Source organism: Mercenaria mercenaria, chromosome 7 (genome assembly GCF_021730395.1).
Source record: "Mercenaria mercenaria strain notata chromosome 7, MADL_Memer_1, whole genome shotgun sequence".
Lineage (NCBI taxonomy): Eukaryota > Metazoa > Mollusca > Bivalvia > Venerida > Veneridae > Mercenaria > Mercenaria mercenaria.
The window spans coordinates 42,337,117-42,394,029 of record NC_069367.1 but is presented as its reverse complement, the minus strand read 5'-3'; the positions used below and the strand labels follow the sequence as shown (position 1 = coordinate 42,394,029).

Below are 56,913 nucleotides of genomic sequence, written 5' to 3'. Positions count from 1 at the left end.
GGAGAGTGAGGTGGGGGAACGGTACAACTTTTCATGTTGATAAAATATTCATGGAGGATTTGAAAAAAAATAATAAAAAGGAACGATTTTTTTTGGAAGGTGGGGGAGGGGGGGGGGGGGGAGGGGGTGCAACCAAGGGAAGGTGGTGACCAGGTGTGGTTACACAACTTCACATGTTTATAAAAAATATTCATGGAAAAGAATGAAAGAAGTTTAATGAAATTCTACCAATTGGTTAGTTTGTTATGAACAAATCTGTGGATATTTTAACAATTAAAGGGCAATAACTCTAAGGGAAACTGAATCTAAAAAAAAACAAAATTGACGGGCATTATCGCAGTATGCTGGTTCATGTTAATTTCACGCTTTATGAAATTCTATCTGATAGTTACTGAGAAATGGCTGCAGACGGACATTTTTGGGCATTTTTCATTAAATCAAGGGCAATAACTCCAAGGGAAATTGACCAATCCAAAAAAAACCTTGACGGGAATCATCGCAGTATGTTGGTTCAGTAATAATTTGGTAGCTTTATCTACCAGTAATAATTTGGTAGCTTTATTTAAATTGGTTAAAACGCAGTTAATTTGAATGATATATGCGACTATTCTCGACGAAAACTACAACAACAACAACAACAACCCCCCGCCCCTATCCCCCTCAAAAAACCCCAACAAAACAGTAGTTATATCTAATTCAAAAATATGTTTTGCTACTTTATGAACATATAAATGCGCATTATGGACAATACATATGTTAATATTTATGAAATAAGAAATGTTTCTCGTTTGTAGTGATTTATAATATACTGAATATAGAAAATGACCTTGTGACGTCAATAGCGGCAGATTATTTACGATATAGAAAAAAACGCGATGTGAAATGATATCCAACATGTTCAACTGCCTACTTCAAATTTTAAATATATGGTTTAATTCTCATGGTGCAATAATTTACAACAGTACGTCAGAAATCATAAATACGAGCACTCAGTTCTTTTTTGTTCGGTTGTGTGTGGTGAAGGGTGTGTGTGGGGGGGGCGGGTTAAAATTCTAGACCTTCCTTTGTTTCGTAAAGGTTCAAAAGTACCAGGGTTTCAAAAGAGTCTGAGATGCCACCCCATGGGTCTAGGAAAGTCTTAGGCGTGAATTCATGAGTCACAGAATAGGTCAGGGTTATCTAGGCAAGGACCAAAGAATGAACTCATGGTCCGCAAACAAGATCAGGGGCCTGAATGCCGTAAACATTAATTCCCACATATTTGATGTACGCGTGTATTTGATGTACGCACGCATTGATTGGGCATACGACAAAATATAAAGTGGAGCCTTAGAGTCGAGACTGAAGTGAGACCTTGGAGTGACCTTGGAGTCTAATTTTGGAATGAGATTTTGGTGTGGAATTGAATATGTTTTTTTTTTCATTCAAAGTTTAAAGCGTTATTAAGATTAAAAGCAATGGTATTACTGGTGCAATTTCATAAAGCGAAATATAGTAATGATTAATGCATGTTGCTGTTGCTGTTGCTATGATAAGATTAGTGATTGTTGGTATGAAGTATCAAATTCAAATAAAGTGAGACTGGTAGTTACAGTTTTGATTATGGGAATGATGGTGCTTTGTTTTATATAATTATGTTTACAACAAAAACTACTGATTGTTCTTCGTGTCTTTAGGATGAAAATGTATATCACAAATCATCATTATCGTCAATATTGATACCCTGAAAACCAATTTATCACCATTGACTGACAAAATAATCAGACACTCTTAAGGAAAAGAATCGTTCAAACTTCCATCACCGCCATTATTGTCAACAATAATACAAACACCTCCATCACTATAGTCATCATCAACAACAATAACAACAACAATAAACCGTTATTTTCCGACGACATCTGTTTTTCGTCTTGTTCGTCAGCAAAAACATTAGTAGAACTAACGATGATGATGAAGATGTAATGACAGATGATGATATTGATGACAGGGGTGATGATGACAGTGGTGATTGTGGTGATGATGTCAATGATGATAACGATGGTTATGATAACGATGAGTACCGTGTGTTGTTGTTGGTGGTGATGATGATGTTGGTGACCATGGTGGTATTGATGAAGATGATAATGTTGATGATGATGGTGGTGATGTTGGTCTTAATTATGTTGTTGCTTCTGGTGATGATAGTTTTTGTATTGATAATGACTGTCGTTATGGTTGTGATAATAGTGTTAATGTTAAGGTGATAAAAAATGCAGATGATGATGATTGTTGTGGTGGTTGTAATGATAGTAGAGGTGACGCTGCTGCTGCTGCTGCTGCTGCTGCTTTTGATGATGTCATTAATTAAAACAATATTTTTTTTCAGGTTTCTGTGACACTTCAATGAATGGATTTTATAATAGTTTAAGGCACACACGAAAAGAAACAATGTGCAGATGTAACAACTGAAATGTGTGGGAATGACAAAATAATTGAACTTAAAGCCTTCTAATGGTCTCTTATCAAGAGCAAGAGCACATTTTATTTATTATTGCCTGTTATCTTTCAACATTTTTTCTGGTCAGAAGACATGGTAATTAGATCAGTGATGTAAGAGTGCCCAAGCATTTTTTCATGCATCCAAATTGGCAAGATGTTTTCTTTTTGTTGTCGAGATATTCAAATCTGATGTTAAAATAATTTGGAAAATTAAAAAGTTCCAATCATGAGCTTTCCAGTTCAATATTGGTAAAATACCATGAGAAATTTTCTGATGCTGATGTTAATGATGATGATGATGATTTAATGATTAAAATCTTATATACAGTTATTACAACTATTTTAAGAATCACTTCAAAAAAATTTAATGTTTTAATAACACTTTCATCATCATAAACATAAATAATTTTCATCAATAACAACAATGGAAATCATTATAATTATCATAAACATGCCATTCTTATTTAACTGACAACATTATGATGAAAATATCTTCATCACTATCAACATCATAATAAAAAACATCTTGTCATAAAATCATCATAATCATCACCATCATTATCAACATCGACAAGCAGCAGCAATAAAAATAATCCAAACAACGTCATCATAAAGAAGCTGCATAACTACATGCCATTCTTTTCCCTCCCTTTCTTAATTAAAAAGAAATATGATCATCATCAGAGCTATCAACATCATCAGCTGCATTTTCATCATCAGCATCATCAAAACATTGACAAAGGTAAATTTCAGCATACTTCGCATAAACATTATCATGAAATAACGCTACAAAACTATCATAATTATTTATCATCATCATCATCATCATCATCATCATCAGTAGCTTCGCTACTTCCAATAACATTTTCGTTCCACAACTTTCTTTCTTTTTGACCCTCATCATGTAATTAATATATCTGATATGAAAAAAAAAATACCGAAACATGATTTTGACTGATTTTGAAAATCTCGCTCCATTTTTTTCACTCCCAAGGTCACTCCAAAATCTCACTGTATAACTCCACTCTATGACTCCGCTCCAAGACTCCACTCCATATTTTGTATTATGCCCATTGAGTGGTTTATTGTGTACATTCAATACGTGTATACATTCATTGTGACAGAATGGGTGCTTTCCGCCTAAGTTATGGCTGCATTTTTAGTACAGAGATATGTCAATAATAAGCACACAATTAGATAAGGTTAACAAATAGCACACGCTGTGGTCAATAAAAAGCGAACAATGACAAAAGCAAACAAAACTTCAAACTTCAAACACTGTAAACTTCGGCTACTCAAGCGTTTCTGTATAAATATCACGACGCAAGATTTAAAATTCATTTTTATTGAGTACAATAAGGAATATCTATCAAAGTAAGTTTATATTTTATCTTATTAATTACACAGGTTTAGGAAACGCACGTTTAAACGGACTATAAACTTACGTTAGAATCACAGGTTAATTAACCTTTATAACAAGTTAAAGCATAGCAAAAGTTCCTTCTAAGGCACATCTATATAAATATATATAATGATCATCTTGTAAAATTTTGGTTGCAATGTCTGTTTTAAATATGTGGAACCCTAGGATAGGACGCAATGACAAGACCATTCTACCTTATTGACATTCCGTATCACCCGTTTAAGCGCCCCGGGGGAGGGGGGGGGATACATTTTGCACCAAGGGGGCGTTTATATCAGCACCAAAATACAAAAAAAAAACCACTAACATTTTGAAAAAGATCTATATTGTTTTCTATTGCCTGAAAAATGTCAAGTCCGCTATTTCCACAGTATGTACGCTAAAATAAATTGTTAAATCCAACAACAAAGTAAATCAGTTACCACTTTCAGTTGAGTAAAATGTCCATGTGTTACTGGTAAAGTGTTTTGAGAAGTTTATAGAGATGATAGCAGACTATGACAGTAGGGGACATTAAAAGTGAATAGTGGACATTTTCCGGCACTTGTTTTGAACTAACATGTAAACAAGAAAGTTATAACCCATATGTTATATATTGACGATTGCGTTATAAATATACACTTGGACAAGAGCAAATCTTTAGTCCTGAATTTAGGGATACCAAAAAGAGAAGATATGGTTTTTTCACGGTATACTCAGCACAACAGCACTGGCATTATTGAACATGAATGTTTATTGCTAAATCTATAAAGGCTGCCAAATTATAGAAACCATTGCACTAGTGAAGGCCAAGCTCATTGGAAATTATAAAAATCAACTCGCAAAAAAAAAAAAAACCATCAAAATTTCCATACAATGACCAGGAACACAATCACAGATACAAGATCAAATTATTGACCATAGCCACTAAAAAAAAATAATACATGTAAACAAACATTCAGACATCTCGAATAATCAATTTACAATGCTGCACTCTGTTCCAGTATGTGGAACTACACGCAGCCTTCTCACTTCACATCGGCACCTTACAACTGTAAAAGTAAGCAATGCCACCAGAGACAGAGAAACCATTCACATCACTACATATAGGTAAAACAAAAAAAATTTAGCATTCAAACCCAAACAACCTCATGCAGCCATACATGTGCTGAAGTAAGGAACACGTAATGCGCACTGTATGAAGACACATGAAAAAGAACGCTTAAACAATTTTCCAGTGAAATAATTACATTCTCAACAAATGAACAGCCCTTAAACTTTAATTTACATAACGACATAATGCAGGCAGCACAAATTGCTAACTTAATAAAATTCATAACAGGTTGCTGAACTTCAAATCATCATTTAATCAATAATTACCAACCTAATTCTAGACAAGCAATAGGCAACGTCTTGCTAAACCACAAAATGTGATGCTGCCAAACCCTGCCAAGCTCCCTCAGCAAAATTTAATTTGGGAAAAATATTCCTCAGAGTGGACTTTTGGTTATTTTTAACAAAGTTCATATATTTCTAGACATAAAATCCCCTAAATAACTACTGGATATCTGGCACATTCCAGGCTATAACTTCCTACACTCACAACATTTTAGTATATGTTCTGTTGGGCAATCTGCAGTACCGTATTTTTCATTTCAGTAATACAATATAGCCTCCGCATAAAACAAACAGCAAAGAAAACCAGGACAGCACATAAATACTAGATGCCCACGGGCAACATGTCGAGCCCGTCAGCTGTCAGAAGGACTGGGAGTTGCACACGACACTCTGTCTCATTGAGGCAAACATTTATGCCAAATAAAAAAAAAATTGCAAAAAGTTACAATGTAAGTTATTTGTAGTAACAACAAAGGGAAGTAAACGTTAAAAAAAAAAAAAAAAAAAAAAAAAAAAAAAATAATTCTAAGTCCACACAAAAATTCTAACCAGTAGAGATAGGTCAAAATACATCTCAAAATTGGATGTAACATGCATGTTGTACTACAGAAAAGTGGTCTTGATTTTTCCCTATGACCAGTAATGAAAAAGTTACAATATACTATTTTATAGTAACAACAAAGGGAAGTAATTCTAGATTTTTGCGAATGACACTCTGTCTCATGATGGTGAACAATTGTGCCAAGTTACATCAAAATCCCTCTATGCATGAAAAAGAAATGCTCCGGACAATGCCATTCTTGTATCTGACCTTTGACCTCTTAAGTGTGACCTTGACCTTAGACCTAAGGACCTGGTTCTTGCGCAAGACACTCCGTCTCATGGTAGTGAACATTTGTGCCAAGTTACATCAAAATCCCTCCTTGCATGAAGAAGAAATGCTCCGCAAAAAGTTGTCATTCTTGTAGCCTTTGACCTCTAAGCATGACCTTGACCTTAGACCTAGGGACCTGATTCTTGCGCAGAACACTCCGTCCCATGATGGTGAACAATTGTGCCAAGTTTCACCAAAATCCCTCCATGCATGAAGAAGAAATGCTCCAGACAAAGTCATTATTGAATTTGACCTTTGACCTCTAAGTGTGACCTTGAACTTTGAGATAGGGACCTGGGGTTTGCGCATGACACTCCGTCTCACTGAGGTTTACATTCGTGCCAAATATAAACAAGATTGCTCCATGCATGTCAAAGTTATGGTCCGGACAAACAAACCCGGACGGATGCACCCACTGACGCACGCACATACACCGAACAGCCATTTGGACAACTATGTCTTCGCTTCCGCAAGCGGGCTCGACAATAAGGGTATTGCAGCATTCAATTGTTAATAAACAAATTACATAAATAACTAAAATTGGATTTAGAGCTGATAAAATTCTGTTTCACAACCAACACTTATCTAAATGCCCATTGTGATTTTTACCCCCCTCCCCAAAACCCTGCCACATTGCTTAGCCGAAGGAACTAAAAGCGCACGTACGAGCTATAAATATAACAATAAAATGTATCAAAATGCAGTCGTTTACATGTTTTCCCTTATAATCTAATGTAGGTGGAAACTTGAGAATGTTATGTTGTATTTAAATTCTGCTAAATGACATGTTTTATCCAGGCCCGAGCTGAACTTTTTCTCAAAATGGAAACTTTATGACAATGCCATAGTTGCAAAGGGAGGTTAAAAATACCACCTTTGGTCATCAATAAAGGCAATAAGATGCTAAAATTTTAATTCCATCATGAGCCGAGTGAAAAATATAATTATTTTGATATTACAAACGTCTCTACCATATATTTCCCATCATAACCGATCAATTTCCTCAACTTCTGTGTCAGCAACGAACCAGGGGTGCGTTTGATTCGGGTAGAGTCCAGAGTAGGGTTGGATACCGGGTCCCGGTATCGGTACCGTACCGAATAATCACTTCGAAAAGTACCAGTATATACCGTTTCGTAAAGAACCGGTTCCTATTTCGGTATTTCCATAAAAGTAAATAAACAAAATAATTACCAAATCCGCGGCAAAAGAAAGCAGAAAATAAGCAATTAGTATTTGAAACACAGTAATAACACGATCGACATTGTTTACTGTGACACCGCTCAGAGTAACATGGAGAGCTGGCCTTGCGAATAATTTCGTATGCTAAATATTATTATAAAAACTTCTTTTCCCGTCGTTTTAAACTACGTAAATCATACTTAATTGCAAAATATACGACAGTTTTTGCTCTTTGTCATATTCTATCAAAACAAATGATAAAAAGAAATTATTTGAAAAAAAAAGTTACGAAACTAAGCTGTAACCTACGTAAACAAGTCATCGGTTTTCACGAACTAATAGAAATACGTTTCAAGCGTTTTGAGGGTTATTTTTCAATGAAAATTGTGTTAAAAAAAATGTTGCACTTTAAATACATTACTAGTTAACCTGGTTGAAGATTTATCATGAGTGACAATAAGTCTGACTTGTTAACCCGTCTCTAGATTTGCCATGGAATTCTATGGAAATCCATGGAAAATATTCCATGGAGTATTCGGACTACCAATTTACATCATTATTTTATGAAACAAAAATACGGGGGAAAAATCCGTGGAGTTCCATGGATTTCAATGGAATGCCACAGAGTTCCGTGGAAATCCATGGCTTTCCATGGAAATCCACAGCTTTCTGTGGTACACCACAGATGACCGTGGAAACCAGCAAAATTCCATGGCAATCCGTGGAGTATTCGGACGGCATGCCGTAGCAAATAACTGTGGAAATCCGCGGAAATACCATGGAAACCTGTTGGTGACAGAACTGGACTGAAATGAAAATCGGAAACCATCATATATGTCACATCTTAATTTATAATTTCATTATAGTCTGTAGTATAACAAAACTGCTTATTAATTTTGACATTTCTTCACTAGGTGACAGAAAATAGTACAAACAATATGGAGCTAAAATGTCACCAGTTTCTATTCAGTTCCACTGTTATTGTAGCATATCAATGTTTTCCACTGTTAGTCATAATGCAGTATAGTCGGTATAAGATATGCCAACATTTTCAACTGAATGTAACTATTAGTTGAGAAATTTTCCGTCACTGTTGGCCACCATCAGTTTAAAATACCATGCAGTTTTCATTAACTGCCACAAAGCCATCATTTGCCATCAGTTGCCACACTGCATTAACCTGTTGAAATAATAAACCAAGAGATATTAAACCAATTAAACCATAAAAGCAGTTTCTTCATTAGTTTTGTCCTTACTTCATAATTTCAAAATTAAATGGTATTCAAAGAAGTGCTTCTTTATCATACAGGCAATACTGCAGATTTAAGCAAGTAATAACATTACTTATTATATTTTCAAGAAAATGTATTTTTCAATTTGATTTCAAATGTAGGTAGAATAAGGTTCCATACAAAAAGGCATGCAGACAGATATTCAGTGTTTTGGGGTAGTGATCAATAGGTTCAACTTACACATTACTATTATTGTATAAATGGTGACCTAATTAAAATTCTACTAGTTACCTGCACTAACACCAATGTGTGTTGACTGCCAAGTGATAACTTAATTTGGTACTTTTTTAATCATTATATAAAATATTGGTCTGGACTTGATATAAGGGAGATAATTATAAAACCTGTCGTGGGTTCTGCTGGAAATTATAAAGTTGATCCATTCAGTTGTGTTCGGGGAAAAGTGTCAGTTGCCCACTTTCAATCAAACATAGAACAATGGTAGTGTGTACATGTATTTATAGTACTATAGTAATTACTTACATGTCTTTGAATTGTTGGATGGAGTCTCCTTTGAACACAATACATTGGGTCACTAAACTGAATTATCTCCATTCATTCATTCATGTATGTTGTTTATATACTCCTGAAAAACAGATATATATAGTTTAAAACCTAGATGTCCATAGAAAATGTTGGTTTATTATTTATTAGGTATGTCAATGACCTGAAATTAAAACTATACATCATGATGAATAATGGGGCCAAAAATATCTCATCAGCAGCTAAAATCTTCCAGATGTTGCAAATTGAGGGTTACATATTAATCAGCATAAATACCTGCACATTCAACAAAATTTCTAACTTTACCCTTGGATAAGATTATATAAAAATTTTGTTTTTGAATTTTGGCACACATTTAAAACATGCAAATTTTGTAATACAATTTAAGTGTATAATGTTAACTTTTTATTTTATTTAATTTCATGGAAAGTTTGATATTACATTAACAAAAATATCTTTTTCTAAAATAATCTCCCTGAACATCATAAATATAATATATTTATGTACTAGTATTCTGTAAGACTCCTCTTAAATGAACACATACATCTGTACATTAATTATAACCAATTTTCATTTACTTGTACATTCCAGTTTATATTTAAATGTTTAAGACATAGATTTTCATAAGTAGGCTCCTTAATAAATTAATGTTGGAGCCAAGGGACCAGACATCAACTTCACTGAAAGATTCTATCTTTTTTTTTGTAAATTTAAAAATCATATTAATATTGAAAACAAATAGGAAGTTGAATATATCAGAATTCAAAAGAAAAAGTAATACTGTACCTAAATAACAAATAGCTTAATATGTGTATTATTACTAAATTTTCAAAACAATGTTAAACACTTTCAATAAAGTGCAAAATCAGCGATTAATAACAAGTAAATAATCCATTAACATTTCTTTCTACTAAAAACATAATTTTCATTACCTTAACATAAATGTGTGCAACACCAATAAACCATTTAATAACAGGTTAAAAACACATATTATAATTGAAATTTCTCTGAATTTACTTAGTAAACAGTGGTCAGCTGACTGGTAGCATTGTTTACCCTGTAATACAGCAGTGCCACCTGTGGAGATAACTCTACTGGCTTAAATTTTGTTGACCCCAGTGAATAATTTCATTTAAAAAGTGTCTAATTTTCCTTTTAGTAAATTAAAAGCATGATAAACTAGAAATTGCAGCTGCTTAATAGAACTTTGCAAAACAAAAGCTGTTAAATAAAAGAACAAAAATATATATGAAGCAAAATCATTTGTTGCATAACAAAATAAAAGCTAAGCCACCTGCTTCCAGTTTGAATCCATTTACTAGTTTTGTTACTTTGCTATAGGTACTCTACATTGCTGTTGGAAAATCATGAATAAATTTTATGAACTCACCTGGTGTGTTCTTTTAGTTATTGTTAACTTCCAAGCTGCATGTAAACACAGTAAAATAACTCCATCCTGTTCTCAAACAAAGAACTTCCTGTGTAGATTTGAAATTTTGATATTCTTGGGCAAATGTGTCATTTACAATCAGCTATTGGAGGATATATCTAGGATGTTAAAAATATTTTTGTACCACAGGTTGATTTTATTCCATTTACATACTCATTATTTTTGAAGTTTACCCTGATATTAAACAGAAAAAAGTTAAGGATTACTTTTTGAGGTACATTTACAGCCCCCAGAAGTAGTTCACAGACTTTATTTTCATTGGTTGATCTCTTGTTATGAGTTTCTAAATATAAAGCAGACAAGATCTTATCATGCAGTCTGGGATAATCTCCTGTTGTGAGACAAGCAACAGGTACACTACAGAAGATTAAAAGAACCAAATAATTTATTACTTGATTAATTAAGAATCCCCTGGCCAGGTAACTTTTAATGAATTTTGGTGTGAAGAATTGTAATATTATATTTGTAACTACTGTTAGTGCTGTTCTTTTTGGTGTTATTCTAGGAGAAAAAGTCATGATATTTCAATAAATTTTTAAAGATTAGTTCAAAATAAATCTATCTGCAAGGTGAGTTTATAACACAAGTTGCATTACAATAAATTTTTTACAGTAAAACCTGCTTTAGCAGTCATCTCTATTAAGCAGCCAACCTGTCTTAGGCAGCCATTGTCTCATTTCCCAAAATGGTCATTCATGCTATAAATTACCTGCATGAAGCAGCAATCTGCCATAAGCAGCCACTTTTTCCTACTGCCGTGGCTGGCTTCTTAAGACAGGTTTTACTGTAATTCCATTGGTTGTTTTACCTATCTAATTAAATTAGTTGTAGTTATTGGTCATAAAACATACTAATCCATTAAAATATTCTATGTTCACAAGAAATACCTCCCAAAAATTCTAAGTCCACAGTTCCCATCAATTTCCATCACAAAAATTTTCTAAGTTATTTTCTATGCTATTTTCCATTCCAAAATTTTACTAAGTCCAACTTTCCATGGCAAAAGCTCCTGTTTCCGTGGAAATTGATTAGGGGTGGGTATTGCCACGAAAATTGGTATTGCGATATATTGCAATATTGTATGTGGATATTGCAATATACTGCGATATATTGTACCAGTTATTTAACAAAACATGGCGAATCATACTGATTTTTTTTTTCAAATTTATTCAATTAAAAATGAGTAAAATGACTAGTATCAACAACACGAGTGTTTGCTCGACCTTCTGAATAAATAAAAATACCAGTAAACAAAAAAATTAAAGTTTAGACTAGATTATGGGGAGTATTGTCAATTTGTCATACACAAATACTATTAACTGTTGAGGTTACTTGAGTCCGACATGTTGCTGACGCCGATAACCGGATATTCAAAAGCGAAAGTAGACTGCGTCAAAATATTATTTAGTTTATTGTGCGGCACTACATTCGGTTTACGGATACAATCATATAACACAGTTGCTCAATTCACTGATTATAAACGAGGAAAGTGGTATAGCTGTTGTATGAATAATAAATTCTAGTTGATAGAAAAATTACTTATGAGTCGCTGACAAATATGAAATTATATTTATCTAAATTTTCTTATTGATTTTATTATGTGGAATTGGGTCCGTAAAATAGCTGTAAACCAGTCTGCTACCTGCACCGGAAATGAAAGGAGAAAAATGAAAACAAAGTTGAATCGTGCTGGCAAGAAAAGGATTTTTTTGTGAATCTTCTTGGTTTACGTTAGTGTTGCTTAATGTTATAAAATAACCGGTATTCGAAAATCATATCGCAATATCGTATCGTCGGAAAAAATATCGCAATAACCGGTCTACCGCGGTATATTGCCCACCCCTAAAATTGATCAATATTTCAGCTGTAATCCGTGGAAATCCATGGCAAACTTACTGTTCCATTCAATGTCCATTGAATATTTCAATATTCCACGGATTTCCATCCATATTGCCATGGAACTCCATGGAATTCCATGGCAAAAGCCTTATTACCATGGCAAATCTAGAGACGGGAAATGGGTTAATTTGAAAGCTAGTAAGTGTTGAATTTAACAGTTCTCGTCAGTGCTGAGCAAGCATTACTACAGTCAGTGAGTCCTTATTGAGCGACGTATCTACTCTGTTTTTTTTTTTGTTGAAAAACTCTAGTCTGTAAGACATGTTTATTTCTTTTACTTTTTCATAGTTTTAGTACAACATCAAATTAACAGACTTAAAATGTTTATATATCAAAGCAATTTTTTCTGTATAACTACTTAAAAGGGTGTATTTAATACTAATCAAATCATTGCTTATGTGATGTACTTCAAAGCTTGGTATCGGTATCGTTAAAAATACCGTATCGTTTCGTTGGTATCGGTATTGGTATCGGACCGCTTCGTCCTTAACGATATCCAACCCTAGTCGAGACTCGAGAGGAATTTTAACACTACCACCAATCAAACGCGAGTCGTGCAACACTAGTGTTGAGGCCACAAGCCAAGAACATGCTCCTCCTGTAATGGGGAGTGTAGTCAATCAAATATGCGCTTGACTTAATTCTAAATGGCGACAGCAGTAAGTGAATGATTAGAACCGAGCTAGTACATTGCAAAAATTAGATATTAGATTCTAAGATCACGTTGTGAAACAATACAGATTTTTCAAATAAGTGGAGATGGGTGATTTCAGCTAAATATGCTCAACTTTACCCAACTCAAAAATTACTTTGCCTGCAGTGCATATAAATTAAAACCAAAATGACTTATAAAGGGAAAATGAAATGTTGTTTTTTTTTTAATAATAAAAATTATAAAAAATATTGTTTGTTTGCAGTGCTCTAATATAGATGCTTTCCCCCATTTCTGCCAACACAGACATGACAAAAATACAAAGAAAATTCAAGCTGTCAATATTTAGGCTTATAATGAATAAATTATTACATTCTACAGAAATAAGTATCGTTAATACAATTTTTTCTGTATGCCAGGGCTTCCTGCTAGGATTTGAACCTAGAATTCTTACCGAAGTAAGCGTGTTTCCTTACACTACAAGAAGTAACCCCATATGAAACACAGACATTTTAGAGCATCCTAACACTTTCATTTATATAGAATATAAAAGTGCAATTAGTTCCCAAATCTGCAATAACAGATGATAACTGAGAAGACATAGAATCTATACAAAACGGCAACCAATATATTATATATGTGACGGTGACACTGTCTTGTAAATATATTGTAAATATTTCAACGGAACAAAATTCAATAGAATACATCATGAACTGTTGTGATATGTGCTGATAAATTAGCAACACTTGGTAGTCTGTACATGTAAAAATAGCAAAACCAACCGCACCATGAGAAAACCAACATAGTGTGTTTGTGACCAACATCCGTACAGTCTGGTCAGGATCCAATCCATGCTGTTCGCATTCAACGCCTCTTGCAATCAGAGAAACCGTTAGCGAACAGCATGGATTCATGCCGGTTGCAAAATCACTATTTTGGTTAGATCTATACATAGATCTCTGAATTCGGCTACCCCTGTCAAATAAAATAAAATAAAATACCCTCAGTCAGATGAAATACATGTGATCACCTGTTTAGACGGCATAGAAGCTATGATTATGAATATATTTTGGTCTTCTCAATCTCATGGTGCAGCTCAAATGAAAGTGAATTTTGTTGTTGTTGAATCTATAAGTGCCAAAGTTAAAAATATGTATCATATTTATAAACAAACAGATGCGATAACCGGATCCCTTGACCCTATGTCTACCAGTCTGGGTATGTTATAATTTAGTAAATTTAGACTGGTAATTGGGAAAAGCTGAAGTAAGTACCATCAAAAATGCCTCTTTCCATTTGTTTTTTTAAGAATCTATACATTTGTATGAAAAACAAATATCTATGAGGCGTTAGACTTGAACTTAGATTATTAAATAAATGATTAAATCAATTATTTTGGGACGAACTGTCAAAGCAAGAGCGAGTAGACTGGGAGCGAATCAGCAGTATGCCATTATTTACGCGTATTTTTAAGACCTTCGCCTACTTAACATTAAACAAACAATGAAGAACAGCAAATCTATAACATTTAAATGAAATGGGATTTGTAACTGCCTGTATTGATTTGAACAAACCTACATTTCATCAGAAAATAAAAATTCTCGGAAGCTTACCTCACAGCCGCCGCCATATTTGTTTACCAAAATCCCATCAGCCAATCAGGCTACAGAAGTCGCTGGTGGTTACCTGTTGTACTTTTTCAAGGCTATATACCAATAAAAGAATTTGTTCTTTGTTTCATATAAAATTCAGCTACTTCAGACCAATTTTGTTACAGTTTCTAGATTTTCACTCCGTCGTAGACCTATTTTCCACAAGATATCCATACATTTGCTTCAAGAAAACGAAAAGAAAAAGGGGTGTTGAATAGTATGCAGTGAAAGGTTATTAATAAAACCCGGACCGGCCCGGCCCAGCCAAAACCACGGAAATAGCCGATTCCGAGCGTACGGAAACCACCGGAAACTTACGGACGGAAGGCTAATATAATAACGAATGATATCGTGTCGATATCAACTTACATATTTAGAATTTAGTAAAAAAAAAAAAAAACACTGAACTTTATGATGCCCGCGAGGAACTTCTTTGATGAATGGGTTAAGACTGTGTTCTTTCTGGTTGCAAAAACGTCTTAATATAATTTGTAAACTTGTACACAGGAAGTCGTTATACATAGCGTTGTTTTGACGAGCCTTCTAATTAGTGCCCGATATTTTGTATCGTTATCACTATATACTATTTTATAATCACGTTTTGTCCAAAAAATTATTATATTTCGAAGAAATGAATTCCTCTCGGGCCTCAAAGAGTTTTTGTTTCACCTGTGCATTCCCAAAGCCTAAATAATTCTTTGTGTCCGGTAACATGCCTAAAAATAGGTAGTAAATAGGCAGGGTTTTTTTTATATACTTTTTTGTTCAATGAGACTTTACAGAAATTATTTTTATGTCAAAAAAAAGAAAGAAAATGAATACGAATAATTTCTAATATCACTGACAATTTTTAAAAAATAGAATGAGCACTTTTTATTAAAAAGTTTTTAAAAAATCTCAAAGACCATAAAACATTTCGAGTCATGTAAAAAATTTAGGATAGGTCGGGATACCGATTACGCACGAAAAATGCAGCGTTGAATATTGAAAAGTTTTACGCACGGTACCCCATATTTTTAAAATATTCCTGTATAAATATATAGAAACAAATGCTGAGATAGGTTTGTTCACGCAGTATTCTGAGTATCTCTTGAACTTAGTCGACTGAATTGACGTACGATGAAAGTCACACATTGAATATATTGTGGTACATTGCAGTTTTTGGCATAGTCTTTGTACTTTCAATATTCGATTTCATATTCGGCAGGTTGCTATGATGTTTTAACATCTTTTTTTTTTCAAGTTTGCAAGTAATCTCTGAATAAACTGACTTACTTAAGTTATATTGAAATTAGTTCAAAACTATATAGAGTAGAATCGAGATACAAAGTTTACCTTTTTTCATTTTTGTACACTGATGTCTCGTAATCTGGAGGTCGCGGGGTCGAATCCTATCAGCGGATTTTGACCGTGACTCCAACAGTCCCTTCTTTCGGTGCGAGTACTGGTTAGTGTCCAGGAAGCAGTCATCGAGTGTATTTCACATTAGTTGGTGAACCAAAACTCGACGCGAAAAACAAATCTTTTAAATGGGAACAAAATTATCATTTAACTGCACTCAATATATAGAACGATTCACAATGTTTCGTGAAAAAAGACCAAGTAAAAACTTTTTAAGGTTCGTTTGGATATTTGCCAATGCTCTACACTTTCAGATTATGCATTTAGATACTTCAAGATTAAACTTCAATGGTTAGACATATCTTGCAAAACTTCGCAATTTATTTAGGTTGATTTGATATATTATTGTATACAGAATACCCTTTCAGTCAGTTTGCTAGTGCTCGGCATTTTTGATACATAACAACAGAAGAATCGTTTGAGCCCGCTAATCATAATTTACAAGTAAGTCTGGAAAAAGAAAAAGAAAACTTTGAATGGATGTTGTTTTCTTCAAATCTCACAAATTTCTTCATTAACATTTTTTGTATGTAAATTTATCAATATCACAGTGTACTGCAGACGATTTATTCTAACATTGCTTACTTTACTATGGTCACGTGACCACACCGGAAGTGAACTGTACTTGGATCTATATTGAGCAGTTTTAATGCTGTCGCATTCTGAGACCTTACGTTTTGTGAGTTTTTCATTGGTAGAACCAAACCTATTGTAATTATGCAAATAAAACTGTTGCTCTTCTTTTGTATATACCGAGTACGATAGTTTGCAGTTTTTTACGAAAGATCTGAGTGTAATTCTTCAGCTATAATTGGTTTATCAAACTGCCCATGTGTGGCCAAATCCATAAAGCATCTCAGAAAAGTTTTAACCTTACAATTTTTTTTTCAACTTTACGGTAAAGAAAGTGTAATGAGCGGGATTTTCCAAAAACAAATTGCATCCTTCATAACTTGTTTAAATAATAGTAAAAGTTGATCTTCACCCGATATTACATTGTATTGATAAGATAAAATTCGTACTTCTTACGCAAATCGCGTAGAGAAATCACATTTACGCAGTCAACCCTAAATATATATAGTTGTGACGTTTCTGTTTTTACGGAGATTAATTTATTTTTTGGGTTGTCCATTATATCCAAAAAGTAATTATGTTTCATTTGGTATAACAGGCCCATTGAAACCTATATGTTTTCAAACGGAATGACTAAGTAGTGTGTTCTTTTTCACAAATACAATTATGATAAAAAAAAATGAATTGTAATATGAGCGAAAAATAAACAGGGGTCTCCTTCTTCGATTTCGCGGTATTGTCTTAATTTTCTCTTACCCTATTTTCACGCGCAGCTATTGCACACTCAATTTTTACATACAGATGCTTGTATCTAAGGGAAAAATAAGTTAATCACCAAAAAAAAGTTTACAACAGCATAAATATCATTTTAATTATATTCTTATTTTGTTAGCCATTTTCGATTTCTTTCCAATACCTGAATACATGTTACACACAAAAGCGGCGTAATGAAAAACATAATATAGTACTTCTTATTAAACATTTTACTGATCGTTCGCCACTCAGTATGTATCTTTTATTTTCTGAAAATGTTCCTGAAATGTTTTTGGATGAAATAAAATTATAAAATGACTACCAGGTTCATTTTCATGCTGCGGTGCTAGGAAAATTTTGACTGTGCATATCAAAGTCCCGACCAACTTAAAAGTCAGAATTAGCCGGGAAGAATTATTTCCTGTTGTGACCTTTTAGGATTTTAAGCCCATTTTCGTCGACATTTTATTATACATTTACATTTTAAATACTAAACTCTTTCTCTACAGTAACTTACAATTGTCGCCTTGAAAAATATTAGTCACGGATAGAGTTATTTCGAGGGACCACCCTCTCAGGAATACATTATTTATTTTATTCAACCGATAAATTAATGAAATTATTTATTCAACATTAAAAAAGTTATTACTTACCAAATAATGTAAAACAGAATTAAGGAGACTTTACTAGTAAGCACTTAGAAATTGTCGCGACTTTGCTGTATAAAAATACTTTTCGATAGATATAGTCTTGAGGTTACATAACGCTGTATTTATGGGCATACTTCAACAAAATCAGCAGCAGTAACATTCGAAAAACGGCAATAAGTACGGAGCATATAATGAGAGCACTAATTTTCTTAGTATTTAGTAGTTAGTTAATTTCCAATCTGATGGTGATAGTTTCAGTTTAATATCTGATTAAAAATTGTTTTCAAAATGTTGCATGTAGAACAAATCATTCAAAAGCAGAAAAGAAAAATAGGCCGGGTTCACACATGTATGAACACAAGATAAAGTAATTTAATCCTATGTATAAATAAGCGCATCGTATTTTAATCAGTACGAAAGTATTGATTTCACATAGGGAGACATGAAAATGTAATATCACATGCGCAGAAAAACAAAATAGCGTTGTTGCGCATGTGATATGAAATTATTGTTTTTTATCATTAAATCTATATTTATAGTCCTTTCCATTGTTCTAGATGTAGTCACATGTTCAACGATAAAAAGTCGTATTTTCTCGAAGGCGGAGCCAAACACGTATTGACCTCCAGCTGTGACGTCCACACGTTATTACGTTAAAACAATGCGACGTCGTATACAATTACCCACGAAAGATGACCTAAGGCTGCAGACATTTGTATCTAATGTTTATACTTATGAGTAGGCTGGATTTAATAATAAAACAATTGTCGCCTTTTATGTGTGGTAGATATGTGGATTTATCGACCTGTTAAAGCGATATCAAGTCGATAAATTCGCCCGAGGTTGATATTGCTTTTATCAGGCCGATAAATCCACATATGAGCCACGCCATGAGAAAACCAACATTGTCTATTGCGATTAGAGAAACCGTTAGCAAACAGCATGGATCCTGACCAGACTGCGCGGATGTTGGTTTTCTCATGGCGCGGCTCATATCGACCTCACCAAAAGGCAATTATTGTATAATATCACATGCGCAGAAATTGAAAATAACGATTTTGCGCACGAGATATAAAAACGCTTGTAAATAAGATTATTTTATTCAAGTTAAACTAATGGGAAAATTGCATTGGACATTGTGTGGGGTATAATACTTTAACATTTGAATTGCACACATTTGTAATCCATGCTTTAAAATGTTCATTTTAAAAACAAAAAAGTTAACATTATGTGAATAGTTGTATAAGCATAGGCTGAAATAGTTCGTAGTCCGACCAGACCGGGTTTTCTTTTTAATTCTGTGTTAAAAAGATATGCTAGTATTATTTCAAATATAAAAGAAAGAAATCAAAAATTAAATAATCTAAAACAAAACAAAAACGGGTATCATCTCCATACATATCACCCGGTTTTGTTTAAAGCTAAATCATATGATTTATCATTTGAGCAACATTTTATGATATTTTTTTCAGTATTCTTGTTTTTCAGGAACAAAGACCTATTACATAGAGTTATACCTCTTCTGGAAATGTTTACTTTGATACTTTTTATGAAATTTTGTAATTGTCTCCTTTTAATATGAAAAAATGTAAAAAGTGGACTATTTTTTTAGCTTTTGATATAATTTATAGTTTTATATTCCAATTTGAATACTTCAACAACCTGAAACAAATGGCAAGTATGAAAACAGCGCATAGCTTCGAAGTTCATCTATTTTCGATCTATCTTGGTCCGAGATAGGCAAAAGGAGTATAATAATAATTTCATAAACTTACATTTCTAATTAATTTTCGCAAAATGTGTACTTATCAATGCAAATCTTTGACAACCTTAAAATCAGTGTGTTTATATTCATATGTTCCCTAAGGCAATATATTTTTATATTAATACTTATATGCTAAAACGCTATCTTGGTCGGGCAACCAAATTTTATAAATACTTCCAGTGCACAGTATAGACCCTTTCGCCGTACTACACAACCTAGTGTCACATCGTTAGGTGTGACATAACGACGCACCATTAACTAGCCTGTCCAGTTCTGTTGAGTGAAAGTATCCTGCAAACTGCTATCTCGTGTCTGTACGGTACCGACTGCCGAACGTATTACTTCTTTGATTGAATGTGATTCAAATATCTTGTTATTTTAGGTCTTTGCTTATGTCAAGTGCAATACTTCATCAAACATACGTATCATCAATATTAGATACTTTGCTTCTACTTTTGTAATAATAAAATAAAATATACATAAATTTGCCTTCATTAAGATGACGGTATCATCATTCGTAATTATATTAGCCTTCCGTCCGTAAATTTCCGGTGGTTTCCGTACAATCGGAATCGGCTATTTCCGTGGTTTGGGCCGGGCCGGGCCGGTCCGGGTTTTATTAATAACCGCAGTGAAATGCAAGTCAACTGAAGTCAGGTACCCTCATATTGCCGCATTTCAGAAAGCGGTCCGCAGAATAAACACTCTACTTTCGTTTTCAAGTAAACAACTCCGAAAACATGCAAAATTTTAGCATGAAACGTATCCTTTTTATGTAAAATTCATTCCACGGGGAAATAATGCCCATTTGGCCCCCCGATTTAAAGCGCAAATGCGCGAAAAATGGAAAAATTGGGAAATCTTTTTATAAGGGACTTTTCTTTCAAAAAAAACCAAAGGGAACACATTTTGGAGGGAATTACTGCATTAAAAACCCTTTAAAATTTTTTTTCGCGGGGGGGACCATCAAATTTTTTGGGGGTTTGGTAGAACAGAAATAGGGTAATTGTTTTAAAAACCTCACACAGCCGCCCAATCAGCTGTTTTTTTGGGCTGTTTAAAATTTGCCGCCTTTTTAAATTCAACTTTTTTCCATGCACTTTTTCATAAAAAATAAACAATGGCTAAGTGGAACAAATAATATCAATAATTTTCCCCACAAAAATGTTGAAAAATATGAATTTGAAAATATCTTTAAAAAGGTTTTTGCTTTTAAACACCTGAAAATTATGCCTTTATTTGATATTTTTTCTCTGGCAAAAATGAAAAATTTTTGAAATTTTTACATGCAGTAAAAACTCGGTATAATATTCATCTTTTAAAAAAAAATAATTCCAGCGTTTTGTAAAGAAAAACCATGAAGAAAAAAAGTTTTTAGGGAATTAGGGTTAAAAATTTTACCTGGTCAGTAAAAATATCCCAAAAAAAAACCCAAACACAATCAATTTTTTCCAATTTTTTTCCCAAATACCTGTTCCCCCATAAATTCATAATTTACATTTTACAAAACTGTGAAAAAAAGTACAAAAAAAAAACCCAAATTTTAACCCCCAAAAAATCAAAAAGAGTTAGTGTGTTTTTCAGTGGTTTTTCTGGTTTCCCCCTGGGGCAGTGTTTCATGCACAAACTTTCCCAAAATTAAAAAATTTGCAGGGGGTTGTATTTTTGTGTAAAAAAAATCAAATGCAACAACCATGAACAATCGGGGAAAAAAAATTCCCAAAAAGAGTTTGTAGTATAAAGATTGTTTTTTTCAAAATAACAAAATTTTGTGTCTTTTTTAAATTTTTTTTTTTAAAAAGGATTTTGACTACCCCAAAAATTTTTTAAAACCTTTTTTTTGGATAACCCTTCCTCCAAATGGGGAACTAAAACATTTTACTAGTGACATATGTACAAATAAATCACATAAAGCTTCAAAGCTGTTGAAAATTTGGCAAACTGTTAAGGTTTTAGGGGGCAATTTTTAAGAGAGAAATGTTTGGCCTAAAAACCTAAAATTTATGAACTAAATTTGGCAGTGGCGGCACCCTTAATGAAATGACAAAAATCCCAATGCAAAACTCAAAACGAATACATGCATCGCGTTTTTTTTGGACTTTATACTCTAGCGATAGGGGGAAGCTGACCAAAGAAAAAATTGCATTTTTAATCGGGACCTCATTGGGGTAAAAATTAAAAAAAACGATTTACATACCCCAACTTTTAAAAATTTTCCCCAAACCCTTCCCTTTACGCAAGGAAAAAAATTCAAATTTAATAAAGTAAAATTTGGGGTTGAGGGGGAAACACCGTTTTTTAATCCCAATCCCCCCCGTTATATCATTTGCAAAGGAAAAGAAACCAAATCAATGATAAATCCCGGTAAAATAGCTATTCAAAACCCCCAATGTTGATATTGTTTGTGCCCTCCCCAAAAAAAAAATTAAAATTTGAAATTGTATTGTTTTTATTCCCCGGGAAAAAATTATACATTTATGCATCTATCACCCCTTAAAAATTGTTTCCCTTTTCGTTTTTCTAAATTTTCCAAAATATTTTTCCCATTTTTGACCATTTTTAAATGGGTACTGAGATTTTTTTTTTTTTCCCAGCAGAACCTTTTTAAACTTATTTAAACTTGTGAAATTCTGTGTTTTTTGATTTTTTAAAAAAAAAAAAATCCTGTTTGCGAAAAATTTTCACCACAAAAAATTCCTACTTTTCCCCATGGAATAAATTTATTTGACTTTACATATTTTTTGTATTAAGGTTGCTAACCCAAATGTGGTAAATAGCATGTTTTTTCCCTCATGTTTAAAGAGGAAAAAAGGGGGTATTTGGATAAGGTAGTAGGAAATTTGGGTCACCTAACCCCTACATGAATTTCCTTTGCGGAGTTTCCCCTTTTTTTTTCCAAAATTTATTTCACCCCCGGGCTCTTTTTTTTTTTTCGCCAAAAAACCCTCTTTTTCAGGAAATAAATTTTTTTAAAAATTTTTTTTCGGGCCCCTTGTATTCTAATTCCCCAAGTTAACTTCACATACATAAGAAAGCTCCTTACTTGAATTTTGTTTTTTCATTTTCCCAATGCCTAGGGGCCAATGAAAACCAAAAATGTTTTTGGTAAAAACAAAGCCTCTGTAAAAATTTAAATGCCCGCAATACACAAAATTTTTACGCAGTTTGCCCACGAGAAATAAATCCCTGATTGGGCCCCCTACAAAACACGTGGTAGCTTTTAAACCCAAACCAAAAAATTCGTTATAGAAAGGGTCTTTGGCATGCGCCACTCATAAACAAACAAAGCAAAGACAAAGTTACATCCCTTTTTAAAATAAATTTCCCCCCAGCAACAATATATAAACTATAAAAAATAAAAATTTCCTTTAAATGATGCAAAATTTTCCCCCTAAAAAAAAACAACATGTATATAAAGCCCCCCTTTTGGGAAAACCCACCAATTTTCGTCCCTTTTGACATTGTTTTGGGGTTTTAAAATATACGGGCATTTCAAAATACATTCCAACACTTTAAAAGCCATAACCACAGTACAAAAAAATTTTTCCCTGCAAATATAAAAACAGAAAAACCAACAAAAACAAGGGTTTTTTACAATATTTTTTTTTGGTTTTTCCTTTTTTTAAATGACATTTCTTTATTTTACTCTTCACCCATTAAAAATTTTTTTTTGGTGGCAGGGAAAATTCAAAACTGCCCTTTGAAACCTGACAACCCTTTGAGGACACAAAAAATTTTTCAAGTGGGTCCAGTGTTTCACATCCACAATGTCCCCTTTTGGGCCCATTTAAACAAAAACCAGTGACACAATATTTCTGATTTTTCCCTCGGGCCCAAAATTTATGCCCTACACAACTTTTTTTTTCTGAATCAGTAATTTCAGTGCTGAGAAGTCAACAGTCAAAAGGGAAATAAAAACAACTTTTGAAGGCCCCGGGCGGGGGTTCGAACCCCAGGATTTTTTTCCCTGAACTTTTTAAAGGTTTAGGAAATTTTTTGATACCTTTTTTTTTTAAAGACACTTAACCTTTTTTTGTTGACCCATTTTTTCCTCTTTTTCTACCCTCAGAGAATTCAATGATTTTTTTCTCAACAACGGGTTTAGTAAACATTTACCAGATACTATTTTGCTAAAAAGAAATTTTAGGGTTTCCTTTTTAAAACTTTCAAATTCCTGCTTCTTACCCTTTAAACCCCATGGTCAGGAGAAAAAAGTCCCTGGGTCCCCGGGAAGGCTTTTGGAGAACAGACATTTTTTTTTGGTCAAAGGTGTGGGGTGAAACATCTGCGGGAGCTAATGAAATCTTTAGAAAATTGCAGCGGGTTTGAAACGGTAAATACCTTTTTTCCCTAAAAAAAATTTGGGCAGATCTCAATTTAACTTGCAGATAACCCAAAAAAAAAAGCTGCATATCTAAAAACATGCTAATTTACAAAAAATGTACCGAGTAATTCTAGATTCGGTTTTTTCGTTAAAATTTGTGACACCTGATTTAAAAACACGCTGCAGGGGGTCCCAGAAACCCAAACACCCTGGGGGTTTGTAATAATTGCTAGTAGGGCGGAATTTACAAATATAAAATATTGTTTGCTTGGCCCATTCTATGACGGGAAATTTTTTAAAGGGGACCTGGGGCCCATCAAAAATTAGTAAAATGGGCCCTGGTTTTCCCATCGGGCCCTTTTTGAAAAAAAATTAAGAAAATATAAATTAAAAGTTTTTTAAAAGAATTTTCCCTGAATTGGCCCCACCAAACTGCCCCATTTTACACACCAACCCCCCGGGGTGTAGATTCAGCAAGTACTAAAATTAAATCATCCCCTTTTCCTTTTTAAAGAAAAAAATTTTGGTGGATTTTGATTTCCAAGTGAAAACCCCCCACAACCTAAAGATAAAAAAAATTTTGGGAAAAAATTAATTAAAATAAATAGAAAAGAAAATCTCCTTTTTTTCTAAGCTCTCCCTACTTAATTTGAAAATTTCAAAAAAAAATTTTAATAAGTAAAATAATGGAATCACAAACCTAAAAAAAGTAGTAAAAATTGAAGATCTTGGGGAAAGTGATGGCTGGTACTGAAATTAAACACCCTTCTGCAAAAAACCTTGGGCGGACGATTTTTCCTTTTGGGATTTCCCTTCTTTTTAAAAGTTGAAATATAAAATTCGGGTTTGTAAAGAAATCTTTGGGCCAAAAGTACAGTTTTGAAAATTTTTTCCTTAGAAAAATTAAACAAAAATTTCAATGTTGCTTGGCTCTTTTTCCTTTCCAAAGTGCTCTTGGTTTAAAGTTTTTAATTCGGGCCATCCGTTTTAAAGGGTCCACTGAAAACCTTTTTTTTTCCTGAAGAGGCGGGTTCCTTTTAGATCTCTTCCCGATTTGAAACTGCAAAATTTGAAGTTTTAGAAAATGACTTCTGGACCAAAAAATTAAGATAACTTTTTAAAAACCCCAATAAAAAACTTTTTGATGTTATGCAGTTAAGCTCCTGTTAATTTTGAATACATTTAAGGGTTGAAGTTTTGCACTTTTAAATACTGCTTTCCCTATGTGAATTTAAAAAATGAGAAGAAAAGCAGTTTTGGGAAAAAAAACTATGCCAAATTCCTGTTTAAAACCCTAACCTAGTGACGCCATGTAAATTTAATTGTTTTTCAAATAATCCACTTCCTCTTCACTGAACAATGGGTGAGGTCCCCGCCGGACTGTCCAGGATCTACTTAAGCAATTAAACCCCGTCTCGGCCCCTGCATGGTACATTGTAAAATGGAAATTTAAACCCTTTTAACAGACATGTTTTTTCCTCCCTCACAGCCCCGATAAGCAAATAAAAAGAGCTGTAGGAAGTAATATCTGTACTTTAAAAACCACCTTTTTGGAAATTAAAAAACTGAAAAAAATCAATAACAAAACAATGATAAAATAGCAAAATTTTGGGAAAAAAATATAGTGAAATGAAAAAATTGTAAAGGGAAAAGAGTTCCTGAAACCGGGCCCGTAATTTTAAAACCCAACGTATTCTGATGACCAAATTTACGTGGAATAATGGAGCAACGCAAAACCCGCGGGGCGTGGAAGAGTAAAAAAGTTTTTTTCCCCTTTACATGTATAAAAAAATTAGGGAAAATTTTAAAAAGGGAAATTTTTTGGGCATAGTAAATAAGGTAAGAAAAACAAACTTAATAAAAAAAAATTAAATTCTTTACCTGTTTTTAAGCGCATTTTTAAAGGGGAAGCTGCGTGATAAACCTTTTTACAGTTCTTTGTTTACGCAAAAAGGGTGACGTCCAAAATGCAAGTCGTGTGGGGGCCCCGCGTGCCCCTTTTTGTAAAAATCCCCGAAAATAGGAGTATAACGGAAAAAAGCCCTGTCAACGAAAAAATAAATTAAAAAAACATAAAAAAGGTCAATATCCCACTTTACACCTTATAACCAAAAATTTCCCCACTACAAATGACTGAAAATAATACTCTTACCCTTTTTTTAATAACACATAACTCCCACAACATTCCTTTTTTTTAACATTAAAAAAGGGGTAAAATTTCCCCAGCCATAAACACTTCACATAAAAAGGGCCACGGGTATGTTTCCCATCGCTATAAAAAAAATCAAGCCCTTTCAAAAACCCTACCCTTTAAGATAACAACAACAAACATAAAAACTAACATATAAAAACAGTTCCATAAAAATAAAATTTACTACCTACTCCCTTTTCAAAAAAACGTTTTCCATTTCCTTTTATTTCCTTTTACAAAAAAAAATATAAAAAATAAAATGGCGACAAAATTTTCCCGTAGAAAACCTACTAGAGCAAGCGCAAAAATCCAATTTTCCCCGTGGGCCTTTAACAAAAACCCAAACAAAAGTTCAGAAATTTTAAAAACTTTTTTTAAATGGGGAAAAAACATAAATCAGATAAACGAACATATTACATAACCCAAAACTTTTTTGAAAACAACCTTTTTGATTCTCTCAATAAAAAATTTTACTTTGGCACCCCCTTTTTTGCCAAAACACGCCCCCCTTCTTGACACATATACGCAAGCGCAAAAACTACGTCACTAGCTCTTTCTACCAAAATAAAAATGACAAAAGAGAAATAAAAAATAAGGGACCTATGTAAATAAAAACCCTTCAATAACTTTTGGGCATGAAAAGGAATTTCAGGAAGTGTTTGATTTTTAAACAGTTCTTTTTTTTCCCCGAAAAAATTTTTTTTTTTCAAAACCCCTTTAAAGCGGTAAATCATTTTTTTGGGTAGATTATGGTGGGATCCTAATGGGCTAGTGAATTTGAGCCTAACAGTTTTCGACCTCGCACACAACAAACTTTGTGGTTTATTGGGCAAATAAATTTACGCTGTAATTTTGTATATCTGTCCCTAAATCCGTGAATGTGGGCATCCGGGGATTTTGATTCGTGAATTTGTTGGGCCCCAATGAGAGGGGCGCAATGGGGTTTTTTAAAACACATATTAAACAAACATTCGAAGTTAACGACCCTATTTTAAAAACCCTTTTTGACAAAAAAAATGTTTTGGGCCTTTTTTCCACATCTTTCCAAACCCCCGGTTTTTTGTAAAGTGTAAACCCAGAGCGGTTTTAGCCAAAGTCGCCTTTAATTTTAAAGGAAAAAGAATTCTAATGTCAGAGCTTAAAGGGGTAAGGCCGGAGTTTGATTGGGCCCGCTTGAATGACAAAGCTTTCGAGATCAGTTTTCTCAGTCAAGTGTGGAAATTTAAAACCCAAATAAGTGTTCCCTTTTCAAGAGAAGAAGGAACAATTAAAACAATTATTTCCCCATAGGCTGTGTGGACCAAAAAGGTTACGGGTTTAAATTTTGGAACGGGATTTTTCCTTTTTCCCAAATTTTTTTTTCCCTTTTTTTATTTTCCAAATTGTTTTCACACATTCATGAAAAAATGTGTAAAAATTTAAAAATTTTCAAATGAGTTTTTACACCCGGGTGGGGCAGGCTGATCAGGGTCCCCGCAGGTCGCAAACAATCCCTGTCTGGGATGAAAAAGGGTTTTAAAAGAGTTTTTAAACTGATTTCTTGAAAATTTTTAAAAAAATTTTCATTAAAAATTTTCCCGGGAAACCAAATTTCAGTTTTTCACCCAGTTTCATACTGCCCCTTCAATTTCCCTTTAGGGGGCCCAAATTTTGTCGCTTATGCAGTGAAAAAAAAGGCGTCTTCAGGAAACCCCGTTTTTGAAAATTTAAAAATTGGGTCAAAAAAAATTAAAGGGTTACAAAGAGTGTCCCTTCATAATGTATTTATTAAACGAGTTTTAATAAAATGATAAAAAAACGAGGCTCTGCCCAAGGGGTTTTATCCCAAAATTTTCATTCAACCATTTTTTAAAATTCAAAAGCGGGGAAATCACAAATGAAATTTTTTTTTTTATCAAAAAGTTGCTTTTTTACCGTCGAAAAATAAAAAAAACTACTTTTTTTTCACTATGGAAAAAAAGACAATTTTTAAAAACGGTTTTTTCCCCATACTAAAAAAAATCGTCGGGCGTCAAAGCTTTTTTACACTATGTGTTTTTCATTTTTTTAAATAAGGGGTTTACATATTGCAACGATAAAACCAAAACTTTACAAAAAAAAAAAAAAAAAACAAAAAAAAAACGCTGTTTTTATTTTTAACGTGCAAATATTAAATATTCTATATTCTACTTTTAAAACCAAAAAAAGCTATTAAACACCTTATTGGGACCCTTTTCAATGTATGCGAAAAAAAAGATAAAAGTCAGAGCGCGCTTTGTGTGACGTCAAGATAAAAAAAGAAAAAATATTTCGAAAAAAGGGGGTGTTAACCTGGGCAGGAATTTCCCCAAAAAATAGGGTTCCCGCTCACCTTTTTTTTTGACGTAAACCCTGCAACTCCCATCAATTTCAAAAAATTGAAGGGGAAAATTTATCTGCAAAATTTGATTTAAAACACCCCCCGGGGTCAAAAAGTGATAAAAAAAATTTTAATTTCCCAAAATGTCATATCATGACTTTACCTGACCCCAAACATGATATTATAGTCGTAAACGATAGGTACCAGTGGAAATTTGTTTGCCATTCTCTTTTCTCCCTTTTTCAAATTTTTAGCCGAATCAATATGAATGGGTGACCGTTTTCCCGTTTTGATATTTTTTAGACAAGCGTCCCTAGGAAAACAGGGAAATTTTTTTAAACATTGATGCATAGACTCAAACAAAAAAAACACAAACATTGGAACCCTCATTTTTTTTATTATCAGCATAACGAACAAACCGAAATATAAAAAGTATTTGCTTTTAGAAGAAAGAACAAAGTTTAAAAAAACAAACAAAAAGTTTTTCTTTATTGCACTGAAGGAAAACAAATAGTAAAGGCTAGCAAATTTCGTACGCGAACCTCTGCATCTGACAGGTTTCAAAAACCTACAAAAATCGTACAGGGATGAAATAAAACCCCCACAGAGAGCATACATTTGTTTGTCTTTTGTTACTTACTTTTTGGGTAAAGAGCCGTGGGTTTAAAAAGTAAAATTTAAAGGGTTTTGTAATGGCGGACAGTTTTCATTAAACCCGGTTTTGCTGGGTTTTTAACATTTATTACAACATGTTTCCCCTGCAAAAACCAGAAACGAATGGGCGTGAATAGTTTTTTTGGACCCCAACGTCTGTTACCAAATCGGCACAGCCAAAAAAAGCAAATAACGCCTCGCACGAGGGTCGAAATAAAACGCCGCAAAGATCCATAATCTACACCTCCCAATTTTTGTAAAAAATGGTTTGGTAAACCATAGAAACAAAGCTGATTAAATTTTTTAATGATAAAATTTTCTTGGAAATTTATACTTTTCTTTAAATAAAGGAGAAAAGCATTGACATGTTGGATTTTCTGCTTCCTGGTTCCGTTACGAGCACGTGTATTGTCGGTCTGGTTGCCGGGCTCATCGTGTATTGGGCGATACAAAAGTGGAAGTACAAGTATCCACCAGGACCCGCTGGACTCCCTCTCCTAGGAAATGCATTGCGTAAGATTTAGAATTTGCAATATTGCAATTATATATTTGAATGCTAGTGTAGTCATTCTGTGGCGACCATACTGTACGCCATATGAAATTTATTATTATTATTTTTTTTTTTTGCAAACTATAACAGTCCGATTAAGTGAAATTATTTTAAGCTAGTGATAAATGTTATCGGCCTGACATGATTGTTTAATACAACGTTTTTACTTTTCCGACTAGTTTTAACTTTATGACTTGTATTTGTTTTCAGTATAACGTTCTACAGTCATTATAAAATACATTGAATCATGTTTTTTTTAGAAATCGACCAAGCTAAGCTACACGAACAAGCGTTTGAATGGTCAAAGAAATTCGGACCGGTGATTACTATCGGCACAGGTAAGTTCTATTTCTGTATGAAAGTAACAAATGATAAATATTACCTTAAAATGACCTTTCCGTCTTTGTGTTATGGCTGAACACATTTGGTCTATATAACGTTAAACCTATGAAAATATAATCGATAATCAGTTTGTATTATATTATCGGCAAGAACGTAATTACGGTCTATATAACTATTGATTCTAACATTGATTCGTTTTCTTATTAAATAAAGAAGATTCAAAATTATTGTGTGTTATTATGCAACAATTCATGTTTTGTAAGACTTAGTCATAATTATTACGCCATATTGTCAAGCGTTTTAGCGATGCGCTGGAAAAGAAACCCGCACAAAACAGGCAAATATTTGGTGGGTGTCATGAAGGATAATCCTACATAACGTGTTTGAATCGAAATAATATACCCCAAACAGTGAATACTGTCGTTGTTTGTTGTTCAGATGGGTATTATTATATCACTCAGGTTGCGCCTTCGTGATATAGTTCCTTCGCGTCTAAACTCTAAGCAAAGTTTTTATTCAAGGACAAATCAAAATCTAGGACATATTATTTCTTAAATCGATATTCCGTTTGTCAATACTATTGTTGATTACGTATGGTCTATATAACATTTAAAGCGACTAACCCACACATTGTGATTTTTTTTTAAATGATTTATTACCGAAAGGCAAAATACCGCCACTGTTTCATATATTTACATGAAACATAATGGTTGGCCAGTTTATAGTTTCCAGAATTACGGGAACATTCGAATTTTTGCAGTTTTTCTCTTGCACTTTTATAAACCGTTACAACGGTTTATTTTGTAAAAATTGATAAATATAGAACGAGACGCGACAGTATTTTTAGACGCTATCATCACGTGGGCAGCAAATCAAAATAGAGCATGTAGTTTGATGGGTTAATTTATATACCCTTACAGAAGAAAAAGGCCTGCTGCGTACTCTTGCTGTGTACATACAGCGTATATGATGTGTACATGATGTGTACTGAAATCAATAGTACGCAGGATATACACCGCACATACACCGATAGTACGTTTGTAGTACACTTTTGACATGCAAATGAGCTCTGCCGCGTACTACTTGCTGCGTACATGCTGTGGACTACATAGTACACAGGATGTACGCTGGAGGAATTTAGTATGCGGGAAATAGTACGCAGCATGTACGCGGCACATACACTTTTCACATGCAAATGAGCCTGCGGTGTACTACCCCTGCGGCGTACATGCTGTGTACTCCTGCGGCGTACATGCTGTGTACTCCTGCGGCGTACATGCTGTGTACTCCTGCGGCGTACATACTGTGTACTCCTGGCCCGAGTCCTGCGGCGTACATGCTGTGTACTCCTACTGCATACATGCTGTGTACTCTTGTGGCGAAACTGCTGTGATAATGTAAATTCCTTACCCACCAACTTTCGTATGCAAATGCTGATCATTTGGACAGAAAAAAACAGAAAAAAGATAAGTGACATGCATCAATAAGTACTTACCCTTACCAAAATAATGTAGATTGATGTTATCAAATAAATTAGTATGCTTTTCTCCATCCACTTTTCAATGAAATAAACCAATTTTTGTAGCATGTAATTTGGTAAACATTTGAAGAAAATGGCGTAACTGCATCAAGGGGAAACAACTTTAATGCAACTAAATATAAGTATTATGATTTATTATAGACGATGTGTGCGTAGAATGTATTTATTTTGATTAAAATCCATCTGAGAAAATCTAGGACTGGAATTATATAAGCATTTATACACTTTTACGTCCGTAAAAAGTAGCGCACCAAAAAATTTTGGATTGATTTTTTCCAATGGGGCGAGCGCAATTAGCCAAAAACGTTCTGAAAATATATGAGCGGCAAATCCGATGAGCAACTTTTTAATTTGGTGAGGCCTTAATGAGTTAACATAATGAGCATTAAAGCCTTTATAAAACATGATAGAATGGTGTTTTGCTTAAGAGTATTCAAATAACAGTGAGAGCTATTAATTCTTCTGATTCGGGCACTGTTGAGGCATTATCTTGGTAATTATTTCATGTATTACAAAATGTAATGCAAGGAAGTTCAAATAAGGCTTTTCAATTATCCAAGTTAGAAAGCTCCAGGATTAATTCAAAATGAAAAAGAATATATTTTTACACTGCATGCAAGGTGCAGCTCAGAAATCACTAAGATGTAAGCTTCACAAATGAACATTGCAAATAGTTCGGCAAATTTTCATTGTTCAGAATACCGGTAATCTGAACTATTCTATGCTATTAAGATAAAAGTTACACGGAAATCAAGTTCTTGCTTCCAAAAAAAAAAATGTACAAATCCTTCCTGCATGAAGTGTACTTCAGACTTTTACCTAAAAAAATTCAAAGTATAAACACCAAAAGAAAATGAACAAGTCCCTCCCGCATATATGAAGTTTACTTCAGACTTTAACTTATAAAAAAAAAAACTAAGTATAAATGCCAAAAGAAATTGTACAAGTCTTTCCCGCGTATATGAAGTGTACTGCACAAATTTCAAAGTATCTGCGGTGTACATGCAGTGTACTATTTTCTTGTACAAGTCCCTCCTGCGTACATGCAGTGTACTCCTTAAATTTTCAGAGTCTGTGCTGCGTACTTGAAGTGTACTAGTGACCTCCTGCGTACATGCTGTGTACTCCTCGAAATAGTACGCGGCATGTACGCGGCATGCGGTGTATGTAAAGTGTACTCCTCTGGCGTACTACTGTGTTCGCGGCATATACACAGCAAATACGCAGCATGTACGCCACAGAGGCTTGCTTCTGTAAGGGTACTCGTCTACCGATCAGGGATGTCAGCATGATTTACTTTGCCTTATTTAGTTAAGAACCATTGAATCGTACCGAATAACACTACCCAAATAACGGACCGTTAAAAGTACATGTAAAACATCGCTCGCCACAACACCGAACTATAGGTAGCGCACAGTATTATGGCGTTTAGAAGTGAAAACAAGTCAGAACACAAAGTTTACGATTTAGTTAGTGATTCCTCGTTGGTCGAGCGGTTACGGTATTTCTATCTTACCTTTTCGTCGGGAGTTTGATCCCCATTTTTTAGCTCGACTATTCCGAGTCGGCGTCGGCGTCGGCGTCCCGATTTGGTTAAGTTTTTGTATGTAAGCTGGTATCTCAGTAACCACTTGTGGGAATGGATTGAAACTTCACACACTTATTCACTATGATAAACTGACTTACATTGCGCGGGTTCCATCACTCTATTTTGCTTTTTCACAAAATAATGCCCCTTTTTCGACTTAGAAATTTTTAGTTAAGGTTTTGTATGCAAGCTGGTACTCACTAATGGGAATGGACTAAAACTTCACACACTTATTCACTGTCATGATCTGACATGTACTAAGTAGGTCCCATAACTCTACTTTGTTTTTTTCTCTTTAAAATTATACCCCTTTTTTCACTTAGCATTTGTTGGTTAAGTTTTTGTATGTAAGCTGGTATCTCAGTATCTACTAACGGGAATGGATTGAAACTTCACATACTTGTTCACTGTCATGATCTGACATGTAATGCACAGGTCCCATAACTCTACTTTGCATTTTTACAAAATTATGCCTCTTTTTCGACTTAAAAATTTTTGGTTAAGGTATTATATCTAAGCTGGTATCTCAGTACTCACTAATGGAAATAGGTTGAAACTTCACACACTTGTCCACTGTCATAACCTGATATACACTGTGCAGGTTCCATAATCCTGTTTTGTATTTTTACAAGATTATTCCCCTTTTTCGACTTTTGCCTTCATTCAATTGACAAGCCTGTTGAATAGTCGAGCGTTGCTGTCCTCCGACAGCTCTTTTTTTCAGTTTGCATTACATACCTTGTGTAAGTTTGTTTTCCTCTGGTTTCTAATTTATTTGTTTCTTTTTTGTATTAAATTGGAAGTATCTATAAATAAATAAATCCTAAAATTATGGCCGGGCAATGCTTGTATTAATGTGAAGTGTAAGATTGTTATAAAACTAACCCGTACAGGTTTGAAGATATCACAGGAAAGATTAAAAAAAACATTAGATCATATTAAAGGTGGAGTGTATTTAGACATAATTACGTGTCAGTTGTGACATATATTTTTTGTGAACATGTTAGAACTAGATTTACTAACTCTTTGTGTCTTCATTGAATTGTATTAAAGAAAAAGATAAACACAAAATTTAACGGGTCTATGAATCGAACTCAGGACGAACAATTATAATATGTAATAGAAAGAGCATTGAAACTCGAGTATAAATCGTTTACGTGAGAGTTTTAATGTCCTTTCTGTTTTGTATCGTAGCCATCCATATGTGGTAGTTCAGTAGGCGTTCCACATTGCCATATACAGCAGTTCAGTGAGTACTTAAAATCCTTGCTTTACAAATGTGTAAAGCCCAGGTAAATTAAACCAATGCGAGAGCAGAAAATCAATAAATTACACTTCGCTGTCTGCTGTTCCTGACACGCTGGCATACGTTCCTATCCAACAGTGCAATAACTAGCGTGTGGGTATTTAATACCCGCACACTTTTAGTTACCGCACCCTGCCCGCAGTGTATACGATTTACCTGCACCTAATTTGTTAAGAAAAAACACCGAGCTATGATACAAGAATGCCTTGTATCATAGCTCGGTGTTTTTCTTAACAAATTTGGTGCAGGTAAATCGTATACACTGAGCGTGAGGTATTTAATACCCGCACGCTAGTTACCGCACTGTTGGATAGGAAAGTATGCCAGCATATATGGGCGTGTCTCTAACAGCAGACAGCGACGTGCATTTTATTGATTTTCTACGCTCGCATTGGTTTATTTTACCTGAGCTTTACACATTTGTAAAGCAAGGATTTTAAGTACTCACTGAACTGCTGTATATGGCAATGTGGAACGCCTACTGAACTATAATATATGGGCTATGATACAAAACAGAAAGAACATTAAAACTCTCGGGTAAACGATTTATACGCCCCGAGTATAAAAAATCGTTTACCCTCGAGTTTCAATGCTCTTTCTATTACGTAACCGCACTAGGCAAAAATCACTGACTGCATTGCTAACGTCCTAAGTGTACTGACTTCATTTTATGTTTTTTATTTAATAACGTCACAACAGGGTTCGATACCTGTATGTGTGCGCACTTTTGAAAATCACGTGATGTTTTCTGACGGGAATTCCGTTTTTTTATAAACCGGGACACCCTTATCAGAAATTGTAGACGAATGTCTCTATTTTAAATATATTAGGAAAACAACGATTTTCAACAGAATTTGATGAAAAATACATTGTAAGAACATCGATTATGCAACATATAGGTGAATAAAGCAAACGTTTGATTTGTTTTAAATTCTGACACCACGATGTGTGTACGATCATGTAATCAATAATCAGCTTGTTTATGTTACCAATGATCACATATGGTATAAATAACATAAGACCTTTGAAAAAGTTTGCATACTGTACTTCATCAATAATGACATCTAGTGTACGTAACCTTAAAACTATTGTCTGTATAATCTTTAATCATAATAATTTACACAGCATTTGATCATAAATTGTAATCGGCCAAAAACATAGTCTTTTAAATAATATTCTTGGAAGATCTGTTAAACTTGGGATAAAAAAATGATCACAAAAAGGCCCAGTTGATCGTTCAGCAACTGGATACCTATAGTTTGAAGCTTATAGAATGATAAACCTATGTACTGTCCTTGCATTCTGAACTGGGCTTTTTGGACATTTTGTCCTTAATTATGTTTTAACGAACTTTATTTATGAATGGAACCATAAATGTGTGCTTTGCTTTAAGAAAATAATTCTGTTAAGAGGTCGTTTTTAATATTCTATCAATCTATGGCTGTAGGAGCTGATCTGGTGCGACTATTTTGGTAGTAACTCGGCTAAACGGTAACTACCGTTTGGTCAACTGCAACCACGACTCGATTATCAGCAGAGTATCTATTCTAAATGAAAAACGATATACAAATAAATTCAATAATGATAGTTGCATTACATTTACCTAATGAATGCTCGTTGTAACATTATATCTTGAAATTTTTGCAGGTCCTATTCCAGCTGTGATTGTGAATACAATAGAAACTGCGATGGAAGTACTTGTGAAAAAGTCAACAGATTTTGCTGGACGGCAGCATGCACCTTCCAGTATATATTTTCATTAATTCAAATGTCTGCTTTGAAAATTAGAGTAACTTTATGAAAATCATAGGCACGAAGCGCACCAAGAAATAAGAACTTTCTCTTTAATGCTAATGTCTTCTACGAAAGTTAGATTATCTATATGAATATCATAGACACGAAGGGCACCAAGTTATTAAGAACTTCCGTATTATTTCAAATGTCTTCTATGAAAGTTACAGTAACTATATGAACATCATAGGGAAGAAGCGCACCAAGTAATGCATAGAGGCATGGCCTATCACAATTTTAGGATGTCCGTTCTCTTGTAAGAAAAATGACGGCACAGAGGTATTCGAATATGATGAGAAATGGTCATTACTAAAAATCTTTTTTTTTCTACTTTAAGTTGATGCATTTTCCTACGGAGGAAAAGACATTGCCATGGCGGACTATGGCCCAACATGGAAGCTTCACAGGAAAATTGCATCGAAAGCTTTACGGTGAGTTTCCATAGACGGCGGATTTTGTTGTTATTTTCAAAACGGTGTCATAATAAGTTAATGTAGAAAAGCCTTTACAGTCTATTAATTCGGCAGATGGCTGTTTCTGAAACCCAGTATATACAATGTACCTATATTTGTGCTGGTTACTGGGAGTAGAACCGGCGAGCGGCATCCGGAATAAGAGCTTACATCACTGCTCTTTCTTGTCCATATCTAGTTAATGCCACATAATTTTATCTTATATGTCATTTGTCATGACCGAACCAAGGGGTTGAGGTCAAAGTTTTTACCTGTCCGTCCATATCCGGATAATAATTCTTAATTTTACATTTTATGTCATTTTTCTTGTACGGTCTTGGATCATTGTCGTCCAAAAACAAACAATTCTAAAATAAGTTTTTACCTTTTTCTATCCACTAGTCATTACATGCAAGGTGATGCTTTACAAAATCGAGTTCATGATGCAGTCGAAACAGCCTTTTCTGAGATTGACCAACTATCTGGAGAGTTCGATCCGTCAGAATATATCACCTTTACAGTCGGAAATATACTCACAGGACTTTGTTTCGGAGGAAAGTATGTCGTACACAATTAACGCTAATCTATTTTTAAGGAAAGTTGATATAACCTGTTTAGGATGCAAGTAGGAACACTATTAACGTTAACCTGTTTTAGAGGAATTTCGCGCACGCGCTGTTTGGCTTGTTTGCTATATGTAAAGCGTCTTTGAACGTGTTTATCATGAAAAGGGTGCTACATCAATCTGGTATAATAATAATAATAATAATAATAATAATAATAATAATAATAAGTTGTGTCATCTGCGGGATTGAATTATCTTGCCAATTAACGGGCTAGAAGACGTCTTTTTCCGAGCACGCAAGTGTAAATTGATAGAATATCAGCTTTGTTTCAAGAAATTTGCACGAATTTTGTAGTACTTAGTGGAGATATTTCTCAGCCTGGGCGATGCAATATCTGAATGTCCTCATTTCGATGTGTTCAAAGTATACTGTCGTAATTATGAGATTTACTGATTATCTGAATTTAGTGTAACCTTATTTTAACTGTTAGTGTTAAAGAATATATTATGTCTATTTATAATTATCGGTTTTAATCTTTTTTTAAAAAAAAAAATACAATAACCGTTAAAAATCATGTTTAATTTTTATTTAAATAGGTCAATATGTGGCACAGATAGAAACAAAAAAGTTGTTCCGCAGCCTATGCCTACATAACAATTTACTGCGTTCAACGATCTCCATAAAAACAATATAGAATTGTTAATAGTTTCTAGATGTTCGTCTTATAGTAGTCACACTTTCGACTTGTTTGTATTTTTTTCTTCCCATTTTTACTTATAGGTACAGCTTTGAGGATAAAGAAGTGAAGTTTATTCTTGAGAGGGAAGACGCTCTTTTAAAAGACTTCGGCTTAGGGCCATGGGAAGATTTTATTCCAGGACTAAAATATGTCTACAAGTCCAACATATTCAAGAATGTGGAAGATTTCGTGAAAGAAGTGCTCGATGGTTATATCACTAACAAGCTGAAGGAGGCTGAGAAAACATTTGATAAAGGTATGAGTAAAGTATTAACTCAAAGAAAAAGAGAATGCTTTTGACAAAAAATGTATTAACTTGCTTTCAAATAAAACTGATATATTACAAGTCGTCAGACCGCTGAAATAATGCATCTGGTACATACTCGCTCTATAATAATGGACTAGACAATCATACCACTTGACCTGGAAAGTATTGAATTTTAAATGTTTCATGTTTCTCGTACTCGCATGCATTATGATCATTTATACATTTTTTCAGACAACGTCCGTCATTTCACAGACACTCTCATCTTAGCCCGTATGGAGGCTATGGAAGAAGAGGGTGCAGAAAAACTGAAGTCGCTAACTGACCAACACCTGGTGCTGACGCTATCCGATATTTTCTTTGGTAAAAATTTATTTGGTTTAAAAAATGGACATTGAAATTCCTAAGTTGTTAGAGATTTTGCAAGCTAGTTTTACTCCAGTTATATTAGTCTTTAAAGGGCTTGCCTAGACATTCATGCAAAAGTAATGAATCTGGTGTATTTAAATGTTAAATGACTGCTCTTCATAAGACTAAAAGTTGCATGCTCAATTCCGTGCGCTACCTTGCGAACACGGTCATTAAATAGAATATTGTTTGAAAAACAAAGGGAAATTAATCCTAAAAATTATCTATGTAATATAAGTCCACAAGAAACTCTTTATCAGGTAGAGATTGATCAAAATACACCTTAATATTGGATGTAACATGCATGTTGTATCACAGAAAACTGGTCTCGATTTTTCCCTATGATCAGTAATAAATAAGTTACAATGTAATCTATTTGTGGTTAAACAAAGGGACGTAATTCTAAAAACAAGGGTGCCTCATTGTGGTGAACATTTGTGCCAAGTTACATCAAAATCCCTCCATGCATGAAGAAATAATGCTTCGGACAAAGTTATTCTTTAGTTTGACCGTTGACCTCTTAGTGTGACCTTGACTTCAGTCCTAGGGACCTGGTTCTTGCACATAACAATCTGTATTATGATGTTGAACATTTATGCCAAGTTAAATCTCAATGCATGAAGAAGAAATGCTACGGACAAAGTCATTGTTGTATCTGACATTTGGTCTCTAAGTGTGACCTTGACCTTAGACCTTGGGACCTGGTTCTTCCGCAAGACTCTCCATCTCATAGAGGTGAACATTTGTGCCAAGTAATATTAAAATCCCTTTAAGGATTGTCGAGTTACAGACTGGACAGGCAAAAAGCCCTTTTGGTCTTTGACTTCCAAGTGTGACCTTGACCTTGCAGCGAAGGGCCCGAGTTTTGCGCATGACATATTGTCTCATCCAGGGGAATACTTGTGCAAACTAATATTTAAATCCTGTTTTGCATGACAAAGTTATAGACCGGACAGGGAAAGAATCCCATTGACCTTTGATCTCCAAGTGTGACAATGACCTTTAAGCTAGGGTTCTGAGTGTTGCATATGACACGTCGTCTCATCATGGGGAACATTTGTGCCAAGTTATATGAAATCCCTTAATGGAAGCCAGAGTTCTGGACCGGACAGGAAATAAAACCTATTGACCTCCAAATGTGACCTTGACCTTTGAGCTAGGGGTCCGGGTTTTGCACATGTCACGTCGGCTCATCATGTGGAACATTTGTACCAAGAAATATTAAAATCCCTTCATGGATGGCAGAGTTATGGACCGGACAGAAAATAAAACTATTGATTTTTGGCCTCCAATTGTGACCTTGACCTTTAAGATAGTGTCCAATTTTTGCGCAGAACAAGTCGTCTTATCATAGGCAACATTTGTGCCAAGTAATATTAAAATCCTTTCATGGATGGCAATGAGTTATGGACCAGACAGGAAAAAGGCGATATTGATATTTGACCTCCAATTATGACCTTGACCTTTGAGCCAGGGGTCCGGGATTTGCGCATGACACATTGTCTCATCATGGGGGACATTAGTGCGAAGTGATATTAAAATCCCTTAATGAATGACCGAGTTATGGACCGGAAACTAAACAGACCCTGTTCATGCCATGTTAATATTTGACTGCCAAGTGTGACATTGACCTTTAAGCTAGGGGGCTGAAAGTTGTGCATGACATATTGTCTTATTATGAGGAATGTTTGTGCCAAGTAGTAATAAAATCCCTTCATTGGTGGCAGAGTTATTGACTGGGCAGGAAAAAAAGCCCTGTTGACATTTGACCTCCAAATGTGACCTTGACCTTTAAGCTAGGGGTCCGGATTTTGCGCATGACACATTGTCTCATCATGGGGAACATTAATGCGAAGTAATATAATAATTAAAATCCCTTCACGGATGACAAGAGTTATGGACCGGACGGACGGACGGACGGAAAGGCACATTCTTATAGTCCCCGAAACTGGTTTTTCAACCAGTAGGGGACTAATAATTGAAATTTACTGAAGTACATCTAACTAATAATATACATAACAAAATCAGTTACAATTTAATTATATCATAGATATACAAGAAACATAAATGAAATAGTACTCTTCATAAAACGCAACTGATAATTTTGGTACAATGTATAAAGTGAAATTATTCTCGTTTCGAAATTATATATAATTAAAAAGCTTATTTTACGTTTTGCCTCCGAGAGCAGTTCTTTGGCAGATTTCAGAATTGTATCTTTGTTTGTTCTTATGTATGCTGGATTTTTTGGAATCAGTGAAGTTCTAAATTTAAGGAGATCTGACATTACAGCTTTAGTGTGAGTAATGTTCGTTTTCAATAGCATTACATGTATACTTGTCAAACATAAGCATATTGATCAAATGATCTCCTATTTCTTGAAAAGGCCGAAACATCGGTTGCACATAACGTTACAAAAGATGCTTCATTCATATCATTACAAAGGTGACTACCAAAGTTTGAGATTCATTACATGTTGTTATTGTAAAACAATAAAAAATACTCGATATTAAAATTATGAATCGGTGTATGCTTTTAGGATATATCTTCTTTTCTTAAGTAAAGTATTTTAGGGGTAGGAATTGGAGTGCGTGTACACTATTTAGGTAAAATAGCGCATTAGAAATAGTTTTTTTATACAGTAAAATATAGTGTGATCTCATTGGCGAATCTTAACAACGGTCTGTACAAAGCGTGTCAGCGGTCCGTCTTGTGTTTATAATGTTACTGTTCAGTATAGTCGAGACTTAAATAGTTCTGGCTATGGGTAGACCTAATTTTAAATAGTATCAGCATTCAACTAAGACATGAAATCTGTTTGTTACATAGTCAGCCATAACGTACGAAAATGAAATAGAAAGTCACATTTAGGAAGACATAAAATAAATACATCCCCTGTTTAAGTAAAAAGCAAAACTACCCATTTCTAACAGGATCTTGGTTTTGATTTAGATCATTTCATCCGCAAGAGTCAACTATTTTTCACATAATTAGTCTTATTTGGATTTTAAAGTTGAACTTAAAAACTCCGTGTCAAAAAATAACACACAGCAAAGAACACATAGCACGGCATGTCATTTAGAAAGTGTCTCTTTAGACTAACTGGTTCCCACCTTGCTAAGAAAGCAAATTAATATAAAAGCAGTGCATTTGAAAGCTTTGGCTTTTTCCCTTGTTTTCAAGAAAAAATCAAACCACCGGGATGGGTCTGCACAGATAGCTAACACCATCACTTTCTCTGCAACTGATGGTACACTGTTCCATTTTACTCGCCACTTCTGAAATTAAAAGAAAATGCTAACATGACCATAAGGTGATATATAACTACCAAACGGCAAATGATTACTAGTTTCTGACAGACAGTTGATTATGCCAATTCTAATTTAAGAATTTCTTTGCAAATAAGCCATACAAAAATCTGTTAGCCAAAGCAGGACAACTGTGAAATATCGTCTTCATAAAACTTTAAATCAGATTGGAATTTAATCTATTACAGCGGGTATAGATACGTCAAGATTTACCTTGAGTGGTGCAATACTACACATGGTGGCCTTTCCTGACATACAAGAAAAGGTGCAAGAAGAAATTGACAGAGTTGTTGGTAAGGTATTTCATCCTTGTAGTTCACCATTCTTACATTTCTAGGTATTGCGTTTGTTCGAATCCGATTTTAACAATATTACTTATTTACCAGAGCATGTTTTTATAGTTTGGGCCAGAAACATGTCGTTTTTAGCAATATATGACTAACTTTTTTTGCAAGAATGAAAGTAATGTGAAATTTTTGTTGTTATGATTTTAATAACCTGAGTAATCATAGCAAATAGAAAATATCTGTTATGTCAAGTTTGCGTTCATTTTAGGCAGGGATAGACTTCCTGGCATTAATGACCGGCCAAATCTTGGTTACACTGAAGCTGTGTTGCATGAAAGTATGCGTCTGGGAACAGTAGTTCCATTAGGATTACCACATAAGACTATGTGTGACACTGAAGTTGGTAAGCTCCATTTTTTTAAAAATTACTCTTTAAAACAGTCTATTTCCAAATAAAGTTCCAACTAATTATTCTATTTGCATCAACTAGTAACATAAATAGAACAAGTAGCCAAACACTTGTTTGCTTTAAATAATTAAATAAATCCCCTTTACTTTAATTGTATTTTGTAAATATCTTTTCATTTCCATTTGCACAATTTAATGGAGTTTATAAACTGGCCTTTGAACCGTTTTAAGATGTTTATCAAAGACTATGGAGAATAACATGCGAGTACTGTATAAGGCGAAATGTTGTTTATTCCGTTTTGTCACGGACAATGCCGTGGGGACGGTTGTATTAATTCGTGGACTATCGTGACCGATAAACATTACTTAACAATAACAAATACGTAAATAATTTTCTTTTTCATGAAGCTGGGTACAGGATACCAAAGGGTACAACTGTTATAATAAATCACTGGGCCCTACATCATGACCCAGACGCTTGGGACGATGTTGATCGTTTCATTCCTGAACGTTATTTAGACGAGAATGGAAAACTTGGGCCTAAACCAAAGAACTGGTTGCCATTTTCAGCGGGAAAGAGAGTATGCCTCGGTGAATTCGTAGCAAAACCGGAACTGCATTTGATCTTTGCATGCTTGATGCAGCGTTATAAGTGGAGAATGATTTCTGGGAAGTGCCCGGATTTAGCGCAAGTTGGCGGTGCAAATGGTCTCATCTACAAGCCGTATAAGGTCATCGTAGAAAAGAGAATTGAAATGAAACAGAAGAACGAGGCTTAAATTAGTTACAATGTGCTTAATTATATACTTAACATTGTTTTCACCTCTTATTTTGTATGTATTTCAAATGTCTTAGTTGTTTATTCATAATGGAAGTTTTTGATCTATTTCGTCTACAGGTATTCAAACACTACATTAGTAACATTATGTCTAGTGATAAACCGTTTTGTGGTATACATGTATGAGTTTAATGTGCTTTTCTTTTAAAGAGATAGGTATTAGTGTCACTCAGACAAATAACAGAATCTAACTACAACTTTTATCAAACGTGTTGAACCGAACATTCCGTCTGCTTAAAGCAACACTGCAAATATCAGCTAGAAAATCCTTCTACTAATTCAGAAATTGTAGACGATAATGATGTTTTGTTCCACGACAGAACCTTTAAGAGAACGTTTCGGATATAGGTAGATAGATTTCTAGATGATACATTTCTTATTTGTTAAGCAATGTGTCTTGACTGTGTATTTATAAACAACCTTTCTCTCAAGATCTCCTGATCTCCTGATCAGATATAAAGAGGACAAAGAGAAGCATGCACGCAGGCACGCACAACGAAAACAACAACAACAAAAATAAAGCAGCTACACATTAGGCACATCAAAGCTGAAGCAACAAATCTGTATATGAAAAATTAATACAGTTATTTCTTTTTCATAGTTTATTTAAATTGAGGTACAGTGTGTCTTCTAAGAAACTTCTAAAACATTATGCAAACCTCTTTGTCTACTTTATAATCGTTCAATGTCCGAAAAAATATATCCGTCTAGTTGGAAATTAGCGCACGTTATGCCTCTTTTTAAAAAGGGCAACAAAGATGAACCGTCGAATTACAGACCAATTTCTCTTATTAGTTGTGTTGGAAAAGTTATGGAACGTATTATATTTAAACATATGTTTAACTATCTACATGACAATTCACTAATATTCCAAAATCAATCAGGCTTCTTACCAGGGCATTCTACAATTTTTCAACTGATTGACATCTATAATCAAATATGCAAAGCTCTAGACAATAAAGAATCCACGTGTATTGTTTTTTGTGATATATCCAAAGCGTTTGATAGAGTCTGGCATAAAGGACTAATTTTCAAAATACGACAATATGGAATCACTGGAAATTTGTTAGACTGGTTAGAAAATTATATGATGAATAAAACTCAAAAAGTTTTCGTCGGAACTTCTTTTTCAGACTCACAATGTCTACATGGTGGGGTTCCTCAAGGCTCAGTCCTTGGACCTCTTTTATTTCTTATCTATGTAAATGATATAGCTGATTCACTTTTAAGTATTACTAGACTTTTTGCAGATGATAGTTCTCTAGCCGTATCATCAAGTAACATAGATACGATGGAAGAAACTCTTAATCATGACCTCCACAAAATTAAGTTATGGTCCAATCAATGGTTAGTGAATTTTAACCCTTCTAAAACAGAAGTTATGTTTTTTTCCTATTGTAATAGAAACCGCCCAAACTTATATTTTGATAATGTACATCTAACATTTGTTGAACATCATAAACATCTCGGTGTTACATTTAGTCAAATTTATTATTATCTTTGAATGTACTGCATACTTTGTTCAAGCTCCCATTAATAAGTCCACATGAGTGTGTTTTACACAGTTTGAACAGTTTTGTAATAAGCGTAGGTTTTCTCAACAAGTATGTATTAACTCTACGATAGATTCTGCTCTGCTTTGTTATAATAAAACTAATAATGTGCAACAAAATCTCTACTCACAGGTCACAGGTACTGCTACTGTTTAAAATAGTCCAACTAATTTTATTGTGATCATTTTTGCATAGGTCAATACCTCTCCTCCATGTAAAGAGATCAGGTCAGGTCTGACGTCAAATTATTTGGACTACTGTTTAAAACATCCAAGATATGATAAATGCAAAATTTATTCCAATGTGAATGAATGTAAAACACCTACACACCGCGTCATATACATTTAAAACACTTTTTTATTCCTTTTAATTTTACATAAACGACAATCCCTTACGAACAAGTTTAAGCATAGATGATAGCGAAAGGTTCTTCTAGGGCACATCTTTATAAATATATAATGATCATCTTGTAAAATTTTGGTTGCAATGTCTGTTTTAAATATTGGCCATCGGTGTGTGAAACTCTAGGATCGGACAAAAAGACAGGACCATTCTACCTTAATGGCATTCCGTATCCCCCTTTTTAATCAGGGAGTAAATGGCGCAGTGGTTAGCAGTTTGGGCTACAACGAGAGCGATCCGGTTTCGATTCCCTGACCGGGATCAATTCACGGTTGCGGATGATATCCCGACTAGTATTCAGTGCTTGGTGATTTACATTATCTGGTACTGTTTCCAATAGTATCGGTTTAGACTGGATGCTGGGGAGGTAACGCCTGCCATGGGCTCGGTTGAAAATATGATGGTCCATCCATTCCAGGGGGGGGGGATATTTCTGTACAAAAATACAAGAAGACAAAACCTAAAACTTTGAAAAAGAACTATGTTGTTTTACACTGACAAAATTGGTATGTATTTACGCTAGTTATTTAACATAAATTGTTAAATCCAACAACAAAGTAAATCCGTTACCACTTTCAGTTGAGTAAATATGACAATAAGACATTCACCCGGTCACTCCATTCCCTCATGTAGTGTACGATTCGATGCTAGAGTTTGTTGCGCATAATTAGAGGGTCGCAATGGGGTTTGTTTTTACATATTAACCATGCATTCGAAGGTAACGAGAGTATCTAGTTCTTTATATGTAAATTTGCTGATATATCTGTTTGTACAAATGTTATGCTCTTTAAGAATGGAGGAAATGAAACAATAAATCAACTCCTCGGGTTTAGTAATATGTAATCCGCGGAGCGCGTTCAGTCAGGGAATCGCCTCAATAAGGAAAGAATAATTTTAACGCCAGTGGTTTTTTCTAAGGTCACGGAGTTTGATTGGGCAGACTTTATGACAACAGGCTTTCGAGGTCAGTTGCTCAGTATAGTGGACTTACCGAAACAAAGTAGTCCTTTCAAAAGATAGAAACTATAAAATTGCAGCTTCTGACATATCTGGGTTTCGTACACATGACATAGTTTCAATCTACACAGGGCAGAACCGATGATTTAAATAGAACTGTTTGGAAAAGCCAGGACTATAGTCTGTTTCTTTAAACGCGTGGGTATCCCATATGTAATAAATAGGCCATATTATACATTCCCCCTCCTTTCCTTGAAATCCGCTCTTAAGTACCTTTTTTTGTACTTTCTTCTTTCTCTGCAGTATATAACATTTCAGTTAAACGTAAATGTTCTATTTCTGTATACTATATCACATTTTTCAGATATATGTATAATAATTGATTACAATGTATAATGTTCACACCACACCAGCGAATTAATCAATGACTACATGAAAACCGACACAACTGGACATTCACTTCATGAATGTAAAAAAATGTAAATAAAAATAAGACCGGAAAGCAAGTTAAATTTGAAAAAAAAAATAATGATAGGGTTAAATATTGTTTAAAGGGGGGGTCCCAGTTAGGTGTCTGCGCAAAATGTTTTTTGATTTTATTTATACTTTGTGGTAAGTATACCTTCATGTTATTAAGATTCCCTTTAACAAGTATTGTTCGTTATAGTTTTGACTTTCTTTTATAGATATTCACATTTAAATGTGGGAGGGGTTAATCTGACATGTTTGTGACAGCCAGGAAACCAATTTTGTTATTTTTTAAAATGGTTCTAACTTTTTACCTGAAACTTTCATGATAAAATAATATGCAATGGACATTCACAAACATGTTTCATTTTAAAATTTACTTGAATACTTGTTTATTACAGAGCCACAAGTGGTCTAAACAAATTTATGATTTTCAATGGACGAACTTTACAATAGCTAAACATTTTTCATTAGTTGGATATTAAGGTGTTATTTTCAGCAGATATTGTAAATAAATAAAACAGTAAAATGCCAGTAAAATCAGTATACTCTGATTAATATTGGAAGAGTGGGAACTCTCAAACTGGGACAACGTGGGTTGGGGTAAATAAATTCGAAGCAACACTACAAAATTGTGCAGTTGGTAAGAATGGCTCAGATTGTTATTACTATTTTTAATTTTATAAAATACAGCATTGATTGTAAATTTTAACAAAAAACTTCCATCTTATAATGTGTGTATGGAAAAAAAGCTTATGGTCCTTGATACATGGAATGTAGACAACAAATTACCCTGAAAGTCAAAGTATTTATCTAAATGTTTTGCCTGAGGCAGTTATTTTGAGGAAAGTATTGTTTAAATGAACATTTAAATTTTTGCATTGGTTTTTCCATGGACACATGTAAAAGTCTTATTAATGTGAAAAAAAAAGTTGTTTAAATTTTTCAACCAAGTCTGTATTTATAATAACACAGATGTTAGTCCCTCCACCCCTCTCCCTCGACATGTACATTTGTAAAATAAAGGGGAAATAATTCAAATGTTTGCAGTTTAATGGGGTTATAGCCTCCAAAAAACTTTGAAAGGATTCATAATTCTATACCTATACTTTATGAGATCACAAACAAAAAATCACTATTTTTGCTTTTTCAGGGCCATAATCTGTGATTAATGCTAAAATTATCAAGAGGTGCATTGTGTGAAAGGTTACATTTATGATAAAGAACTAAGCAGGGTTCAGGAATTTTACATTTAAATAATTTGCGTAAGGGACGAGAATATTCTGAGGTAAGGACAATAATTAGGTAAAATGTGCATTGATAGTTACTATTCAGGGGGCCCTAAACTTGGAAAGAGGGCAACAGATAAAAATAGTATATGCGCAAGTATGATCATGTTAAACATCATCAATTTATATCAGTCTTTTGTGAGCTCAGGCATGTCACAAGGTGTGAAAATGTGCATTGTTGACTTTTTCAGGGACAATAACTCTAGAAAATGGGCGCGTGAAACAAGATTAAAAATAGAGAGGCGCAAGTTCATTCATGATTAAGGATAATGCATTGCTTTCAGAATCTATATCATATACTTTTTGACCTAGGAGTGTCACTAGGTGAAATGTGCATTTTTTATATTTCAGGGGCATAACTCTAGAAAAGTGCGGGGCAGACGAAAAAATTAGAAAAATGTAAAGTTATATCATTATAAAGACTCATGCAAGGATTTCATCAATTTATATCAAATACTTTTTGAAGCAGGGGTGTCACTCGGTGGGAAAATGTGCTTTTTTTAATTATTCAGGGGCAGTAAAGTAACTCTAAAAATTAGGGGGCGGAGCCAGACGAATAATAGATGGTGTGTACAAGTTTCATATATGATAAAGACTTTGCAAGGTTTTCATTTATTTATATCAAATACTTTTTGATCTAAGCGACGTCACGAAACTTGGACGGACGCACAGTCGATTGACAGACGGAGACGAAACAAATGCAAATCTATATGCCCCAAAATCATGGTGGCACAATTAGATGTAATGACAATCTGAGGCATTTGTAACAATGCAAATTTTTGTAGTGTTTGCTTCGAATATTATTTACCACCACTTTTTCCCAGTTTGAGAGTTGTAGCACTCTACTAATATTAATCAGAATATACTGATTATGTCATTTTAGTTATTTAGTTTACAATATCTCTGAATATTAGCACTTTAATATCTCAACTATGAAAAAGGTTTTTAGTTTTTGGTAAAGTTCGTCCATGAAATCAGTAAATGTGTTTACGACACCTTTGGGGCTATGTGATTAAAAAGTATTCAGGACAATTTAAAATGCAAAATGTTGTTTGAATGTCCATTGCATAGTATTTTTATCATGAATGTTTCAGGTAAAAAGTTTAGAATATTTTTTAAAAGAATAACAGAAATTGTGTTCCTGGGTGGTCAATGTCAGTTACCCCACCCATTTAAATGTGATATCTATAGAGTAAGTAAAAATGGGAACAATAACAACTTGTTATATTGAAACTGAATACATGTAGGTATATTACACAAAATTTAATTAAATCAAAAACATTTTGCGCAGGAAACTAAATGAGGGACCCCACCCTTAACGTGAGTGTTATGAATATGTAATGATTTTTTTTAAAAATAGTCCAGTTAGGTCTCATCATTACGATCACATGACAATATACATTTCAAGAGTGCTTTCTGATCCCAAGAAAAGGGTAAACATTATAAAAAATTTATGAAAGAAAATCGAAGCATAACTGAATTATCACATTTATTTTTGTAACAGGACACATGTTAGAATACATACAAACATACACAAACACATGATACATGCTATACATATAAACATAAAGAAGATGACGAAATAGCTGCTGAACTTTCATGAACACAAATTGAAGACAAGACTTATATGAGCCGCACCATGAGAAAACCAACATAGTGCGATGGCATTGATCTGAATCAGCCTGCGCATCCGCGCAGTCTGGGCAGGATCCATGCTGTTCGCTAATGGTTTCTGTAATTACAATAAAGTTGAAAGGAAAGCATGGATCTGACCAGGACTGCGCGGATGTGGCAGGTGGTCTGGTTCCATGTGGTCAGCAAACGCACTATGTTGATTTTTCATGGTGGGTCATATGTATAAGCGTTTGAATACGACGATCAGAATTACGGTATCATTTTTCCTTTTTTTATTAAATGCATCTATGTTTTACGTTAAATATCATCTTTATTTGTAGACCGAAAAGCAAATTCAATCTTTACCGGGAAAGATTTTCTCACTCGGGTGATGTCATAAAAAGTTAACGATGTGTAATTCATCACAGTGTCATGTATATTAGCCATATAGGGTTTTTTCATCACCACAGACTTAAAGTAGTTCTTACTGGAAAATAATTTAAAGAATAAAATAAACAATTGTGCCTATACTTTCAACTTGGACTTAATGACTTGGTTTACTTTACTATTAAAGAAATAATATTGTTACAGTAATGACGAGTTGGTAAGTATCTTATTGTTTGCAGATGATGTTGTAATTCTGGCTGAAACTCCAGATGATTTACAGAAGCTAATAGATATTTTACATGTTTGGTGTATAAATAAAAGTATGACTGTCAATTGTAACAAATCAAACATAATTCATTTTAGAACACCTAGTTGCGTACAAACGAGTATCGTCTTTAAGCTGGGAGCATTTCCGCTACATATTGTACATAGTTACAGATACCTTGGTGTTTTGCTAAACGAATTTCTAGATTTTGCAGAAATGGCAAAAACATGTAGCCATTTCAGCTGGTAGAACAGTTGGACTTGTAATCTCAAAATGTCTAACTTTTGGTTTCAACTTTTCAACATTTTCAAAACTTTATGATCCAATGGTTTTACCTGTTATATGTTATTCAGCTCCCATATGGGGTGATAAATCTTACACATGTATAAATTCTGTTCATAACAGAGCCATTATGTATTTTCTTAGAGTGGGGAAATACACACCAAATGCAGCTGTAATTGGGGACATGGGCTGGAAGCCAGTATTTGTTAAACAATGGGGTGCAGTGGCAAGACAGTACTGCAGATTTTTGAAGATGCATGATTCAAGATTAAATAAAAACGTTTTAACTGGGTTAATGTCATGTTTTTTAATTTTACGATTTTTTAAAAATTTTATGTAAGTAACCTTTTGAAGGTAAACTTACATATAAGGATTTTAACAGTTTCATGTTGGTGACTTAGTCATCTTACTAAATATTAGGTTTTAGAATATGTAAATGTGTATAGATCAAATTGTCTCTTATATTTCTGTATAAAAGGGCATACGTATTTTTAAAATATTGTAATATTGTATTGTTTTATCATGTTGTACGTATGAAGAGACATAAATGAAATATTTGACTTGACTTGACTTGTTATTTTTTTTATATTTGATTAAGTCTCAGTAATTCCGGATCTCAAGTCGTATATATAAAGTTTATAAAATTGCAGTTATAATTATATATATCAAAAAGTTAAAGTACATTTAGAAAATTGCTATATAAAAACAGGAAGCATCAAAATTCCTACAAAGCATGCACATGATAAACAACACATGCATATAAAGAACACATTATACACAAATTATAAACAAAGCAAATATATTACAGACATCGAATATGAGGCAGACTTATGACTTTTGCCTTGATTAAAATATTCATTAGGATGAGTTTAAGCTAACTCGTAGCCCGATCCTTCTGTTTTTTTTTTGTTTTGTTATTTGTTGAAAATGCATGTATCATTGTGTGTATCTTTGAAACAGAGAGCAATAAAATATGATTAAACTAAACATCTCATAACAATGGTTTGTGCAAGCGCAACAGGAAGGCGGCAAAGCCAAAAGGCGAGATGTTTGGTTTTGGCGCGTTGTCGCCTTTCCGCTTTGTCCTAGGTGACAAGGCGACAAAGCGATATAGCGAGATTGTGTACGCTTTTGAAAACTCTCACTATTTCGCCTTATCGCGTTGTGGTTTTTCGCATGTCGAGTACTAAATCTTGCCTTTTCGCTCTGGCGTCCGTCACAAAGCAAAAAGAGAACAACGCGCCAAAACCAGAAATCCCGCCTTTCTGCCCTCGCGCCCGCGACGAAGCGAAAAGGCGACAACGCGCAAAAAAAAAAGTAAAAAATCTCGCCTTTTCGCTTTATCGCAGGCGGCAAAGCGAAAAGGCGAAGCTGACAGAAACAGCTTTCCCATTTTTACTTATAGGTACAGCTTTGAGGATAAAGAAGTGAAGTATATTCTTGAGAGGGAAGACGCTCTTTTGAAAGACTTCGGCTTAGGGCCATGGGAAGATTTTATTCCAGGACTAAAATATGTCTACAAGTCCAACATATTCAAGAACGTGGAAGAATTCGTGAAAGAAGTGCTCGATGGTTATATCACTAACAAGCTGAAGGAGGCTGAGAAAACATTTGATAAAGGTATGAGTAAAGTATTAACTCAAAGAAAAAGAGAATGCTTTTGACAAAAAATGTATTAACTTGCTTTCAAATAAAACTGATATATTACAAGTCGTCAGACCGCTGAAATAATGCATCTGGTACATACTCGCTCTATAATAATGGACTAGACAATCATACCACTTGACCTGGAAAGTATTGAATTTTAAATGTTTCATGTTTCTCGTACTCGCATGCATTATGATCATCTATACATTTTTTCAGACAACGTCCGTCATTTCACAGACACTCTCATCTTAGCCCGTATGGAGGCTATGGAAGAAGAGGGTGCAGAAAAACTGAAGTCGCTAACCGACCAACACCTGGTGCTGACGCTATCCGATATTTTCTTTGGTAAAAATTTATTTGGTTTAAATAATGGACATTGAAATTCCTAAGTTGTTAGAGATTTTGCAAGCTAGTTTTACTCCAGTTATATTAGTCTTTAAAGGGCTTGCCTAGACATTCATGCAAAAGTAATGACTCTGGTGTATTTAAATGTTAAATGACTGCTCTTCATAATGTTACCCGTTCAGATAGTCGGGATTTGTAGGTTCTCTTCAGGTCTGTATGTTAGTGACCTGAAAGGGGCACGCAAACAGCACAAATAAATAAATAAGTCGAGACACAAAGAATTGACGTCCTCACGTATAATCTCTCTACTGATGTGCGCATTACAACAAATGCATAATTTCAAAATACAACGAAATATGGAAAATGATGAATAGCAAAATGAAGAACATTGCTTTATATAACTAAACATGTACATAGGTTACCTGAAAGGGGCACGCAAACAGCACAAATAAATAAATAAGTCGAGACACAAAGAATTTACGTCCTCACGTATAATCTCTCTACTGATGTGCGCATGCGTGACAAACAATTGGCGGTTAGGTAAATAACGGAGGCCCGTCACCTATATTAGATACATGTTAGTTATAGGACTCTATTGGATTTAGGGATGAAATGAAAATTATGGGGTTTATAGGAGATGAATATGAATATAATGATAAATGAAAGTGGAATATCATGATATATACCTTGATGAAACATAAATAACAGAAAAGACAAAAGACCCCGTGACATCCTCTCCCCTCCAGTAAAATGTCGTCCCGACATTTCCAGTCGTCCAACTACTCTACTTCTACATTATATTTTATCATTACTTACGAGAATGCACAAGAGCCAGTACTGTCTATACTCTACAATTATAGTCAATATCTCAACTTTTCACCAACATTTAAACTTGGAGAAATTTAAAGAGATTTATGTCAATATAAGGTATGAACATTTGCGTATGTTAATACGGAAATGTTTGTAACACCTTAATTCCAAATATTCGGTGTTTAACTGCCGAATTGGAAATTGATTAAATGTGGGGAATTATAATAGTCTGCAGTACTATCATAATTCAGGTTATATTAATTCCTTATTCCTCTTGGAATAAAGATGGTAAACTCAATTTATTGTCTGGTAACAGCTTATATCTTGTTGTTTTATTTCAGCAACATCATCAACTGACAATGAAATGCAAGACTGATTGTACACAAGTACAATAATTACACACATATCCACAGTACTTCAAGTATTGAAGATTTAATATGTCTAATTGATATCCGGCATGAATAATTAAAAACTGAAAGAACAGCCCGAGTTATAAAAAAAATCCAATTAAGATCCAAATTGCTATCTATACATGACTATAAAATACAACTATACGTCTATTCACACAATGAATTATTGTAGTCACTCACTTATTAAAAGTGTCAAATACACTAACATACTGTCTGAAATGAAAGCTGTCTATCATCATAGCTGGTAGTCAAGGTAATGGGCCTAAGTAACCCAGTCAGTTGATGACAACCAAGCTGGTTTAACTCTGGTACGACTACTACTCCTTGGTTCGAACACTGGTGCATTCGGATTGAGGGCAAGTCGTTTCCGCCTCTGCGGGATGGCATACCTTGGTACAACAGATGGCACAGTAGATTCTGAAGATGAAGTCTGAAGCGGAGACAATATCGGTTCCTTGGGGACATTGTTGCCAGTATCTTTTTGTTCTGACTCTGAATCCGCCGGAGTAATCTGCTCATCCTCAGACTCAACATATACAGACTCACGGACAGGTAACCCCATGAAAGGTAAAAGAAGGTTCCTATGAAGTGTCTTGAGTCCACTACGGCCATGTTCTCTTTTAACCTGAAAGACAGGAATATAAGGATTTGGCTGAGATACTACAACATAGATATCTTTTTGCCATCGGTCAGCCAGCTTGTTTTTACCTTTCAAGCCAACATTACGGATAAGGACACGGTCACCTGGCTGTAACCTCGCCTCACGTACCCTGAGGTCATACCGCCGCTTATGCCGTCTTGCTTGCCTTTTTGCCTCCCGACTCGCAACCCTATAAGCAAAAGAAAGGCGTTTCTTTAACTTACCTATGTAGTCAGAGTGGGTTGTCCTTTCTGGGTCAGTGTCAGGCTCGATACCAAGGAAGGCATCAATACAGAGACGAGGGTGACGGCCAAACATAAGGTAGTGTGGTGTAAGACCCGTGGTCTCATGTCTAGTGAAATTATAGGCATGGACCAATGCCGGGACATGGGCTTTCCAGTTGATCTTCTGTTCCTCTGAGAGGGTGCCAAGCATGTTCAACAAGGTCTGGTTGAACCTCTCGGGCATGCCATTTCCTTGCGGGTGATACGGGGTTGTCCGAGATTTGTCGATGTTGGCAATCTTGCACAACTCACGTATCACTGCACTGTCAAAATTACGCCCTTGGTCACTATGAAATCGGGCTGGGAAGCCATAGTGACAAATGAAGTGTTCAAAGAGGACCTTGGCAGTGGTGCGTGCTGTTTGGTTTCTTGTGGGTATGGCTTGGGCAAAGTGGGTAAAGTGGTCAGTGATGACCAAAATGTTCTCGTAACCCCCTGCAGACATCTCTAAAGAGAGGAAGTCCATACACACAAGCTCAAGAGGATACGAGGACTCAAGAGGAACCAAACCAGCAGCTATTTTAGATGGAGACTTGCGGCTAATACACCTGGGACACGACCTGACTCGAGTATCAACAAACTGTTCAAGACCTGGCCAAAAGAATCTGGATTTCATCAGACTATAGGTTCTCTCCCGACCCTGGTGTCCAGCATCATCATGAAGACCTGAAAAAGCTATTTCACGAAACAAATTAGGAAGGATAAGTTGACGGACAGGATTACCAGAGACGAGACCATGACGATAAAGAACGTCATTCTCGACAAAAAGTTTGGACCACTCTCGAAGATATTGTCTCACAAGGGGTTCTTCCAATGCGCAAAGACGCTTAGTAGGTTTGTGACCTTTCTGAACTAGGTCAATAACACGAGACACTGTGCTATCCTTCCGCTGCTCTGCCTTCCAATCTATGTCACTGAATTGTGAAACAGTTGGATCTGTGCTGTCACTGATAACAGTATCCACAACTGGTTGTTTGTTTGTTTGTTTGTTTTGGGTTTAACGCCGTTTTTCAACAGTATTTCAGTCATGTAACGGCGGGCAGTTAACCTAACCAGTGTTCCTGGATTCTGTACCAGTACAAACCTGTCCTCCGCAAGTAACTGCCAACTTCCCCACATGAATCAGAGGTGGAGGACTAATGATTTCAGACACAATGTCGTTTATCAAATAGTCACGGAGAACATACGCCCCGCCCGAGGATCGAACTCACGACCCCGCGATCCGTAGACCAACGCTCTTACACAACTGGTTGAGAAAGGGAGATACACTCAAAACCTGGAGATTCCTGTGGTGAAACTAAAGAACCGAGACAAAGAGCCTTGACAACATCTGAGAAAATGACAGAATGAGAAGTGTCTACAGGCAATCTAGACAAGGTATCAGTATCTGTGTTAGTCTTCCCACTTCGATACATGATTTCAAAGTTGAAGTTGGCCAAAGCCGCTAACCATCGATGTGAAGTAGCATCAAGTTTCGCAGTGGACTGGACATAGGTCAGAGGATTATTATCTGTTCGGACTCTGAAAAAGTTACCATATAGATAATCCTTGAACTTGTCAGTCACAGCCCACTTGAGTGCCAGAAACTCAAGCTTATGGGCAGGGTAGTTCTTCTCAGCAGTCCTTAGTCCCCGACTGGCATATGCTATGACTCTTTCCTTTCCTTCCTGTATTTGGTAAAGGATAGCACCTAACCCAACAGAGCTAACATCTACGTTGAGAATAAAAGGCTTCTGAAAA

General features: G+C 34.6%; 1 protein-coding gene and 1 long non-coding RNA gene across 3 annotated transcripts; one reads left to right on the top strand and one right to left on the bottom strand.

Annotated features, from left to right (window-relative positions):
• The first annotated feature begins 3,760 nt into the window (after nucleotides 1-3,760).
• On the top strand, nucleotides 3,761-44,933 carry LOC128558561 (steroid 17-alpha-hydroxylase/17,20 lyase-like). 2 transcript variants are annotated; one of them, XM_053548226.1, is made up of 11 exons: nucleotides 3,761-3,852; nucleotides 29,783-29,945; nucleotides 30,243-30,320; nucleotides 36,406-36,504; nucleotides 36,887-36,980; nucleotides 37,404-37,559; nucleotides 38,348-38,562; nucleotides 38,806-38,934; nucleotides 42,476-42,580; nucleotides 42,843-42,977; nucleotides 43,391-44,933. In XM_053548226.1, the coding sequence occupies exons 2-11, from the start codon at nucleotides 29,798-29,800 to the stop codon at nucleotides 43,759-43,761; spliced, it is 1,530 nt and encodes a 509-aa protein (XP_053404201.1). In that variant the 5' UTR covers nucleotides 3,761-3,852; nucleotides 29,783-29,797; the 3' UTR covers nucleotides 43,762-44,933. The 2 variants fall into 2 exon arrangements, with proteins under 2 accessions (XP_053404201.1, XP_053404202.1); XM_053548227.1 differs by lacking the exon at nucleotides 3,761-3,852 and adding an exon at nucleotides 26,064-26,088.
• LOC123559080 (uncharacterized) lies at nucleotides 7,650-11,582 on the bottom strand. The gene is made up of 3 exons (XR_008371722.1): nucleotides 10,521-11,582; nucleotides 9,110-9,212; nucleotides 7,650-8,514 (listed from the first exon to the last, which is right to left on the bottom strand). It is a non-coding gene; the product is annotated as an uncharacterized LOC123559080 (long non-coding RNA).
• Nucleotides 44,934-56,913: the final 11,980 nt, after the last annotated feature.

What these genes read in the sequence shown, in the direction of transcription:
- LOC128558561 (XM_053548226.1), top strand. Translation starts at nt 29,798, where the DNA reads ATGTTGGATTTTCTGCTTCCTGGTTCCGTTACGAGCACGTGTATTGTC. An exon ending in ATTGCATCGAAAGCTTTACG is followed by an intron (nt 36,981 to 37,403) that starts GTGAGTTTCCAT and finishes TCTATCCACTAG; the next exon opens with TCATTACATGCAAGGTGATG. An exon ending in TGAGAAAACATTTGATAAAG is followed by an intron (nt 38,563 to 38,805) that starts GTATGAGTAAAG and finishes ACATTTTTTCAG; the next exon opens with ACAACGTCCGTCATTTCACA.